General features: G+C 37.2%; 1 protein-coding gene and 1 non-coding gene across 4 annotated transcripts; one reads left to right on the top strand and one right to left on the bottom strand.

Moving 5' to 3' along the window:
- Positions 1–27,580: 27,580 nt before the first annotated feature.
- ARRDC3 (arrestin domain containing 3) lies at positions 27,581–41,446 on the top strand. 3 transcript variants are annotated; one of them, XR_005064484.1, is made up of 8 exons: positions 27,581–28,094; positions 31,888–31,969; positions 33,487–33,634; positions 34,600–34,702; positions 35,266–35,522; positions 35,855–36,017; positions 36,254–36,446; positions 38,923–41,446. XR_005064484.1 is itself a non-coding variant. In XM_037032061.1 (8 exons), the coding sequence occupies exons 1-8, from the start codon at positions 27,815–27,817 to the stop codon at positions 38,977–38,979; spliced, it is 1,245 nt and encodes a 414-aa protein (XP_036887956.1). In that variant the 5' UTR covers positions 27,582–27,814; the 3' UTR covers positions 38,980–41,446. The 3 variants fall into 3 exon arrangements, 2 of the variants coding, with proteins under 2 accessions (XP_036887956.1, XP_036887957.1); XM_037032061.1 differs by having other exon boundaries at positions 27,582–28,094; positions 36,292–36,446; XM_037032062.1 differs by lacking the exons at positions 27,581–28,094; positions 33,487–33,634 and having other exon boundaries at positions 31,886–31,969; positions 36,292–36,446.
- A 21,556-nt stretch (positions 41,447–63,002) lies between these two features.
- LOC118977548 (small nucleolar RNA SNORA66) lies at positions 63,003–63,133 on the bottom strand. The gene has a single exon (XR_005064554.1). It is a non-coding gene; the product is annotated as a small nucleolar RNA SNORA66 (small nucleolar RNA).
- Positions 63,134–72,089: the final 8,956 nt, after the last annotated feature.

Here is a 72,089-nt window from a genome sequence, read left to right as displayed (position 1 = left end):
GAGTCCCAGAACTAGTTTTTATTATAAAAGAAAGGGGGGATGGAAAATTCTACTTTGAACTATTTAGTTTTTTTAAGGAGTGGGTTGTGTTGTACTTCTCCCACATTTTGGCATTTACAGAACATACTGCCCACACCTGAATTTAGACCACTTCCTTTTGTTTGACTTTAGCACTTTGGGGTTAATATTTTGTGTAAGAATGACTGCTTTTGAGTCATTACCCCAACCACAGTAAGTAGAAGGATGTTCATGTATTAGAAGAACTAACTATCTTACCAAATGATGTTTTCCCCTATTGTTCTCTTGTTTTAATTGGAAGTGAGGAAAATAAGCACTTGCCTGGTGTACATATTTGGCTCAAATAATCACATTTAGATACAAATAAATAAATAAGCATTTTCAATCATCCTATTAAAATAAACTTGGCTTAAGATCTGGAAAAATCCCAAGTGCCTATCAGTAGATGAGTGGATAAAAAAGCTATGGTATATTTATACAATGAAATACTACACAGCAGTAAAAAAAAAAAAAGAAGGAAATCTTACCTTTTGTGAGCATGGATGGACCTGGAGATTACTATGCTAAGTGAAATAATCCAGTCAGAGAAAGAAAAATACCATATGATCTGACTTATATGTGAATTTAATGAACAAAATAGAAACAGAGGCATGGACACATAGAACAAACTGACAGCCGTCAGAATGGAGGGGGAGGATGAGACTGGATGAAAGAAGGTGAAGACATAACCGAATGGAACAGAGGTTCGGCTGTCTACTGTGACTAAAACCAAACTTGTGAGGCAAGTGCTGGTGCAAAATGAAACAGGTTTTATTCAGGTGCCAGGCAACCTGGGAGAATGGAGGACTCTCCTCTTAAAGACCATCTCCATCTTTCCACTCAAGCTCAAAGTTCTTAAAGGGATAGGGAGAGAAGCGCTCTTTTCCCTGCCCAATTATCTTCCTAGCTTTTGGTCCTCTCAGTGTAAGAACCTCCCTCTGCCACCACTTTGGCCAGTGGGGAAGACTCCCTGGCACGGGACTGAATGCAGTGACAAAGGAATTAGCCAAAGAACATATATGCATAATCCACAGACACAGACAACAGCATGCTGATGGCCAGAGGGAAGGGGTGGGAGCTGGATGAAGGTAGGCAAAGGTGGGGCGTGGGGAATGAGGACATCTGTAATAATGTTGACAATAAAAATTAAGTTAAAATAAATAAATAAAATAAACTTGGCTTTCTCCCAAAATATTAGTATTTATTTACTTAATCTTTTCAGTGTATTTCTAGAGCATTAACTGAGACAACATTTACTAATATGAAGGGTGGAGGTGGGTAATAAATAAGACTACTGAAACATACATCTAGCTTAATCTTCTAAAGAAATGTGAAAAAATAAATGTAATATTATTAAACATAGAAAAGTTCAACTTCTTTTTGGAAAAGTAATCTTCTTTTATATTAAGGAATAGGTAGAAGTTTTATTTGTGGAACGCTATCCACAATAAAACAAGTACAAACATTCACTCAAAATTGAAATTGTCATATAATTATAGGGAGCCTACTGTACAGAAATAAGTCTTTGATTTATGTGTATAAGTTCTTTACATTGGCATTTGAGATACTTTTACTTACTTACTTGGTGGTATTTATAAGAAAGTATAAAGTAATTCACAATATTTCTTGAAAAAAGTCTCGAGGGAATCTGAAAAGTTGGTATACATTTGACCAGCAGATGGTGCTAAGCTCCCAAAAATCTTTGTGCCAGGCAAAGAAAACAGCATTCAAAAGTTAATTAGCATATGATTTCACTCAAATGTGAATATAATGAACAAACTGAACTAACAAGAAAAATAGAGACAGACTCAGAGATTGAGAACAGCTGACAGCTCGGGATGGAAGGATCGAGCAAAAAAGAGAGAGAGAAAGAACTCATGGACGAGGACAACAGTGTGTTGATTACAAAATGATGGGGGGAGTAAAAAAAGCTCATGGAGTGATAAATGGTAGCAAAAAATACAATTAATAATAATTAATTAATGAATGATACATTAAAAAAGTTAACTTAAAGCCAAAGTTAGTCAATTGCTTACTGACTCTTGTGCTTATATGAACCCTCATCTTAAGGAATCACGGGAAATTATTTCCTACAGGTCAAGACTGCTTTATGTAATCCTTCCAGACTCTTGCTTTGCTGTTCATATTTCAATCTAGCCCATAGAAGGATATAAGCTCAGTGAAAAATTTGTCCATTAAATGTTAGGATATGAGTAAAGAAAAAACTAAATAAAATCACTCCCAGCTCTCAAATTTCAGTTATTTTAAATCTGAAGTAACATGGTAGGAACTGATTCAAACCAGCTTTTGCAGGATCATTAAGATTTGTAGTAGGAAGTGAAAATATTTTAGATGTATTCATGGAACATGGAAATTCCATTCCTGAGGACTGCATATCTGCTTCTTCTCAAAGGAGTTTAACTTTATATGTATTTTATGAAGGTATTTGCCACTTTTTCAGTGTTCCATGGTGTATTTTAAAATCTGTTCTACATGTAGCTGGATGATACTATGAAGTTTTGAGTCTTCATTGTTGATCTCATTGAAACGATTCAAGTTTCAACATTCTATTCTTTATTTTTAAAAATAAAAAACAGAATGCAGTGAAAATATAAATATTTGACCTTTTAAATGAATTAAATTAGAAATTATCAATGAAGAAAATTAAAGATTTTTTTATTTCAGTTTGTATCAGAGTCAGTAAATTAAGGTTTTGCTGGTACTACCGACAACCTCCAAAACCTCAGTAGTTTAGGAAACAGAGGTTTATTTGTTACTCACACTACAAGTCTATTGCAGGACACTGGGGACTCTCTTCACATCATACTCACTACAGGACCCAAGCAAGGCATTAATTACCAACTGAAACATTTGTCTCTGAGGCACAGGGAAAGAGAGGTAGTAAAAGTACACTTTCTCAAGAGCTTCCACCTGGAAGTAACACTGCACTTGCACAAACATCTCATTACCCAAACCCAGTCACATGGATACACCTAATACCAGAACACCTGAAATGCAGAGAGCTTTGGAAATACATGGTAAGGAGTCACTATAATTTATATATATTAAATTACTCTCCTCATATATAATGGAGATTCAGGACTATTTTGTATAAAACGTTTTATACAAATTTTTTATATATATTTTTTTATTTTTTAATATATTTTATTGATTATACCTTTACAGTTGTTCTATTCCCCCCCTTCTTTCCCCTCCACCCGCACACTCCCTCCCCCACCATTCTCCCCCCCCCTTAGTTTATAACCACGTGTCTCAAGTTCTTTAGATTCTATATTTCCCCCACTATTCTCGCCCTCCCCCCTATCTATTTTCTACCTACCATCTATGCTATTTTCTGTGCCTTCTCCCCCCTTCTCCCCCTCCCACCCCCTTTTCTAACCCTCCATGTGTTCTTCATTTCTATGGTTCCACTCCTGATCTAGCTGTCCTCTTGGTTTGCTTTTGTTTTAGGTGTGGTTGTTAAGAACTGTGTGTTTGCTGTCCTTTCACTGTTCATATTTTTCATCTTCTTTTTCTTATATAAGTCCCTTTAGCATTTCATATAATAAGGGATTGGTGATGATGAACTCCTTGAACTTGACCTTGTCTGAGAAGCACTTTATCTGTCCTTCCATTCTAAATGAAAGTTTTGCTGGATAAAGCAATCTTGGCTGTAGGTCTTTGGATTTCATGAATTGGAATACTTCTTTCCAGCCTCTTCTTGCCTGTAAGGTCTCTTTTGAGAAATCCACTGACAGTCTGATGGGTACTCCTTTGTAGGTGACTGTCCCCTTATCCCTTGATGCTTCTAGGATTCTCTCCTTCATTTTGGTCTTGGCTAATGTAATTATGATGTGCCTTGGTGTGTTCCTTCTTGGGTCCAACTTCTTTGGCACTCTCTGAGCTTCCTGGATTTCCTGGAAGTCTATTTCCTTTGCCAGACTGGGGAAGTTCTCCTTTATTATTTGTTCAAATATGTTTTCCACTCGTGGCTGTTTCTTTCCCCCTTCTGGTACCCCTATAATTCGGATGTTGGAACGTTTAAAGATGTCCTGGAGGTTCCTAAGCCTCTCCTCATTTTTTTGAATTCTCATTTCTTCATTCCTTTCTGGTGGGATGTTTTGTTCTTCCTTCTGGTCCATTCCATTGATTTGAGTCCCCGTTTCCTTTCCATCACTATTGGTTTCCTGTGCATCTCCCTTCATTTCAATTAGTTTAGCCTTCATATGTTCCTCTAATTTGTGACTATGTTCCTCTAATTTGTGACTATAATCTACCAGTTCTGTTAGCATCCTGATAAATAGTGTCTTGAATTGTGCTTCTGAGAGGCTGGCAATTTCTCGGTCACTTAGAGTTATTGGCTCTGGGACTTTGAGTTCTTTACACCATCTTTTGGGCTGTTCATGCCTGTTCCATAGCAGGATCAGAGCCCTAAAGTGTTCACTAGAACAGGGCAACTAAGTCGCTGGGTTGTGACGTTGTATTTGGGGGCGGGGTCAAAGAGGAGCAATGGCTTCCAGTCTGCCGCCTGCTGCCGCAGTCCGGGTGCCGCAGCCACCACTGTCACCAGGCCCACGCATTTTGTTCCACTGCACGCGAGTGTGCCAGCGCCATCAGCCCTCCACCACTGGGTTCGCCCGCTGGGGACTGCGAGGTCCATCTCACTGTGCGCGAATGTGCGACCGTGGTCAGTCTGCCCCAGACCCTGACTGGGTCCGGGCTGCCTGCGCATCTAGGTCAGGGGATCTTTCCTGCCCGACCCTGCTCCACTGCTGGCTCCACCCCTCCTATCCTCCCGGTTGAACGGTTCTGTTGTTGCCAGACTTCCGTATAATTCAATTTTCTGTTCTTTGACTGTGCCCTAGTTCTCCAAACCTTTGTTGTGTTCAAACTTGGTTGTGGGAAAAGGCACAGTGTTTCCACCTATGCCTCCATCTTGGTGGAAGTTTTTTTTATACAAATTTTTATGCCCTTAACCAAATCTTTAAGATCTTTAAGATTTGGTAAATGCAAAAATCTTGTATTAAAGAAAATGCAAAAGTTCTTTCTTTTATAGACATTAAAACTGGCTGGAGAGAAAAGACATATTTGAAAAATAAAATTCTTATAAAAACAGTATCAAAGATTTTGATAAATATCCTTAAAAATACAAAGGAGGATGAGTAAGGAGGCACAAAGTGGCAAATACAAAAGACTAACCGAAGGACTGGAGATCTGACCTGGACATTACAGGAGGTGTAGAATTGTACTGAAGTACAATTGTACTGAAGTGGTGGTGCATTCAAGACAATGGGAATGACTCTGACAAAAGATACAGAGGTGGGAATAAACAAAACTGCTGGTTATGAGTTATGTTAAAATGACTGAGATCACTAACTTTCTATGACCTGCAAAATTTTCAGAGAACATGTGTGTTTGTGTTTGTGCTTGTGTGTCTGTGTGTGTGAAGGAGGAGAGGCTAGGCTGGTGGGGAGAAGGCAACCATCAAAGTTGCCAACTTATACTTTTCCACCAAGGAAAAGCTTTCAACATTTCTGTCATCAAATATCACTGCCATTTTATGAAGAAAAAAAAACATTTTATCACAAAAGAAAGGGAAAAAATCTCAAATTTTTAAATTAGAAGATTGTTAGCTTTATACAACTCTTACCATGTTATCCTTATTTTCACCATTTTACTGCAGGCCAGTGAAAACTTGGTCATAAGCCAGCTTTTGTAAGTAACTGTCCTGGAAATGGAGAGTCCAGATTAAAATGAATGAGAAAGTCAGAAGATTCAAAACAAAGCTGAGAAATTTCAATTTGGTTAACAACCAATAATTACTGTATATCTTTAAGTAGAGGGCTAGTTGGAATTGGGGAGTGGAGGTGGAGGGAGGAGCCTGGAAGATAGAACTTCCAAAATGACCTGCCTTAATCCAGAAAGATATAAGGACCTAGATTAGGAAGCAGAAAAAGGAGAGGCACTGTATAGAAAACACTGAAAAGAGACCTTAAAAATAAGCGTATGCCCCCAACCCAAGAAGGTTTCTCTTTTTAAAAAATAATTTTTATAAGAAAGTTCCTAAATGTCTAACACATCAAAATGTTTCATAGATCTTGAAAAATGCTATATAGACAAAGGTACAACTCAGCAGTGAGAACAAAAAGTATTTCAACATTCTCCATGGTGGGAGGCTATCACTGAAGCCTTCATCGAGTAGACTTGGCCCCAGAGTATGCAGCAAACTAATTGTGTTTATGTAACACTAATTCAGTTATGTTTTTACATTCAAGTGACCCGTTCTCCATGTAGTCGCATAAAAACAACATGATTTAAGCATTAAATGACTAGTTACTTGAACCTGTGCAGGTTTGCAGAAAGAGCATTATAGTAGCTCCCCCCTACCATGGGAGATATGTTCCAAGACCGCCAGTGGATGCCTGAGAAACCTCAGAGAGCACAGAACCCTACTCAGCTTCACCTCTACTGGTAATGTGGCAGCAGCTTCTTCAATGGTCAACACAGCCTCTCCGATAATCTTTATATTGTTCAGTCTGAACCTACTCCTGAATCTGTGTAACCATCCCTTACATGCAGTGACTGTCTGGGTGTCACTTGTTTCAGCAGACCACTTGCTGAAGTCATTGTATAGACTCAGTGTTTTCTGGCACAACACACTACAGTCAATCAGAACATGTTTTCTGTTCATGTCTTCCACCGCAAAGGTAATGCCTTTCCCATCCTATCTACACACTTACCACACAGTGTGGCTGTCACTTCTGAAGTTCAAGGTGAGATAGCAAAACTAGCGCAAATTTATTTTTTCTTCTTTACAATATCATGGATAGAAGACTCATTCTTTCACAGATCTTAGCAACCTCACTTAGAGGACGTGCTTAATGACTTCTCTTTGGCATATGAGAATTGCCAGTTATAACGTTGGCATCATAACTCCTGTGCTTTTTGGCCATTAAGTAAAATAAGCGATACTTTTAACACAAGCGCTACAATATTGTGACAGTTTTTTTTTGATAGCCAAGACAGCTACTAAGTGACTAATAGCTATGGAGGTACAGGGCAAATGGATGATTCGTGTCCCAGGCAGGACAGTGAAGCAGCAACTATTGCCACTTACGGTATTTTTTAAATGCCTTAGAAATATTAATTATATTGATTCACTTATTCTTCACAACAACCATGTGAAGTAGTTATCATATCTATATCTACCTACATCATACCAGTGAGAAAACTGGGGCACAGAAAGGCTAAATCATATGCCCAAGGTCTCACAGCTAGAAAGTGAAAGAGGCAGGACTCGACAAAACGGATATGGCTCCAGAAGTACCACACCTTCTCATTCCACGGGGGGCATCTCAAACAGGGCATAACATCTGAGGAGGGTACAGGTGAGAAAGAGTCTCTGCAAACAACAGATGAACCAGAGGAGAGAAAAAATAAGGTAAGCAATGAATTGTGGTAGGTGTGAGTGTGGGTGCACTGGTACATGTGTATGAGCTTCTCTCTCTCCCTTTCTCTCTCTCTCCCCCTTCCTCTTTTCTAATTCTCTCTCCCCTTTTCACCTCTCTTCCTTTCTCCCTCTCTGTTGGGAGTATAAATGGGTACAACTCCTCAGATAGAAAATGTCTATCAGTCTTACAGCTGCATATATCATGCCCAACAATACCACTACTGAGAATTTATTCTATGAGTATGCATGCACTAAAGCAAAACAAGCTTTGTATAAGTTTACTCATTTTATTATTGTTGTAAATGCAAACAATTGAAAATAACCCAATGTCCACAACATGTTCCATTAATTAGGATACATCAATAAAATGGAACACAGTAGGACAATGAAAAAGAATTATTTGATAGAAAGCTCTCAACGTAGTGATAGAGAAGATGTTCAAAATACAATGAAAAACAAGGTACAGAACAATGTATGTAATATGTTCAATTTGGTTTGAACCAACACAGAGGAACAAAATAAAAAATCAATACTCACATTGCTTACATGAGCATGAAGAAATCTGAAAGGATACATAAGAAAACAATAACAGGATGTTAAGGCAACTTTACAGTCCATGTTTTTATGCTTCTGTTGAAATATTATCCCTATCATCTATTCAAAACCTTAATTTAAAAAATCCTTCATTTGATATTTTTATTTTATTTTTTTAATTTTAATTGTTGTTCAAGTATAGTTTTCTGCCTTTTACTCCTATCCCAGCTCACCCCCACCCTCAGTCCTCCCCACCTCCCTGATATTTTTATTTTTCAAAATCACTCCTTAACCAAGTGGATATTCCTTCTCCTCCCTCTCTAAAGGGTCTGCCAAACTGACTCCTCACCCTTCCTAGCACTCCCCAGGAACTCTTATTCCATTCTCCTCATAAATACCCCAGACCTTGGCCCTCTCCTAAATTCTACCTCCAGACCTACTTACCAGCTCCTTAGGGAAGCCACCAAAACAAGGGTCCCACATGGAGAGCAACTCTACCTAATGGAGGGGAGTTGAGGGGACATCTGACAACTTTGCTATAGCACTTTATTGAAGTACGTTTCTAAATACCTACATTCTTTGCCTAAGAGAAACTCTGATAAGTGGGATTTCCTCCACCTCCTAAAGTACTCATTTACTCCCTCACTAGTGGTGTCCCTCTTTCTACACAACACAGCATTACCCAGCCAGTGACAGTCTCCTTCCCACTCCTCATTTTGGTGGGTACTGATACTCGTGGGCCACCTCCCATCTCTCTTATCTAACACTGGACTAAGCTACATCTATCTCTAAATAGGACAAAGGCTCTGCCCAAATTTAGAGAATCACTGCAGAACTAATCAAAACTGAGGATTTTTGGCTCACACTCCAGAGGGTAAACAAACACCACCCAAATGGAATCTACTTATATATTTTCCTGCCTTTCTAATTAAAGCCAAATGTTTGAATCTTTCTCAAATTACCTCACAAAATTTGCCACAATATTTAGCCTTTCAAAAATAGATGAACTTATATTTACATTGTTAAAAGGTTTATTTCAATGCACAGCAGTTTTTCAGTTTGTTTTTCATGGGACATCATAAATCTCCACCGAGGCTGGCCTGATGAGCTCTATCCTTTGATAGACGGACGTATCTGCTCCCTGGGCCACACGGGCACAAAAACCATTACGGGAGCCTGCAACTGACCAGAATAATATCTCACACAACACTTTGCCATGATTTTTATCCCTGCTATAAAAATGGAATAAAGAAGCCAGGGGAAAGGAACCCATGATATTAGGGAATAGTTAACACCAACAGTGGGAAAAGTGGTCTCCCAACTTGATCATATTTCAAAATACTCACAATACTAAAAATCCAGAACATGTCAGCAGTGAAGTTCAGAATCCACTGTAGGCATTGTCCCATTTGATTTCCAGAATTTGAGATGCACATAGTTATTTCCATTCTATAATCAGGAAATGAAGACTCAGAGATGATAACTTAATTTCCCCAGATTACATGGCTAAGAAGAAACAATGCGCCTGTGAGGTGCCTGAATTAAGCTTATCTTCAGTGATCTCAGACTAAATTTCTGTGATTATTAAATTTAATAACTCTATCAGTAATTGCTATTTCCAAATTCAAATGAGTTTGAAATTTTACAAGACTATCTCATTCCTCAAGAACACAGTCTGCGAGATTGGAAATTCCAGAAAACAAGAGCTAAAAAGGTTAATTTATTCTGACAGAAGGATGATTAATACAAGGTAAGATTACCTGTCTCTAATTAACCTAGTCCATTATTGAATTCTTAACAAGAAGGATATGGATAGCACAAATGTCACTCACAAAAAATTCAGATTAGAAAGTTTAAAGACAGTATCACTCTGGGAATAATAATCATTATATTTTTTAGCCATTGGGAATGTTTAAAACCACTTTCATATTTAAACTGGAACCTAAAATAGCTCTTTATTCAATTCTCTGTTAAGAGGACTATGAGACATAAGATTAACAAGTACATTTTAGCATCTACTAATTTTTTAATGTTTTTCAAAGGTGTTAAAGGGAAGTCTGTTTATTTTTTTTAATCAGTGCCAATCCTGCTTAGTACATTCAAAGCCTTTCTAATAAAAAGTTGAACATTGTTACTGAGCTATATTTTTGACTGACCAGTGATTTAACAATAGACCTATCTCCTCTCCAACACTCCGATAGCCACTTACACTTGTCATACTGCAACAGGAAGTCAGACAGAACAACTACATTATTCATTAAAGGTACTTTTAATGACCTTGAAAAAATAATGATGCTTTAAACTTCCCTAACTTAAAATCTTAAACACTGAAAAGATCTGATTTGCCATATCCTGTGGGTAAGGTTATGGTTTTTTTTCTTTTCATTGTAGACTATAGTATCAAATTAGAATGAAGGATATTATTTAGTTTAGTTTTAAGCTGCAACAGTAGATGTTGAATGGGATTTCTCTGCTATTTTGGAATTGATTATTCTAACTAAAAAAAAAATGATGACAAAAAGGCATAAAAATTCCATGCATTTAAAGACCTCACCAACCATTTAGGCCAAAAGCCTTTTCTCAGGACATCTTTAAAGGTAGGGGAATCACTTCTGCTACTCCCACCTAACACCTCAGCCCTGCATGGGCAGGAAAATATTTCCTCTAAACCCACCAGATGCCAAGTGAAGGCAGAGTTTCAATGGAATACAAATGTGAGTGCTGGCAAGGAGAAAAGATTCACAGTCCACACTGAATGCCTGCACAGCCAGGGACCTAAAGACCAATCCAAAGCATGCCTTCCAAGGGCAGCAAGCCCCATGAGGGAGTCTGGGGGGAAACTTGACTTGGGTCCCTTGACATTTGGGAGGCTTTCTGAATGCCAAGAATTGTGCCTGTTTCTTTCCTGGAGATTTTGAAGGAGGAGCACTTGCTGGCTGAAACAAGGAAAGTGGGACAAAAAGAGACCATGCTCCAGGGAATTTAAGAAGGAGGTGAAGGAAAGCTTTAACCCATTCCAGGTTTCCTAATCTATCAGAGGGTGCAGAGGAGGACTTCCATTTGACTTAATGGGAAGGGATATAGAGAAGAGAGGAGAAAGCCTGAACCGTGGAGTACCTAACAGCTGCTTCTTAAGGAAGCTGAGATATGGACCAAAGGCAGACTAAAGAAAGACATGAGAGCCCCCTATGTGGGTGCTCACAGTTACGTGATGGACCAAGGTGAAGCTAAACAACCCTAAAAATGCAGAAAGTTATGAGGAAACCAACAAATCCTCAGTGATCCCAGAGCAGCAACAGAATCATGTATAGTCCTGTGGGGAGGAGTTCTTCCTCACCTCCAAAAAGCAAACCCTGCCATCTCTCATATTTCTCCTCTCCAACACAGGACTTAAATGCTAGCAGAAGGAATTGAGAGGCATATGTCTAAATCATATTTCAGATAGGATTTTTACAATGGAGTGAAATTAGTTTGATTTTGCATTTTTTTAAAATAACTGAAAAGTGGTGAGAAAGTTCTGGAATGTACCCAAGAAATTATCTTGGGATATTCTATAAAGCACTATTGGGAATTGTCATTGGAAAAAATAAAAACATAATATCTATCAAACTGAGTTTATGCCATAAAACTGTTTACACTAAAATGCCGGCTTCCTAAAGCTGGCTGGGGGAAGGATATTTTTTTCAGGAGGAAGGGGTTACACATTAACTCAAAAATAGTGGACAAAAAGGTAAAGAGAGTAAGCATTTAAAAAAACCTTCATATTGTAGATACAGACAACAGTATGGTGATTACCAGAGGAAAATGGGGTGGGGGAGGTAGAAAAGGATAAAGGAGGGTAGAAATGGTGACAGAAGGGTAGAGGAGGTGACTTGACTTTGGGTGATGAACACACAGTGCAATATACAGCTAATGTGTTATACAACTGTACACTTAGAACCTATATAATTTTATTAACCACAGTCACCCCAATAAATTCAATAATTTTTTTAGAAAATAGTGAGCAATGAAAAGAACAACAATAACAAAAATAAGTCATTTCTTAAATGTAGGATTCTGGAAAAAGATTTTAAAAGAATTTTTAAAAATTATACCAATTTGACTTAATTATATTAGTTGAAGACATATACTTACCTACATCTTTTCCAAAATAACACATTTTTAGTAATACCAACCTTGAATTTGTTTAAGACTTTAAAGTTTTCAATGTGCTATTTTATATGTCAACTTATGGTCAAGAGAACAAACTCTCATTATTCACTTTCATATCCACAGTTTAAATGACAGATCTGAACCACAAAGAATGTTCAACCATGATTTTCAAATCAGTCTATTACCTCGTAACCACTTTTCCCCTTTATTGCCACACTGGTAATTGCATCACATTCATAGAAGACTCCACACTGCCAACCTGTCTTTAAAAATGCAAGATAGAACAGGTAAATCAAAAGGATGAAGTAATTAAAAAGAAGGCCAAAATAACTTAAGATTAAAATTAATGTTGAAGAAAGAGGAGGAAGAGCCCTGGATGGGTGGCTCAGTTGGTTGGAGCATCGTCCCATACACCAAAAGGATGCAGATTTGATTTCCAGTCAAGACACATACCTAGGTTTCAGGTTTGATCCCTGGTCACAGCACATAGAGGCAACCAATTGTTGTTTCTCTCTCATCAATCTCTCTCTCCCTCTCTCTCTCTCTCTCAAATCAATAAAACATATTCTTGGGTAAGGATTTTCTAACAATTTTTAAAGGAGGACAAGTCTTTGTTATACAAGTATTTTCTTATATTTTTTTAAAAAAACTATTCACCTCAAACTTTCCCTATTCAACATTCATTCATTCCTTCATTTCAATCTCTAGCTAATACCCTCACCTTACTTTGCCATGCCTTTATATTTAACTGTTTTCCTGACGAAAACTCCCCTTTCCACTCCTAGCACTGGGGCTGCTGGAGGAAACACTATAATCATTTAAGTTAGTGTCTCAACTGATTTTCAGTTTCTATTCTCAGATCTTCCATATCTCTTAGAATTCTTTCTGGGTGCTTTGCTCATTTCACTTTCTCATTTTCTACAATGATTTCAGAACTCTCCACTTTCCTCAAATCTCTAACTAAATCACTCTTTCTCAGCAATATCTGCACAGAGAAAGTAAGATCCATAGGATGGAAATTTACTTTCCTGACAGGAAAGTTTCAAACCAACCTGTATTGAACCCATTCTTCCCTCCCTCTCTATTAACGTAGAATGTGGCCTTCCTCATGCTTAACCTAATCCTCAGGATTTCACTCTAGATCCAACCCCTTTCTATCTTCTGAGAGAAGTAGCTCTATCAATTACCTCTGTCTCTTTCATATCTTCAACCTCAACTTCTAGATTGGTACCTTACTGAAAACAATTCTTTCCTGAATGAGTCTCCTTTTAGCTTCTGGCTTTTCTTTTCTCATTCACAATTAAATTGAAATAGTTGTATACCTACTCTACTTGTGGAAAAAGGGGCAGGAGCAGGGGATGTAGAAGCAGCTTGAGAGTCAGAGCCAACATGATGCAGGTGCAGAAGGCATCTCACAAAAGTCAGGAGAGGCCAAGCCTGAGTAAGGTGAGAATACATCCATGTGGGACAGTTTGATGTGGGTAACAGAGCCCGCTTAGAGGAAAAGTGCATCTACATAAAAGAGAGGGCAGCAGTGGAGAGGAGAGATTGATTCCATACAGGGGGGTTGATCAAATAAGTACATATATTAAGGCCAATGGGAGCCAGGCTTCTCAGTGTCAAAAAAGAGGGCTGCATACACAAAAAGGAAGATAATCAGAACACTGAGGTGCTGAGATGCTGGACTAGAACTCATGGTATTAGTATACACTCATGACTAGATAGATGATAGACTGATAGGTAAATATACAAATGATAAAGAAAGAAAGAAAATACATGTATATATTATCCTAGCTCTCTCCCCTGAGAAATCCTCAAAGAACTATACTCCAAAAGCAAAGAGTACACCTAATGCCCAGATCTTCAATTCTAAAGGTTATTCTCCACTACAAAGATTCAGAAGTAAAATGGCTGATTCCAGGCCTCAGGCAGGGAAAATACAAGATGAATTTGTTGGTATCTTGTGCCAAAAAGACAAAAGTCAAAAAGTGATGGAGGACTTCCAGTTAAGATGAAGGCATAGGTAAACACCACTCGCCTCTTCAGACAATGACATCAAGAGTACAACTAACGTATAGACCTAGAACTGTCAGAAATAGAGTTGAATGGAAGTCAGACAACTATAGAATTAATTAAACCACAGCCATCCAGACTGGTAGGAGGGACAGAGACACAGAATAGGCTGGTCCCACATTTATGTGTGGTGCATAAAAATTCAGGAGGGATATTTCAGGAGTGAGGAGTACCAGCCCCAGACGAGGCCCCTGAGCCCAGGGTTGCAGTGCCAGGAAGATAAGTTCCCACAACCTCTGGCTACAAAAATCAATGGAATTTCAGTTGGTAGGAGAAACTTCTATAGTCCTAAGCAGTTCCTCTTAAACAACCCATGCACACACTTACTCAGACTCACCCCCCTGAGCTCCAGCACCTAGCTAGCAGCTTGAAAGGCACCAGTGGCATACAGGGGGCAACTGAATCATCTGGCATCAAGTTGAGAGCTGGGGGTCAGCTTTCACCCAGACAGAAAGGCAGGCAGAGGACACTGTCCCTTTTCTGAACCTTCCCACCACAGAGCCACAGCGCTGGTAGGCAGGTACCACATCTGAGATTCCATAGGTCTAGCTAACACTGTTTTTCCTGCCCTGGAGATCCCCTGAGACTCCACTCCACCCCACTTACAGGTCCACCCAAGCTGTTAAAAGCAGCTTACCATATGAATGGCTAGTCTTGACTCATGCTTCACAACTTCCTAAATCCTCTCAAACAAGCAACAGCCAACCAGTGACCACAGGCCCCCATACCACTTGCTAAGTGGTCCAAGGCACAGCACTTGAGGCAGCTGGCCTAGATTCATAGCTTGGCTTCACCTGGGAACCTCTAAGCTCAATACAAGTAGCACCCATCTCAGATTGCTTTATAGCTCATGCAAGGTAGCCCTGGGCAGAACATATGTGGGGGCTGACCTTGGCCTGCACCACCCAGGAAACCCTAGGGCTGTGCACCCAGTGGATTGCTATAGACCACATCAGGGCAGCACCACCCTGCCACTCCATAGCTGATCTTCCACGGAAGGCAGAACTTGGTGGTGAATGGTCACAGCCAGTCCTTGCAGCTGACTGGCCTGGGTAAATCCCTCCCAGGTCAATACCTGCCAACAGCAATCAAGCCTCAACTATAAGAGGAAGGTGTAGTCACTTCACAGGAAGGCTGCACCTCAAGTGCTCAGCTTGGATGACAGCGGAGGATGTACCACTGGACCCTCTAGGACACCTACTAAATTAGGTGACACTGCCAAAACAGGGAGTCATAGCAGCTCTACCTAATACATAGAAACAAACAGGGAGGCTTCAAAATGAAAAGACAAAGAAACATGGCTCAAGTGAAAGAACAAACTAAAACTCTAGAAAAAGATCTAAATGAAATGGAGATAAGCAATCTATCAGATACAGAGTTCAAAATATTGGTTATAAGGATGCTCAAGAAACTTAGCAAGGATCTCAACAGCATAAAAAATCAGTAGCAGATGAAGGACACACTAATTAAAGTAGAGAATAACTTATAAGAAAACAACAGTAGAGTGGATGAAGCTGGGAATCAAATCAATGATTTGGAACATAAGGAATAAAAAACAACCAATCAGAACAACAAGAAGAAAAAAGAATCCAAAAAATGAGGATAGTATATGTGGCCTCTGGGACAACTTCAAGCCATCCAACATTCACATCATAGGGATGGCAGAAGAAGAAAAGAGCAAGAAATTGGAAATCTCTTTGAAAAAATAATGAAAGAAAACTTCCCTAATTTGGTAAATGAAAGAGACATGCAAGTCCAGGAAACACAGAGAGCCCCCCAAAAGACAGATGCAAAGAGGCCCACTCTGATACGCATCATACTTAAAATGCAAAATGTTAAACATAAAGCGAGAATCTTAAAAGCAGCCTGGGAAAAGAAGATAGTTACCTACAGGAGAGTTCCCATAAGACTTTCAGCTGACTTCTCAAAAGAAACTTTGCAGACTGAAAAAATTGGCAAGACATCTTCAAATTCATGAGAAAGCAGGGACTTATAGCCAAGATTTCTCTACCCAGCAAAGCTATCGTTTAGAATCAAAGAGCAGATAGAGAGCTTCCCAGACAAGAAAAAAACTAAAGGAGTTCATCATCACTAAACCATTATTATATGATATGTTAAAGGGACTTATTTAAGAACAAGAAGCAGACTTGGCTGGTATGGCTCAGTGGATTGAGCACTGGCCTGCAAACTAAAGGGTTGCCGGTTCAATTCCCAGTTAGGGCACATGCCTGGGTTGCAAGCCAGGTGCCCAGTGAGGGGCATGCAAGACGCAACTGCACATTGATGTTTCTCTCCCTCTTTCTCCCTTCCTTCCCCTCTATCTAAATAAATAAATAAAATATTTTTAAAAACAAGAAGCCTAAGATCAAAACTATGAACAATAAAATGTCAATAAATACATATTAACAATTGAATCTGACAAAACAAACTAAGCAAAAACAACAGATCCAGAATCATGGATACAGAGGGCATTTTGATGGTTGCCAGATGGAAGGGGGTGTGGGGAAATGGGTGAAGAGGTGAGGGGATTAAAAAGTACAAATAGGTAGTCACAGAATAGCCATGGGGATGTAAAGTATAGTATAGGAAATGGAGTAGCCAGAGAACTTATACACATGACCAATGGACATGAACAATGGTGATGGGATTGCCTGAGGCAGTAGGGGGAGCCTGGTGGACGGAAGCAAAAGGGGGAACATTGGGACAACTGGAATAGCATAATCAATAAAATACAATTTTTAAAAAAGAGATGGAGACATATCAAGAAAACATATAAGCCACATAGAAGGGACTTCTAGTAGCTAAAATACAATTTGAACATCAACATAAATAATGATAGTAGTGAAGTAAGGCTTATAATAATCAATAATACAATTAATTAATTCAAAATAAAAACTTTAATGAGGAATTGCAAAGTCTCAAAGAACTTCCCTACAAAATATTTACTAATTACCAAGAGAGAAAAAACTAACTTAATATCTGAGAATCCTTATAGACACATCCTTAGTCAAGTGACCAACAATATAGAACAAATTAAAATTGTGTGTCACATGACATGATCCACTGAGAATAAAACAGGACTACTTTCAAGGTATTCCTCTCAAATTCTAATAATTGTCTTTTTTAATGGAAAAATAGGACACAGTGACTATTTTCTCAACTCTCTTAAGAATGTTACATAATTGATATCATTCTAGATATTGAAAGAAATTAATTTGTTCATTTAGTAAATGCCAAAGGATGTTAGGGCTTAATTCTTAACCAGAATCCTGGTTAGAAAACTCCCAGAGGTACATTCCATTAAATAACTGGTCTGTGATCTTCAAAATGTCAAAGTCATAAAAGATTATATTGTTGCTCCCAGTTGAAGGAAACTAACAGATGATCCAGAACTGTATTTATTTCCTTTAAGGACACAGTATTGAGACAACTGGTGAAACTTGATTGGAATTTAAGGACTAGATGGTAGCAACGTAACATTAATGACTTGATTTTCATGGTTGTTTTATGGTTATGTAGGCAACTGTCCTTATCTGTAGGTAATATGCAGCAAAGAAGTATTCAAAGTGGTAGAGCATCACACTGGCAAATTACTTTCAAACGGGTCAGGGAAAAAAGGGCTGCATGCTGTGCGTGTAGATTTTCTATAGATTTTTATTGTTTCAAATATATACAAATGAATAAATATAAAGCTGAACAAATATAAATGTATCATCATCCTCACTCCTTCCCCATGTTCCTCATCTCAATGAGTGACTCCAACACTTACACATCAGGTTGCGTAGGTCAGAAATCCAATATCCTTGACACCACTTCCCTCCACTGCAATATACATCCAATTAATGTCTCCCTCTATACTCATATCTAATTACACACCACATTCTATTGATTCTACATCCTCAGTGTCTCTTGAACTTACCCATTTCTTTCTAGCTTCTCTGATACAATACAATTCTGGCCACCATATCATTATCCTGTATGCCTGAAACAGCCTCCTACTTTAGTCTCCAGGTCTCCTCCAACCACCTTCCACACATCAGTGTGAGTTATTCTAAAGCACAGATCCGATCATGTTATTCCCCTTAAAATCCCTTCAGCATTCTCGATTGCTACTAGAATAAAGTCCAAACTTCTTACTTTGCCATACATCTTGGTTTTCCCAGGACAGTTTTTGTTTATGTCTATTGCACCAACATGGTTATTATTAGCATGTGTTTTACTCTCAAGTGTCCCAACTACAACAATCAATTGTATGTTCTAGCTAGCTATAAGGTTCCAGTAATCTGGCTTCTATTTACTGCTGTAGATTAATTATTTAGCACTTCCCCAATTTCCCTGTCCTCTCTAGTGAACTGTTCTGGAAAAACTCAGCCTGAGCACTATACCAGGATTTATTAGCTTTGCTAGATGATCCCTAACATTATACTAATACAATTGGCAACATTTATCTATTGCATACAAATCTCTATTGGGACTATTTGTTTATATTTCCTCTTAAACTATAAATTCTGAAAAGGTAACTGTCACTTAGTGTGTGACCTTGAGCAAATCACTCAACCCTTCTAGGCCTCAGTTTCCCTGTCTTAAAAGGGAGATAATCACATTATTGTTAAGATCAAATGATCTAAAGCATGTAAAGAGCTTAGCCCACCATCTTCACCATTTTATGTTTTAAAAATTATGTGAGTGGCCAAATGTACTTTTCTCTCTAGAGCTCCTTAAAATTGTCTTCTTCTCATATCTAATCTTTTTATTTTGTTTTATGTATTCTATTAATCAAATGGGGAGAGTAAAATTTTACTTCATCTTAACACAAATATAAAACAAGTCTCACGATAAGAGCTCTTTTTAATTTTATTTTTTTTAAAAAATGTTCTTACAGAAAGTTATCTTCTGGGAAATAAGGTAATACCAGGAAAAGGTAATACCAGGAATTATTAGCATTGCCCAGGCAAGGAATATTTCTTTACCCTGCCCTTGTGAGTAAATACATGACAGTCCCCACAGCAAATTGTACATATATACTGCATAGCAATGATAGTGTATTATAAAAAAATATATTTAAACATTCTAAAACAATGAGGACCAAGTATATAAATTTATGGAAAACAATGTTTTCTATCAATTAAATAGTTGTTTATTAATAACTAGTCATTGTTTAGTAGAAAATAGCCTTATTGTAAAAAAGAATAAGAATTCAACTAATTAATAATGGGCCTCACATTGACAGACTGAACATTGTGTACAGTACATTCAAAGTTCCTTTAACTCTCATAATTTTTAAGAAAACTATGTAGGTATTTTCTATCTCTCTATCTTATCCTGTGTGTCTTTTATAAAATTTAAGCTAAGAATTCCAGCTTCTCAAAATGAAAATTTTAAATTATATGATTGTGCATTTCTACTCACTGAACACACTCTTTCTCTAAATTTAACTATCATGTTTTACTTTTTTTACTTATATGATTTTATCATAGAGCTCCTTTGTTTAGTATAGCATGTAAGATAATATACTAAACACATGCCTAGAATTTTTCTTTTAATCATAAAGGTAAAATTAATTCATCTTTTCAGGAGTTAAATGTATAAAAACAAACAATCCACAATACTTATCATTGCTCATTTTCTTTATTTTCCATTTATTTTTCTTGTTTGTGTTTCTGATTTTATCCAGCAGAATTGTCTTTTTCTTAATTTTTTATAGTTTATTTTTATTGTATTTTTTATGACCATTTATCCCCTTATACCCTCTTCCATCTCTACCTAGCCCCTACAATCACGTTTTCTGATATCTTACAAGAATCCAAAATAGTACATCCCATTTCCACTCATAAATCCATGCAAATTCGCTTTTCTGCAGCAAATACTGAATTATTTTCCACCTAATTATTTCATTGTTTATAAAATAAAAATATTTTAAAACATATATAAAATATTTTAAAATAAAATATATTTTTAGTCACCAGAGTTTCACATACCTGATTGTTGACTTGCCAAACCTATGAGTGAATAAGCATTTGTCTTCAGAAATGTTTTTAGTGACTTTAATTTCTGAGAGACAATACCTTTACATAATCTCAATATACTAGCAAATAAAATATTACATAGTCAAGATTTTTGAAATAAACCTTTCTGTTTCCTGCTTGCAAAGCTGTTCAGAATACTTAATTAAATGTCAGCTATAAAACTATATTAAAAATACAGATAAAGAACATTTCAAGTTTCATTTAACTTTCCCAAATTCTTACAGTCAGTTATTTTGCTCTCTGCTATGGCACACTATTGCATTTTTCCTAAGCACTCAAAAGCAGGCTGGAAGACTTTTGTTCATCACTAATAAATAATATACTAAATTTAATAGAAGTAGAAAAAGGCTGAACAGGGATATATATGCATTTTTAATATGATTCTTATTTTCTAACAACAAAACTTTCTTTTTAGCACAGGCCTATAATTCTTATTTCCTTTGACTAGAATTGGACAAAAACACATCATCATGGTGACCTTTTGGGTACCAGCATACATTTATAAAATTATGGTCTAAACTTAAATTGTATGTTTAACTCATCAGTCCCATGTGGTTTAACATGGTTACCTGGAAAAACTTCCCATAAGATTATACAACCTTACAATAAAAAATGCTTAAAAATAACATTTTATTATCAATTTATCATACTTCAATAAACATTTATTGAGTGTGTCTTATGTGTCAAGCACTATGCTAAGTGCTGGAAATATAAAATTGATTAACAGTTGAGTGTTAGATAAGACATGAAGAGGGCTCTCAAAGAGCTTGGAATATTATGAAAGAGACAAATGTAAAAACTATATAAAAGATTGTTTAGAAATAGAATTTTTAAGACATTGTGTGAATACAAATGAGAAATACCTAATCCAAACATGGGGAGAGGGAGGATGGTTACAGAAACCTTCTCATAAGAGGTATTTGATGAATAAACCTACTGAGTTGCTATGGCCTAATGATTGAAAGCATAGGTTCAGCTAGCACCACCTGTTACTAGTTGCTTGAGATTGGCCAAGTTACTTTATCACTCTCAGTGTGTTTCCTTGTTTACGAAATGGATATACTGTAATCGCATTTACCTTGTAGGGCTGTTGGAGGGCCAAATAAGATAAGGAGCAAAGAAAATTGTGGTTATAAAGTTAACAATCATATTAAAATACGCTAGTATTCCGGGTGTTACAATGACCTCTTTCACACACACACACACACCCCCACACACACACACACACACCCCACTCAGTGTACAACCTGATGGTTTCCAGACTTCTTGGCTAATTTATACGTGTCCTACACACCTATAAGAAAAACACTGCTTCAGGCTACCAACACTCATCCCCTCCTTCAATCTTCTTATCAACCAGACTTCCCAGTCCCCCCTGACCACTTGACTTTGTCATTAGTAGACTTGCCTGTACCATGTCCACTTTTGAATGTGAACCTGACCACTGAGGAATCTCTGAACTATATCTTTCTACCATCACTCTCCTCTCCTCTTTCTGTGTCCCAACACAGTCCAGAGAGTACATCTCTTGCACTTCACCCTCACACTACTCTTTGAGGGTGTTTTTAACCTTTAATTTCGTGATTTTTAGGTAGTTTGCTTAACCAGCTTCATCCTCCAACTACAGGCCACCAGGAGTCAATCAATGGCCAACACTTCATTTCATTTGGAATGAACGTTGCTGCAGAAACAGATAGAAAAAAAATAATGTGATTGAAACACAAAAGCATCGAGGTTTGTGAAGATGAGAAAGACTAGTGCAAAAAATAAAAAATGGTATGGCCTTTTGTTCTTTCCCATATTATCCTCTTTAGGAACATGACTATTTTATAATCAGTCTTTCCCTGCAACATTCTCCTATTAGCCACTTGTCTATCAAGCAACTCTTTCTGAAAGGTTCTCTCCTTCTTCATTTGGAGAAAAACCTAAGCGCGAGGGCAAAGGCTCAGCTGTTTCTTCCTATACATTTACCTTTCTAAGGACTTTTACCAAAGTTCACAAGAATGAATCCAAATAATAGCAAAAATAAATGAGAAATTAAAGTTAAAAGACTTTTCTCTATTCAAGTGGCCCATGGGAAAAAATAAAGTATTCCTTATTTCTAAGAGTGTACACGATGATTTGGACAATAGAATTATTATGTAAAATGGTATCTACTCTAGCTTCCAAATTTTGTTTTGAAGTCACACCCTATAAAACTATTTTGGCTTTACTATAGCATTACTCTCACTTTCTAAAAATAAAGACATATTATATTAATTTAATTTGTAAATCTTCCATGATTTAATTCTGTTCCTTACTTTGGTTATTTTGTACTGGGCATATATACCACCATGCCCATAAAACCCTTCATATGTTTCAAAGCCCAAAATATTAAAGCACTGAATTTCTATCAGATTCTTTGCAGCAAAATAACTTGAAATTCATATGTAACTACAAAAATGTTGTATCAGTTTGAAGCAGATAATTTCCATTGCTTCGTGTTTTCACTAAAATATATTGAAGTAGTTTATACATGAACTAAAGAAATGTTTACACTAAACAACAAGTATAAAACCAACTGCTAATTATCCAAATGTGAATTTACTAGACCATGGATTAAATGTGTGACTTTAAGTTTTAGTCATCACCTAGCCTGAAATGAAAGTTCATTTAAAACACTTAAAATTCTGGAAGCAGTGAATCCTCAACAAACTTTTAAACTTGTCCTTCTTCCTCACAGCATTTCTTCATAACAACTTCTTCAATGTGGTAGCAAGTAAAATTCCCCAACAGAAAAGACAGTAATATGAAAACTGAGCTGATTACAGATGGGTGAGAAGTAATAATTCTCTCTTACATTTTTTAAGTTAGTATAACATAAGGGTAATAATTAACAACAGTAAATAAAACTAACAATCTTAGGGGAAGACCCTTGAAAAGTGCTTCCGTTAAACAGTATTGAGAAGATAGCAGTAAATAACAAGTTTGGGTTCTTTTTAATCATTTATAATAATTTTCTCTTCATCAACAGAGAAAATGTAGGTAAGTGGTAAGACAACATTCTCCAAGTAAGATACAGAATATAAAATTTTCCAGTTAACCAAATATGATTTTGATATAAAAAACTGATAACTGGTTCCTTCCAAGTATACTTTGCCACTGAAACTTAATGTCCATCAAAAAGATATTAGTTATTATAATTAGAATGTTCTTACCCTTATTACATAAAGCTGTGCTTGGTCAAAATTCATAAAATAGTTCCAAACAGAAATGTAGCATTTCTGATCCTTGCAGGTCCACTGTCACTTGAGCCAGAATGAATACACTTTACCAACGCATCTAAGGTAGCAGGCCCCAAGTATTACAAATCCATTCAAGAAACTATCCCTTAGAGGCTCTAATCAAATCTATAGTCAAAGAATTCTCATGATAAAAAGCATTGCCCTAGTTTAACTGGCAGTGCTCTTGTTTCTTGGTTATACATCTAGAGGGAAATACATCAAATATATTGACAGTGGTATAGCTCTGGATGGATAGTAGAATTTTAGATGACTTTATCTAAACCAATATAAGACTAAATAAAAGATTAAATGATGCTCAAATGACACATATCACACTATTTTTTAATGAGGAAGAACAGAACCAAATTTGGTACTGAAGTTTCTCATGAAATCCACAACACATTTCAATGTCTCTTAAGTATGAAGAATGCCACAAACATATATAATTAACTATCAAATATAAAAAACAAGTCTTACTCATTTTGCTAACAGTATAGCAAGTCTTACCTCCAGTCTCCACACCAAAGTCAAATTTGTTGCATTCTGATGATGTCAAAGAGTCAAGTCAGAGCCATAAAATCCTGAAATATAGAACAAAGACTTAAAAAAACAAAAAAAACTTCCTTTACTTCTATAGCACTCAAGCCAGTCTGGTGTTAGTTAAAATAAGAATTAGTCATGGGTTTCACATTTTTATTTAAGAAACAGGTTTTGGCTCTGACTAAGTAACTCAGTTGGTTGGAGCATCGTCCCATACAGCAAAAGGTTGAGGGTTCAATTCCCAGTCGGGACATATACCTAGATTGCTGGTTCCAGCCTCAGTAGGGCATGTATGGGAAGCAACCAAGAGAGATGTTTCTCTCTCACTTTGATGTTTCTCTGTCTCTCTCACCCTCTCTCTTATAATCAATAAAAATATATGCTCGAGGGAAGGTAAAAAAAACTACAAATAAAAAATAGAAGAGAAACAGGTGCTGAATGTTAGTATGATTTTTCTTACAACTATACACCAACACTTTGCCAAAGGAAGTGGAGATGACTTCCTTTTTAAAAAAAAAATAACAATTGAGTGAGTATTTTGATATAACTGGTCACAAACTTCAGATTTGGCAGTGGAACAATCACTGAATTAAAAATCCAGGTACCAAATATCATAAAAGGAGATTTATTTTTAAAGTCTGAAAATGCTATAGAAAGGGGAGGAAAACTTGTTATTCTATCCAGCTGGAATTATAAGTTGTGTCATCTGAATCTGAAGGAGGGGTTAGCAGAAGGGAAAGAAGATGACACAGCAGTAAGATGTTGTCCTGGGCACAGAAAGCAGCATGTAACTGCACATTAGCAACAGTAAGACAAGCTAACAAAGGAGACAGAAGATATATTCGACAATAGTATAAAGAGATAGCAGATGAGTAGGAGGAAGTGGCATATGAGATAGGCTGGGGTGCAGTAGGAAAGATCCTTGGTAGTAAAGATAAATAGCTTAAATTTAACGCAAACTATAGTAAGGGCCCAGTGAAGCTAGTCCAGAAGCCCAAGATAACAAACAGCTGCACTAGTGCGTTTCAAGCTGCCTAAATGATAGATATTTAGACAAAAAGTCTTTAAAGGGAAGATTATAAAAGTTGCAAAACATTCAAAATTTAATCATTTTATTTTCTTTCAGAAATAAAAATATAAACAAAGACTTTAGAAACACCAAAGTTGTTTGTTGTTTTGTTACTGGTGTTTTCATCATTTAAATAAATAGGAAGAAAACAAAATGAAATAAACTCAAGTTTATAAACTTAAGAAAGTCAAGTCGCATAACTGAATTCAAAGAGAAGAAAGGTAACAATTAGAGTGAGTAGGATTGTAAGGAAACACGATAGGGGATAAAAAAATCCTTGGCACCTTGTCAGTTACTAAAAGTGTTTGGAAAGACACAGTAAAAAGATAAGAAGGAAAAATAGCAAAATAAATAATAAAGATAATGATTTGTGATATCCTAAAAGCTTCAAACAGAAAGAATAATGTAAAATAGTGACAGGAATGAATGACCTAACGTGCTAAAACAATTTTCCAACCTACAAATAAATCCCTTAGGATTCTTTTTGGTTAAATGCTAGTTTATTTTAACAGCTGATCCTTATTTTTTCACAAACGCTGTATTTCAACTGAAGAAATTTTACCAAAAATTCTGAAGAACTTACCATAGTTCACTAACCTTTAATAATTTAAAACAAATTGAGCAACGAAAACCTCATTGTGTACTACACTGTTAAATCCGTTCCTTGTCTAGTGTCATTGGAATGCTTAATACCATTTGACTTTAATGCTGAGAAGCTGACATTTTAGCAAATTCACCACGTTTACCACTAGGTGGCGAAAAAACCCAAGTAGTATCTGTTAATCAAAACTAGTACAAGATCCTTAAGTATCTGAACCAGAATTTCCACCAGGTGTCAACCAAGAGAGAAAACAGACTATTTTCTCCACTCCCACACACAAATACATAGTTTTATGTATAGCCATCTAAACTATCAGGGATAAATGACCTGCCCATTAGTTGTCCAAATATTTTGCTTACTTATACCATCGTATAATACTGCTGAGTCCAAGATACTGCCTTGTCAACCAAAATCCAACTAAATAAAATCTCATTTCTTCCCCAAAAGAAAAACAGTAAGCCCAATAAGTTTATTGTGACTCATAAGTTCAACCTATCTAAATATATTGCACAAAAGAATCTAAAATGTTTTAGACATGGACAGTCAAAACCCTTCAAAGTATACTTTGATATATATATATATATATATATATCCTGATTCATATTTTTTCTATATCTCTTATAAACAGATCTGTTGATGGGAAAAAACCTAGATAAATTTATGCTGTTATGCTTTGAATCTCAGTGTGGTTTAATGAAAGTATTGCTGTTATCAAAACTTCCACAATAGACAAATGTACCTGCCTGCAAGATGTATTAGAATTATGTTGAACAGTCCAAGATTGAAAATTAAAATTATAGCTTTACAGAATTAAGCCCCATTTAATAATCAAATTATGTATTTTTTTAAAAAACCATGTTACACTCTTCACTAATTTCTTAAGATTTCCTGATCTTGTAAACATTATGTCAGCTGCCTTTTACACATTATGCCATAGTGTAAAGCACTATGTCATGCGGCCTTTTATAAGGTGGTACTTTTTATGGCTAAACTCTATTCTTAATCCTCTGGACATTATAATCACGTCATACCCTACAAATCTAGCTGTATAGGCGGTGTCCTAAAAAAGGCTTTTCTCTTCCTTCGAGGAAGTGGTCAAGCCTTTTGCCCCCTGGTGTCATCATGCAAACAACTTGGTTGTTTTCGTTGCTATCTAATTAAGGGCAATTTGTTGAAGAGAAAGCAAAACCTACTGATTAAAGTATGTTTGGTTCTCTTCGTTGCTCTTTATAGTATTAGCTCTTGAAGTTCCTTTGCCCTCAACTGAGGTCGTTCCTGCCAGAAAACATTTCTTGTCTAGTTTTATTACGTTTTCTTTTAAAATTCGTTAGTTTATGCTCAGCAACTAGTCTCTTGCCCAACCGGTTTTTCCCCTTCCCCCGTCTCTCTTCCATGTCTCTCTGCACATCACTTTTTCCATTTTCCAGCAAAGCCCTGGTCAAAATCTTGCAGGAACACTAAAGGACACTTAGGGCAGGTCACTCAGCAGTTTTTCCTTACTAGGCTTTACAAACAGCTCCCTACCCAACCCTTCTCCCCAAGACCCGCTGAGCCATTATCTTTAAATACAGCGTGTTGGTAAGGGGCTCCAGGCTGCTCGTCGAGGATTTACGGCACCCTGACTACCAATAGGAACCCACAATGAAGAGAAGTCGGGTCGAGGCTCCCAGCAGCCCCAGTGTCTTCCTCCCCAAGCTGTGCACCTACTGTACCCGAGAGCTAGGGAGCGAGCCCGGCGCCGGAGGGCGGGCAGCAGCCGCGGCGTGCGCATGCGCGGTGAGGTTGTTTTTCACAAAGCTGCCCTTAAAGTGAGCTGGCAAGATCCAGTCGCCGTCTTTGTAAGGAGACCACTGAGATTAGCAGGACTACAGAGCAGCAGCCTCTGCTGCCCTGACTTTTTAAGAAATTTCAATGAACTATTTGTAAAGAACCACTGATCTTGCCCGCAAGCTTTTTGCACGGCAAATTCATCGATCAGTGTTAAGATCACATTTTATATGTGATCTTGACTTGTCTTACATTTTATTTTTATAGATTTTTGTTATAAACATGGTGCTGGGAAAGGTGAAGAGTTTGACAATAAGCTTGGACTGTCTTAATGACAGCAACGTCCCTGTGTATTCTAGTGGGGATACAGTCTCAGGAAGGGTGAATTTAGAAGTTACTGGAGAAATCAGAGTAAAATCTCTTAAAATTCATGCAAGAGGACATGCAAAAGTACGCTGGACCGAATCTAGAAACGCCGGCTCCAATACTGCCTACACGCAGAATTATACTGAAGAAGTGGAGTATTTCAACCATAAAGACATCTTAATTGGACACGAAAGAGGTAAGTTTTTATATCATTCAAAAATAATAAAAACTATTTTCTTTGGAAATGTACCTTTTAATTTTCCTGAATTAATATAATTCTATTTCTAGCATACATATAGCAGTTTGATTAAAAATTAAGAAAGTTGGAAGATTTTGATTCTCCTTGACATTCATCGTGTGTTAAGTCGTAATTCATGCAGGCATCTGCAAAGTGACTGCAAACTGCACTTGAATTCAACTACCTCTATAGCCGGCTCGGTATGTGCCATACGCACTTGCCATCCATTTGCACCTTACTTGCAAATTGTGCTTAAACCTGTTTCAATAATTTTACTATTTTCAGCTGAATTGCTAAAAGCTGTAGTCCAATGTTAGATTTTTTTTTGCATGTACTCTACCACCCTAGATCTTAAAATCTAAGATTCAGTCAAGAAATGGAATAACATTTTTAAGTGTGTTAATAGGTATATTTCATTTTTAATATTGACACGCAAAAACTTTAAAGAATTGATCATTGTTCTTTGATAAAGGGTATCTGTGCCTTATTTTGACATATGGTATCAACACCCCACGTGTTTTTTCCCTATTCTTTTCAATTCTTTTAAGAAATTTATAAGGACATTATCTATCATTGTGGTAGGTTTCAAATCAGTTTTAGAAGCCATTCACGGTCAGTAATTCTCCTTTTCGAGCATCATGCCTAACTTTGAAACATGCATTCAATGAAACCCATGCCAGTCAAATGAAATTGAAAAGTATTTGGCACATTGGATTTGATTTTTGGTTTGAAAAGAGAGATAAGGGGTTGTCAGACGTTGAAGGGGTCCCGAGATTTCAAATCTATTGTTTAAATCGTTACATTGGGGAAATATAGACGACTCTAAGCTTGTTTTTCTAAGTTTCCACCCTTTGTTAGAAGCGGTTCAATCCTGTTTCGGACCAGTTCTGGGGGGTGGTGAGGAGGGGCGCTTGTTCAGCTCTCAGCAGATTGGTTGCACGCGTCAGGTGGTGACGATGACTTAATTCCTAGACCAAGAAGAATATAATGTTAAAACTGGTTATGTAATATTGTACTTCTCCTTTTTAATGCAATATTTAGTTCAAATGTGGACTATTTCTAAAAGAGTAGAGTAGATTTTTACCCTCGTTTTTAATATTAAAATATACACATGCCTGAGGAATTCGACTTGAGCCTTAGGCAAGTGTAGAAATGAAGGTTACTGACAGTTAATAGCATTAACGCACTTTCTAAAAATATTGAGTCAATTATTTTATTAAGTTTCAGTTACACATAAGTAACTTACATCCTGAAGTAATTCCTAGTTAATCTCAACGAAGCAGTAACCCTGATAAGTGCTAACGCCTAGTGGCAATCGTCATGTGTTGAAAAGCAGAAAAATTAGTTTGAACCTTTCTGGATATTGCAGCTTTTTATAAAATGGTGAGAGCAAATTGGTCTTAATAAAAGAGTTGAGATTCGAAATGGGGTATAAGTAGAATAACGACTTACGAGAACAAGCGCAATTTTATTAGCTGCTCCATGATTTCCGGAGCAGCATGTTTTCCATAAAAACAAGCTATGTGCTCTGTAAACCCACAAAATACCCCTTAAACCCCTGCAAAGCGTGGACGAGATCTTAACCTGGAACAGTTTCAATGACTTTAAACCCGGACCTCTCAAAGTAGCCTGGTGAGTGAGACCCCGCCCCGAGAGATCAGCGATAGGCGGAGCTCGGTTTGTTAGCCTGTTGCTAAGGCGATGCCAGGCTCTGATTGGATTGGGCGCGGGCGGGTGGGGAGAGTGGGTTGCGCCCCTGGGGGGCGAGGCTTGAAACCGGCGTGCGCCGGTAAAGGTCCCTCCAGAGTGGTCGCCCCCGCCCTAACTCGTGTTTCTCCCCCGGACTTCTGGAGCTGTTCCTAGCCTGGGTGATAGCGCGTTCTGTCGCCTCATCTCCTCGGCCTCTTTTGGACCATCAAGAGTAGATGAGAGAAGCTCCTGCTGGTCTTAAGGTGCCGGAGGGACCCCGGCGCAACTTTAGCTGACAATCCTATCCAGAGGGAACTTGCGTGGACAGGGTTCGCAGGACCCCATTTTCCTATTTTTCCAGTGTAAGATGTCAGGTAGCTTCTGTGACCAGTTTTTCCCTTACCTAAAACAATCCGTATTTCCCGAACTACCTAAGCAGGAGATCCGCTACCTTGATTTGACCTGAGAAAGCTCAGGAAGGGGAAGAAAAGTGGCTCGAACATCTAAAGCTGGGCGAAGGCCTCGACGAGTATTCCATCGCCCTGCTCTTTGTCTCCCTGGGCCTTTGCCCTTCCCCAACCCTTTACCGCCCCTGTCTCACCGCAACTGTGGAGGTGTTGGGGTGGCCCAAGCCAGATAGAACCGGTCACCGGCTGGGGCGTGTTCAGCGGAAGCGCCGCCGCACGGTCGCCCCGCCCCCGGGCCAGCAGGCTAGGCTGCGCGGGCGCGAGCGCTGGGGACGTATGCTGTATGTATAGCGGGGCGCGCGGGCGACGGCGGCGCGCGGGCGGGCCGGCTGGGATCTGCTGGCGCCGGTTTAGGCCGGTCCTCTCCTGCTCCGTTCTTGTTCTTGATTGACAGCCCGGCACTTGTTTACCACGGCGCGGCCGCGGTGGCTCGCCGCAATGAGACTGCTGAGCTGGCACATAAAGGGAGCGAGAAGGGAAAGGGAGGCAAACTTTGGGCGCCCTCGAAAGGAGCGGATTTAAGTGGCCCTCCGCTCCCCAGCCAGTTTTTGGTGCTGAAATCCTTTTAGAGAATTTTTCACTGGGGACGAGGAAGATTACTGAGGTGAAAGCGAATCATCGAGGTTTTGGGATAAAAGTATACGGAGGCGCTTTTTTCCCTTTTTTTATGAGGGGAGCGTCGTGGTTTTTGTGTATATTCCACTACTTTGGTGAGGGAAAGTTAAATGATAATTCCCAGTTTCATCAACTTCTGTGATAAAGGTTTTGTGATACCGAGAAAACTACATAAAAAAGACAATTACCTGGTTACAACCCTAAAAAAAAATCATGTTTTCAAATTCAGAACCCCCTCCCCGTTTCTTCTTAGTATACTTTGGGGACATTTTTAAAATCTGACCAAAACCAGTTGATTGTAAAATCAGCTTTTACAAGCAAGTGGAAACAACCTAGTTAGACTACATTTTTGAAGGGTGTAGAGTAGTGTCCAGTTAACAGGCACCTTTTAAATCTCATATATGTATATTTTATATATATGCACAGACTTTTGGATGTTGCTAGGACAGACTGTCGTCATTAACCATGAAACTGACATTAAAATCGCTGTTCCCTTTAATTCCAGTGTCTGTTTAAGGAAGTTTTCTAATTTTGTAATTGTAACTTTCTCATTTGTCTCATTGGCATTAACTGACATTTTTAAAGGTTTACATGAATAGTTTCTTCCTTCGTGTGTGTGTGTGTGTGTGTGTGTGTAGTCTTAATATGATAAATTTAAGGAAATAGTTGGAGACATAGATAACAATAACACGTTAGCCTGAGGTCTGAACCTTTAATTGAGCATATTTATTAGATACAGAGCTCAGGTCATTCTCCAAAAAGGACACTTAAAGGTTATAAATACTAATTATCCCCATGTCGTTGATAAGGCAACTGAAGACTTGGGATTATTGACGGAAGTTTGAGTTAGAACTTGTATCTCTCAGACTCTGAAACTTATGGCCTTAATTATTATATGAGCATCATATAAAGATATGCCACCATGAAGAGTGTGTAAAGGTTTGATAACAGGTTTTTTGTTTTCTTTTTCTGTGATTTAGATGATGATAATTCCGAAGAAGGCTTTAACACCATTCATTCAGGAAGGCATGAATATGCATTTAGCTTTGAGCTTCCACAGACGTGAGTATTAAAAGTAACTGGCACTTTTCATAGACATTCTTTTCAAATTAAAATTATAAGTTTAAATACCTTTACTTTAAAACCTTGTCATTACTGAATCTTGCTTAGAGGAAAACAGTGTATTAAAAATTATTTTTTAATGAAGTTTGGTGAAATTATAGAAGGCAAAGCTTAATTCTTAGTACTCTGTTTCAAGATTTATGTGGTTTTTAAAACTTGGGTATTTCACTTAACATGAGTGAATTGAAAGATGTTATTCAAATAGTTAAGCACTGTGTGCTTAGTTTACCATCAGTTAACATTAACCAAAAAGGTAAAACATTTACTAAATCTCTCTTCAGTAACTTATACAAATTCAGTATTCTAGCTTATCTTATATTGTTGTTAACCAACAGTAGCAGTAAGCTGAGAACATAAACGTAATTAGGAATACTCTATCTTTAGGAGTGATGTTCTTTTGATATGAATGCCATAACTTCTGTGCGAAGAGCTGTTGAGAAGGTCACGCAAGAGATGTTATCACCTAGACTTAAAAGGAAACATCCATCATAGATACCTTAGTGTAGTAAGGCTTGGGATCTAGTAGGAAAGAAAGAAGGAAAAATTATCTTTTTAATGTAATAAAAGATCGCTACAAAAAAAATCATAATTTCTTTTTAAAATGAATGGCTTTAACAGATAATGTAAGGTAGCACTTGTGCTCAATGTCCTCTTTTGTTACCTTACAAAAGAATTTATAAAGTGCAATATGTACATGATTTTATATTTGTTAATTTAATGCCAAGTTATTTTCTGTAAAGAAGAGACTAAAATAAAATCTTTCACAAGTAATAAAACCTAGCAAGGTTGAAAACAGTTCTGATTCCATTGATGTAGGTCAATAGAAATGATTCTTTTTCAGTTTTCAGCCTGTAAAGTTAGAAACATGGCCAAAAAAGAGAACATGGGTAAACCAGGAAATGTAAAAAGTTCCTTAGCATTTCAGGGGACTTCATTAAAATATGAAAATTTTGAAACTATAATAACTGTTGCAGCCTTTTCTAGACCTTCTTAAGTAGTTGCTGCAACTAGAGGTAATAATTCCTAGCAAGTAAATAGTGGAGCTCTGTAAGGAATTTGGTCTGAATGCTTATCCAGTGTCTGTAATTTCTCAGTTGAAATAGTTAATCCAGTCTCAGTTTTATTTTTAAATTAAATTCTTGGCCTTTTCAAGAATTACTCATTTCCAAATTTTCATAATTTTGCCACCAACTTTAAAAGTAGCTTCTTCTTTGTTTAAAGGGATTGTATTCTTCTGGCTTTTTTAAAACAAAATTTCTATATTTCCAAATATCTATTGTTATTTGGAAATAGTATTTTCCCCCAATGACTTACCCTTTGGAAATTTATAAAAATTATGTTTTTGCTACCTCACTGGTATATAAACAATACAATATATTAATACTTCTATGCTAATTACTGTATAATTATTAGAAAGAGGTATAAGGGTAATATACTGACCTTTATATTCTACACAGACCACTTGCTACCTCATTCGAAGGCCGACATGGCAGTGTGCGCTATTGGGTGAAAGCCGAATTGCACAGGCCTTGGCTTCTACCAGTAAAATTAAAGAAGGAATTTACAGTCTTTGAGCATATAGATATCAACACTCCTTCATTACTGGTAAGAATTGACTGAATTCTTCATTCTTTGTTTTTGGTGTATCAATACCAAAGAAGAATCACCTAAGCTATAATTTTACAATTTTAAAATAGTGTTTTGTGAATACTAATTCTAAAAAAATACAGATAAACAGGCATCCAGACTATGAAGAATATGGTCATATTTCCTGAAACTGTAATGACATTAAATAAATTTTAAAAGTAAGACCAATATATGATATGAAATTACTCTTACGCAGAAGGTAACACCAGTAACAAAAAATCTGTTTCCTGGATAATTTTAGTAGAAGAGTAATGGTAGTGTTCATATTATTATAAGACAATATCACTTAACTTGAAATTACAATGTAGAGTTTGTACTGCTTTACATTATTCCATTGCAGGGATGTCAGACAATGGGGAGATTATCACTTTTGTCAAAAAACTTAATTGCATTTGAAAATAAATTCTTGTCAGTTGTTTTTTTCCACAAAATTCAAATTTGACTTCAAAACATTAATTGGTTTAAACAAATAATATCTTTAAGCAAATAAGAAATAATTTTAAAAATCAGTTTTCCTTTTTTTACATACTAGTTTTTTATACTGTCAAAGAAGGATGTTAACATATGATTATAACCGAGTTGATTTTCAAGCTGTGTTTTTATTTAGGGCAGTTTAAATGGAATGTGGAAAGGGTTTTGGTTGGTTGGTTTTTGGTTTTTAATTATTATATGTAAATAGGGTGGGCTAAAACTATGTTTATGGAATATAGTGTTAAGCCCTGTACACTTTTTTCTTTAATTGAAGGAAAACTTGTATAAAAACAAAAATTATATAATGTAGTATAAAAAATATGACTTAACAATAAAAAAGTAGTTCTGCTTTTACTTTTAATAGTCCAAGAACTTAGAATTGTATTTTAAAACGTTTTATTACTGTCCTGACTCATAACATTGATCTTTTTCTCTAAATTTATTTCTTACAGTCACCCCAAGCAGGCACAAAAGAAAAGACTCTCTGTTGCTGGTTCTGTACCTCAGGCCCAATATCCTTAAGTGCCAAAATCGAAAGGAAGGGCTATACCCCAGGTATGTATGAGGTGAATTCCCATGGAAAACAATCTTTCTTCACTTAGTTTTTTGTGTGTTAATTCATAATATTTCTAGCAAATTCAAACGGGATACAGCATTCTTTGGTAAAATAACCCAAGTTGAGGTTATCTAATTTTCATTCATAAATTGGAATATAGTCTCCTTTTTCTAAAAAAAAGATTTTATTTATTTTAGAGAGAGGGAAAGGGGTAAAGAAAAAGAGAGAGAGAGAGAAACTTCGATTGGTTCTTCTTTTATGCATCCTGACTGGAGGCCAAACCTGCAGCCCAGGCATGTGCCCTGACCAGTAAATCCAATCAGTGACCCCTCACTTCGTGGATTGATTACCACTGAGCCACACTAGTCAGGGTTCTAGTTTACTTTTTTAAAGAGCTGCTGTAAATGTCTAGTTAATTTTTATTAACTCTTAAGTTACTTGCCACTCTTAGAACAGCTTTTCATCCATGTAATCTGCTCAACTTTTCAGTGTTAGGGTAAGAATCTGCCTTTGTTTTGGCAATTTTGTTTGTTTTCTTAACGAATTTTTTTCCCCTCTCTAGGTGAATCAATTCAGATATTTGCCGAGATTGAAAACTGCTCTTCCCGAATGGTGGTGCCAAAGGCAGCCATTTACCAAACACAGGCCTTCTATGCCAAAGGGAAAATGAAGGAAGTAAAACAGCTTGTGGCTAACTTGCGTGGGGAATCCTTATCATCTGGAAAGACAGAGACATGGAATGGCAAGTTGCTGAAAATTCCACCTGTTTCTCCGTCTATCCTCGACTGTAGTATAATCCGTGTGGAATATTCACTAATGGTATGCATAAATTTAAGGGTATTTTTCATTTTTAAAGTCATGGGGATATCATTTTGTCTTATATCTAGTATTTGATTTTTATATTCCGTATATGATGTACAAATAAATATAAATCTTTATATAGTCTGAATTATAATTACTAATTTTACCTTGTATGAGTATACATGTACTGTATATACAGTATTGCAATGAATAAACTTTTCTTGTATATCATACATTTATAAGTAAAAAACTAAGTAAATGAGGACCTCAGATAACATTGGGTTATTAGTTTTTAGAAAGGAAATAAATGTACTTCTATTCTAAACCTAGCATCTCCTTTTACTGTTTAGGTATATGTGGATATTCCTGGAGCTATGGATTTATTTCTTAATTTGCCTCTTGTCATCGGTACCATTCCTCTACATCCATTTGGTAGCAGAACCTCAAGTGTAAGCAGTCAGTGTAGCATGAATATGAACTGGCTTGGTTTATCCCTACCTGAAAGACCTGAAGGTAATTCGACATAATGTATATCTTAAGTTTAGTCTCTTGTTGTTTTAAGAACATAATTTTGGTCTTGCTATTTTATAAGTAGATAAGTATTTGTCTATACCTAAAGAGTAGATGTGCCCTGGTTTTATATATATAAAACATATATCCCCCTAGTTTTGAGCACAAAACAAAGTTATTACTTTACCTTGATACTTCTTTTTAATACCTACTATTCTGTGTATTTTGACATGCATAAGAACATGCTGTTCGAATTGCGTGTATCTTTTTCCTTCAGCACCACCCAGCTATGCAGAAGTGGTAACAGAGGAACAAAGGCGGAATAATCTTGCTCCAATGAATGCTTGTGATGACTTTGAGAGAGCACTTCAAGGACCACTGTTTGCATATATCCAAGAGTTTCGGTTCTTGCCTCCACCTCTTTATTCAGAGGTAAGCACCAATTCCTTTAAAGTATAAAATGGGCTGGCCGTCTTGGGAAACATCATTGCAGACTTTTTAAAAATAGTTTTTGATTATCATGTTAATTATAGGAAAATAATTAGAAGCACAGATTAATGGTCAGATTACTATGACCCAGAAGTATGACTGTTCAGTTCTATTACTGGGAAAAATTAAGATAATGATCTCATCTCATGCTTTCCAAAATTCCAAGTAAAAGAATAATTTATATTTTTTAAGCATCAGTAGAACAGGGATTTTTTACAAGCATTGACTAATAGAATTTATTTTACTCACCATCCTTTTCTAATTTAATTCTTGCATATTTTAGCATTCTCAGTCATGAGGGAAAATGACATTTGCAGTAACATCTTAAACAACATTCTTGCACTGCTAGATTATTTTTATTCATCTCATGTTAATGACAGTTAAGCCTTTATGTGAATAAAACACTCCTCCCTTGCTTGGGAGGAGTCCACAGTCTGGTAAGAAAAACAAACTTAGAAGCAAAATATTATGGAACAATGAGAAAAGAATGCACAGGCTTCCCTGAGAAAGGTGATAAGCTAAATCTTGAAAAATAGTACTTCTCAAAAGTTAGGGTAGTTCAGGCAAAAAGAACATGTGTAAAGGCAAGTAAGTGGTGGTGGAGGGCATGCAGCAATTTCAATTCAGAACACTTTAGAAAGCATCCATACGTAATACACATTTTGAGGAGCCTTTTTAAAAATTTATTTAGAGGGGAAGGGAAGGAGAGAAGGAACCCAGGCATGTGCCCTGACTGGGAATCAAACCGTGATCATGTGGTTCACAGGCACACAATCCACTGAGCTACACCAACCACGGCTGAGGGGCTTTAAACTTAGCCTTGATACCAGTATAATACCAAATCTTGTAAATCACTAAAATTGGCTTTTTTCTTTCAGTTATTACAGTTTATAGACAGATATTTCACAATGAAATATTACTTCCAAGTAAGACATAAAAGGATTATTTCAACAAATTTCTCTTATCCCTCTTCCCGCCATCACCATGCCATGACTGGAAGAGTTGGTTTTCCTTTGGATGTAGCTAATATGAGATATACTTTATTCATTGATTATAGGGTATTTGCAAAGTATTCTTGCAAATTCTTGATTAGACATAATTTTTTTATCCAACTATTTCTTATTCATAAAATTTTCCATTAGATGGCAAAAATACTCTCCCACTTGTTACAGACTTAGTTACCATAAATTTATTCAGACAGACATTTCTGTTACTCAGTCATTTCTCATTGGCTCTGAGGTTTCTCCACTGTCCAAGCATTTTAAAAGAATGGCAGTTTATCTACTTTTAAGTAATTTGTCATAAAATTTTACCTCCTTTCAAAAATGAGCTGAAGTATATTAAAAGAATTAAAAACTTTTAAAACCCTAAATTGGTTTAGGTTGTGATTTAATTAACATCTAACCATATAGAGGGGCAGTTAACAAGCTATATTAAATTTTTCTTTTTTTAAAAAAGATAGTTTTTAATAGAAAGAAAAGTAACGTAGCTTTTTTCCTTCAAAACTGTTTAGTGTCTGAGGCACTTTTGAGTTGTGCCACATGTAAGTGCAAATGCATATGGTAGGCTATCCAATAGATCTTTCAATTAAAGAAATGAATTAAAACCAAGAGTTTGCCTTCCTGTGCTTTTTCTTTTTGAACCTGAGATGCAACTAAAATCATGCACTTTGATAAACGTACGTGTGTGTGCAAGTCACTCCAGAGATAGAGAAAGTGGAAAGCTTTATCTCTGGTGGGTTCAGCATTGTTATTTCTTTTATTTTTAAAGATTTATTTACTTTCAAAGAGAGGGGAAGGGAGGGAAAAAGGAGGAGAGAAACATCAGTGTATGAGAGATACACTGATCTGTTGCCTCTCCCCTGCCCCAAACTGGGAACCTGTCCCTCAACCCATGTCCTGACTGGGAATCAAACCAGCAGCCTTTAGGTTGGCAGGCCAGCACTCAATCTACTGAACCACACCAGCCAGGGCAGCATTGCTATTTCTAAACGCTTGCTATTCCTGGTCTCTTCATGAGGTTTTATACCCGTGAGTTACTACCTCACATAGTACCAAGAACATTGTTTATACAACTGCATTCTTCCTAAAGCCTACTGATGAGGGATACTTCACAAAAATTACTATAAAGATTTTTTACATCATGTATTTGAATGTAATTACTACCAGATGCTGAGTAAAACTCCATTCACTGATAAAATTTAATAATTAGCTTTTCAGTCAGACCTGTATAAACTTTATTGTTAATTTAGTAATTGGATATCAGGCACTTTATAGATAATATTAATAATGTTTCCTCCCCATACAAGCTTCTGTATGTTCTTTCTAATTAGATTTCCCAACTAATACTCAAAACTTTAGTCATTTGCTGCATTTTCTCTGGACCTTATCAAATAACGTACTCGTTTTCCTCTTTCTAGATTGATCCAAATCCTGATCAGTCAGCAGAGGATGGACCATCCTGCCCCTCTCGTTGAAGGAACACTGCTATTAAATCAAGTTGATGTGGATTCTGAACTGTATCTCTTCCTGGCTGAGAACAGAGAAGTATCTTGGAGACACGTTTTCAGAGGAAGTGGAATTGCTTTTGCCCAGAAAGATGGCGAATACATGAAACAACCAGTGATCATGCTTTAGAAGCCTACAGCAACATTCTGGGACTGCTCCAACATGCTTGAAGATCTAAGCTTTTCTCCTTTAAAACTGGCACATACCAGGAGCAGTCTTCTTAGCCTATGGTCATATGTGTCAAGATACCACGTTATAAAGAGGGATGATTTCCTTCTTTTGATTTGAAAATTTGCACATGCTCAATGCTTACATTGTGCGGTTCAATGTCACTACAGCTTCTTTTTTTCCATTTATGCCAGACTCTTGATACTCTTTTTAAAACTTGTTTGTGGTCAGCACAACAAGGAACAAAAGAAAGCTTTGAAAGAAACTTTAACATGAAAAAAAAAACGCACTGACATTTTTTTTTAATTTAATATAGCCTGGACTTTACCTGCGTATGCACATGCTCAGAAATTGTCCTACTAGGCTGACCATGTATCACCTCTTCAGCTTGGATCCTATTGTGGATTTATTTACAAACATCAAATGCCTTCAAGCCAATCCTTCTTGCTGTATGTTTTGCAGCCTACTGTAGTAGATATGCAACAGATACGTGGGAAAAGAGATAAGAGGAGGAAGCTAATAAGAGACTTTGTCAAGATTGTATACCTTCTTGGTTTCTTTTAAGAATTTGTTGCCTTTCTACTATAACAGCAAAGCAGCATTTTGTTACTGACTGCCTAAAATCACTTAATCTCAGGTGAACGCATCACTTGCCAAACTGTTGGAATGCTATTTTGTGTTTTGTTGCACTGTTATTTTTTTGTTGTTGTTTGGTTGGTTGGCTTTTTGGAGAGGGAAATTTGGAAAAGGGACATACACAAAAGTGATAACCCACCCGCATTCCCTTTTTATCATGACATATAAGAAGAAACTAGAAGAGCTAAGAATGGAGTAAAGGAAGGCAGTATGGCAGGCACCAGCAAAGAGTTAAGGGCTGTTGCTCTTTAAAATTATTGTTATTTTTATTACTTTAAAAGTGTGGGAGTTTTCCAGGCTCTAGAGAGAAGGAGAAAGTGCATTTATTTTTATACAGAGTTACTTAATTACCTCCAAACACATATGTTGGAAATCATTTTTGCTGGTGCATGTTCCAGTTATGATTAGAGAGCTCAATGTATACATTTCCTATCCTGTTCAAGCTTGACAGAGCTTGAAAACCCGTCTATTCTAAAAGTACATAACTTCAAATTATGAATAGTGGAATGTGTGCTGGAGTAATGTTTTATATTTTTGTGTTTCTTTTTTTTAGTGAAAATGTTTTCTCCATTACCTAAAGAACATTTTGCTAAACATAAGAAATCACTGAGTTTTTAGTATATGTAGATAAGGTAGGAAAAATAACTTTATCAGTAAATTACAGTTCATATTAAAGATAATTTACAGTTGGCTTACAAAATACACCAGCATTCATGATGACACTTAGAATGGCGTTTTCCAAGGTACCAAGTGTACTGATTATCTTATTTTAGAAGGAATTCAGCTCTGATATTTCTAATGAAAACCAGCATCTCTGATGTTACAACATACGTGTGAAATGGGTGTTAACATCTGTCCTGCCATTTAACACCCCACATTTAATAAAAGTGACTGAAAATAATTGTAACTCTGGCTTGGTGCTTGACCTGGTTAAATACTGTCTTAAAACTTCATACAAAACAAATAGGCTTTTCCATAAGTGGCCTTTAAGAAAACATGGAAGATAATTCATGTTTGAAAAATGCTGACAGGGTGAAGAAAGCCCAGTGTAAAAATGAATCACGTTTTAAGTGATTCAGTTAAAGGGTTTGGGCTCCCGTAGCAAACTAATACTAGATAATAAGGAAATGGGGGTGAAATATTTTTGTATTGTTAAATCATTTTGTGAATGTCCCCCTCAAAAAAGCTAATGGACTATTTGGCATAAAGGGCATTTGGTGGTTTTATTTTTGTTTGGGGCTGGGGGGATTGTCAGAAAAATCCCTTTTCTTATGTCTAACTTCTAGGGAACAATTGTTGATATGCATAACATTGGAATATTTACCACCGTATATTCATGAATAACACAGGAAAGCAAGAATGACCAATAATCTGGTAATTGGCATTGGGTCACAAAATAAAACATAAAATTCAAAGTAAATAAAACTGTATGAAATAAAGTTTAGAACAGAGAAGTTCTTTTCTGTTCTAAAATGTACTTTATTTTATAAAGTTTTATTTTCCCCATTAAAGTATTTCTTTACTTTTATTTAGAGGCATTTAATCTTTCCTAAATATTGGTCACTTCCTGATATGAGATGTGAGGTTCACAGTTGTATTCCAGTATTCAAGATAGATTCCTGATTTTTCAATTAGGAAAAGTAAAATCCAAAATGTTAGTAAAACAAAGTGCAATATTAAATGTTTGCTTTATAGGTTATACTCTATGGCTGTTTGTAATTTCTCTTTTTTCCCTTTTTTATTTGGTGCTGAATATGTCCTTGTAGGCTCTGTTTTAAGAAAACAATATGTGGGAAATGATTTCATTTTTCCTATTGCTCTTCCTTGTGGAAAATAAAGTGTTTCATTTTTTTTCTTTTTTGTAAAATTGTTTGAAGATTTATTTGAATCTCAGATTATATTAAAACTCATCATGCATGCAAACACTTAAGATTACTATTAAACTTGTAAACCATCATGGGTAAGAATTATTTCTAGACTCTACCAAAGAAAATTACTGAAGGCTTAAAAGGAATTTTGAATACCAATTATTACTTTACTTAATAAATCATTAAGGGTACTTCCTTATAAAAAATTTGCCTTATATGAACCAAACTTAAGCAGGTAGTTCAACTTAAATACAAATGCCTCTCTCTGGGATATGTCCAAATTTCTAGTATTTCACGAGCACATAAATTTAAAAGCAACCATATTCTAATGTTAACAAAGACAATTTTTCTAACTTAAAAGTAAATTTTTGAGAATTTTTCTCAATGTATAACAGAATTTGTCTTTGTGTTCATACATACGTATATGTGGATGAGCCATCTAGTTGTATCTGTGCCTTACTAAAAGAGTCTCCCATATTCTCACATGTAATTGACAAAAAAAAATGTTAAAGACATTTAGACAGATGCTTATAATCCATAGAAGTATACTGTCATTCTTGTTTAAAAGCCAGCAATCTACAACATCCTAATACAATAAGGAGAGATGTAGGTCCTGTGTTCTATGGCTAGAAGATTCCTTGAACAAGATGTGTGCATTTTGATTTCTTCATCTACAAAGTGAAAAAGTAGCTGCCCAAAGTCCTTTTCATCTCTGGAGGTATGAGCTTATTATACATCTTAAATAATGTTTTAAGTCAATTGTAACATTGGAAATTAAGTACATTGCTTCTAAATTTGCATTAGAATACTTTCAGACTGATTTAAATATCTCTCAAGTTTGGCAGTAATCTGGCTAGGCTTTTGCATTAAATCATCTGTCATTACCCAACTCCCCTGGTCATTATGGCCAAGCTTGGTATATTAAGACTTTTGACTATAACAGGAGAAACTCCAACTAGCTTAAGTAAAATCTAGTGATTTCAGGGCTAAACTTAAGTAAGTAACATTTAGATCCAGAAATTCAAACAATGCCCTGGGGATACACTCTCATCTCTCATCTGTTTACTTACGCTTTTTCATATTAGCCTTATTCTTTCATGTTAGATGGGCCAGGAGAAGTAACCCCGGCTTTCATAGCTCATGGAAGAAATGACATGTGGAGTCCGCAAATCACTTGTTTGGGGACATTCTGATTGGCTACTGTGTCGAGTCATGCTTTAAAACACATAAGATGAATTTCCCAATAGAAAATGTTCTATTTCCAGAAGGAGAAAAGAAGTCACAACATTCTTGCTATTTCAAGTGTCCAAAACAATAGTAATGGCATGATCTGGGATCTCGTCAGAAAAGCAGAGTATCAGTATTAGTCCCACAATCATGACCTGGCCTACCTGTGTACGTGATTCCCAGGTGATTTGTTAACTACAGTAGAGTTTGAAAAGCTCTACAGAACACCAAAGAAAAGTAAGAAATAAAAACACTACAGAGTGGGCAACTATGTTTTCATGAATCCCAAGCTTTAACTAAGTTGAGGACTTGGGGTACTTAAGTGAAAAATATACCATTTTTAATCCCAAACCATATTTATGGCTTGATATTTGAGCAGATTGATCAGGAAAAGCCCAATAAATGCCCTCATTCCACTGTCTCCTGTATTAGTGTCTTATGGCTACCTTGACAAAGTTCCCCAAACAGAATACTTAACCAAAATCTATTCTCTAACAGTTCTGTGGGCTACAAGTTCAAAATCATGGCGGGGCCATATTTCTTGTGAAGACGAGAGGAAAATCTTTCCTTGCCTCATCTTGTTTTTGGTGGTGGCTGGCAATCTTTAGCTTTTCTTGACTTGCAGATGATCACTGGGATCTCTGCTTCTGTTATCTAATGGCCATCTTATCTCTGTCTCTACACAGAGCATTCTCTAGGAGTCTTTCCTTTTCTTATAAGGACACAGTTATATTGAATTAAAGGCCTACCCTACTCCAGTATGACCTTACATTAACTAACTACATCTGCAATGACCCTTGTCTAATACGGTCACATTCTAAGATATTGAAAATTAGAGCTTCGACATATCTTTTTTGAACCTAGAACATTCTCCTTCCCTCTAAAAAAGGAATAATTCAACAAACAGAAGCATACATACATAGAACAGACTGACAGCTGTCAGAGGAAAGGGAGATTGGAAGGGCTGAGTGAAAAAAAGGTGAAAGGACTAAGGAAAAAAAAGGAAACACACACACACACAGATACACACACGGGTGGGCAAAAGTAGGTTTACAGTTGTTTGTATGGGAAAAGACAGGCAGGTTGTGATGACTACAAAAGTTTTATTTACTGTGTTTCACATACTATAACTGTAAACGTCCTTTTGCTCACCCCTGTATATTGCTGAGTTCCTAGTAATGTCCTGAAGCATTTTAATTCTTTATCCTAACATTAGAATAGATATTAAAATTGTTCAATGCAGAGCACATTCTCCCTTCCCACAGAAGAATGAGGATTGCATCCCCCTAGCTGAGCTAAAACACCAGAGTCTCACCAGAGCAGAGGGCAGTAGACCTCAATAGAGTAGATCAAACGCCCTCTGTGCAAAGCAGAGCAGCACAGAGCAGAGCAGAGCAGACCATGGAGGAGCAGACCAGAGATGTTTCAAAAAGAGGCTTCTGGCCCCAGAGCTCCTCTACCACCAGGCTCTTTTTCAGCAAAGCTATAACACTATTGAGCTGTTTGCATTGAATGAAGTTCCCGCTTCACTGTAGCCCCCACCCCCAAAATTTGCTCGGTGGTAGGTAAAAATATATATCCCCAGGCTAGAATTGGGAAGAGCCTAGTACCTTAAGTATGAAATTTATCCCTAAATAACCAAACCAAATGCAAATTACATGGTTCAGTTATGTGGCATTCTGAACGTAGGGTCCCACCTTAATTTAATCCCCATTGAATAAAAGGTAAACTACTCAGCTACAAGAAATTGCAGAAATCATGGAAAAATATCAATTTTAATGATGAAGAAGGAACAAGGTCCATGGAGTTTACTAATATATGCATTATGATCAGCTTGCTAGAGAAAGATTGGAATCTAGGATTTCTTTTTCTAAAAATAGTTTTTTTATTTTTCAATTATAGTTGACATACAACATTATTATTAGTTACAGGTACACAACCCAATGATTAGACATCACGTAGTTAGTAAGTGATCATCACAATAAGTCCAGTACCCATCTGACACCACACCACATATAGTTATTAGAATAGTATTGATTATATTCCCTATGCTGTACTTTACATCCCCATGACTATTCTTTTTTAATATATTTTTTTGATTATGCTATTACAGTTGTCCCATTTTATTCTCCTCTGCCCTACCCACCTGCATTCCTCCCCCTTGGTCGTACATATAAGTTCCTTGGCTTCTCCTGGAACACCTTTGTAGGTAACTGTCTCCTTTTCTCTTGCTGCTTTTAGAATTCTCTTCTTATCTTTAATCTCATCTAATGTAATTATGATGTGCGTTGGTGAGTGCTTCCTTGGGTGCAACTGTCTGAGCTTCCTGGACTTTCTGATATCTATTCCCTTTGCCAGATTTGGGGAGTTCTCCTTCATTATGTTTTCAAATAATTTTTCCATGTCTTGCTTTTCCTCTTCTCCTTCTGGCACCCTTATGATTCAGATGTTGGAATGTTTAAAGTTGTCCCCAAGATTCTTAAGCCTCTCCTCGTTTTTTTTTGAATTCTTGTTTCTTCATTCTGTTCCAGTTGAATGTTTATTTCTCCCTTCTGTTCCAAATTGTTTATTTGAGTCCCGGTTTCCTTGCCTTCACTGTTGGTTCCCTTGCCTTCACTGTTGGTTCCCTGTACATTTTCCTTTATTTCACTTTTCATAGCCTTCACTTTTTCCTCTATTTTGTGACCATACTCAACCTTTTGTGAGCATCCTGATTACCAGTGTTTTGAACTCTGCATCTGATAGGTTGGCTATCTCTTCAACATTTAGTTCTATTTTTGGAGCTTTGATCTGTTCTTTCATTAGGGCCATATTTTTTTGTCTCAGCTTAGCTGTTATATTTTAAGGGGTGGAGCCTTAGGTATTTGCCAGAGCAGGGCAACCCACGTGGCTGCCTTGTGGAGCCGTATATGGGGTCTGAGAGAATAAATCCACTTGCTCTTGGCTCTCAACCAGCTTTCAGTCACTTCCCTAGCTACCCACAATCAAATTGGGCTCTTCTGCTGATGATTCCTGAGTGGGTGGATTTGTGTACATTCTATGACCTGTGGGTCTCTCCAAAAAACTCTCCTGTGAGGCTGGTTGTTGTTCCTGCTGCTGGAACCCCTACAGGTTTTTACTGCTAGAAGTTATGAGGCTTTATTTCCCCGCATTGGATCCCTGGTTGTGTGGTCTGTCTCATTCCCCAGTTGTTCCTCCCAGTTTATCTGCATGCAAATGTAGGACAGCCCAGCTTCCACCTTGACCATTCCAGTCCTCCAGGCACTGCCTTGTCACATGTTCTCTCCACCCCAGCTGCCTGTCTCTGCCCCATCTACCAGTCTGAATGAAAGTTTCCTCTTTAAGTCCTTCGTTGTCAGACTTTCACACAGTTCTATTTTCTGGCAGTTCTGGTTATTTTTTGTTTTTAAATTTGTTATTGTACTTCTTTTGGTGATGCGAGGAGGCAAAGTGTTTCTACCTATATCTCCATCTTGGCCAGAAATCCCCATGACTATTCTGTAACTATCAATTTGTACTTCTTAATCCCTTTGCATTTTCACCTATCCTGCGAAACATACCTCCCATCTGGTAACCATCAAAATGCTCTCTATATCTATGAGTCTCTTTCTATTCTGCTTATTTGTTTAATTTGCTGTTTAGATTTAGTTATTGATCTATATGTATTTATTGCCATTTTATTATTGGGAATTAGGATTCTGGATTCTTGATACAGTGTGTCTGCTAAATTACTGGGTTACTGGATGATAGTTTGGCTAGGTTTAAAGGACTTGGTGATCTTTTACTATATTTTTTGGTCCCTTTTATTCCCTTTTAAAATTTTTTTTCTTTTTCCTATTTTTTATTTTTTATTATCTTGATCTTATTCTGTTTTGAAATAGTGGCCTACATAGTACTACAAACTCTTTCCTAGAGTATAATTAAATTGTGTAAGTTTTAAGCTCCATTATAAGGACATTATCAATTTTACAATAATATAAAATCTTGCAGACCAGAGCCTGAACACAAAGCTATGGTATTGTTAATTCTATTACACATTTTGCTTTTACAAAACTTTCAATAAACATTAATTCACTGTTGGAGCAGTTGAGTCTTACTTAGTACAAGACCCAGAAGAGTAAAACTTCTGAAGATTTCAATAGTACTCAGGAGCGGTTGTAAAGTCACCTGCATGCTTATCTATGGTAAAGATATTGGTGATTCTGCTCACATAAATGGAGGGAGGAAGGTGAAAAGGCAAGTTGAAATGTCTTTTTGAGGGAAAGTTTAATATTTCCCTGTTCACCTTAATATTGTTCATTTCAAAAATAACCTCCAACTGAGTATTAGTTAAAACTAGATTTTTTCAAGAGGAAAAGTAAACAGTGGAATACCCATTTGGGACAATGCTACTATGATACAAAGTAGAAAAACAAGGAAAAAATAAAATAAAGTTTTGGGCATAATCCCCTCTTACTACATACTGAAATTTCCTTCCAAAATACCCTTGGCTCAACTCTAATGAAATACAATGTAATAGAGTCTTGTTATCTTAGGGTTTTATCTACACCACTCTATATGCCTTTTTGATGGTTAGCTTTCTTGATTCAATAGAGAAGAAAATTGCTCCAATTTAAGGAAAATCTGTTAACTCCTTTAGTTCTCTAAGGTACTATTCTTCAGTATGCTGAAGCACTAGCTTACAAATAATATCATAGAAATCAAAAAGATCTAACCAGGCAGAACTTGGAGAATATACATTTAAATTAGGGGAAAGATTGTATGTCTGTCTGCCTTAATCTTTTTTCTCCTAGGCCCATGCAGAGTGATGCAGAGTGGAGAAATGGCATGTGTGTATTTTTCTTTGGCCTATCATATAAATACCGTCCTATGAAGCTCCTACAACATGACAGGTTGTATGTAAGGCCTCTTATGTATATTGTCCTTACATCCGCTTTTAAAGATAGTTATTACATCTTTTTTTTTTTTTGGTTGGGGAAGCTGTTTCTAAGAAAGGTTGAGGAACTGTCTCAAATCACATACCAGTCAAATTAAAGACTAGTCATTCATATCCAGGATTTAAAGCCATGGCATTTTATTATAAAACTACATGTATTGTTAATTAACCCCTTGTCTGAACCAAGGCTTCATCTTCAGAAATCCCCCAGTTGGCACGAAATTCACTGGTACATGAACAGCCCCACAAGAACTAAACACTACAATGGTATGTATTGCTAGTAGGAGATGAGAAGAGGTTGGAGAATGTAAAATATGGGTTGTGATTGTGAGCTGTCCTAAGTTCCTAAAAGAGAAGCAAAAAATTTAAAGGCAGACCACTGCACATAGTCTTCAGAGGTAACTAAGGCCTGACTCTCAGCAGCAGTAGCCAGTACAGGGAAAGAAGACAGAACAGAATTACAAGGAAAGAGGACCTGATTCTGGGGAAAAAACTAGGTCACAAAGCAGCACCATGCTCTTCCAGGTTCCCTGCCCCCAGGGATGCCTCAGCAAATGCACCTGAACTAGCTGGATAGTCAGATGTTCCTCCGACACCTGAGCTAATTAACCCCTTCATGTGATAGGGGCACTATTTTAGCTAATTATTTCTTTAGTATATGAGTAATAAATAATGCTCAAAACACTTAATTAAATGGAAATGGGAAAGCCACTTGACTTCAAAACATTTCTGAGGCACACCAAGCATTGGGGTTTGAAACTTCTAATATTCATTCATTCAGCCATCGAGCAAACCAGCAAATGTTTATTTTCCATGGTACAAGTGCTGTGTATACCCTGAGAAAATTAGAACTAAATCCATTAAATGGTCAGTAGTCTTACACCATTATGCCATTTGCTATTGCTAGATCTTTCAGGATGATGATAATGGCTATTAGCTCTTTTTCTATACATCTGTCCACATATTTTCTCAAAGGGGCCTTTTATTTCCTTAGCTTCAATTATCAACCCAATGATAATAATTCAAATATCCATTCCCTCCAATCCTACTTTTTATCATCTCTTTGCCCTTATTCTCCATGACATTACTGATATTTTCTCAGTAAATTCACTCATTTCTAAAATAAACTCATTTTCCCCATGCATGTAAGCCCACCCTCATACCTTCCCTTCTTCTGAAAGTTCTTATTCCCATGAAAAGAACCACTCTTCTCACCTCTTCACTCTTTGCCTCAGTTACTAAGAACCCTCCATAACAATCAGTGTGGAGTTTTCTCAGTCTTCCCTATAAGAGCTCTATGTTTTCTGGCCCTTTTTCTCCATTCCCATTGCTAACCTCTTGATCTAGGTTTTTATCCTGTCATACACTTACTTTCCTCTACCTAAAATCCCAACTTAAGCCTCAACTCCTCCATAAAATTTTCTGGCCCACTCCAACCCTCACTGCTCCCTCCCACTTGGGAGTTTCCTCAGCATGGTTTTACTTCACAGCATTTGTCCTACATAGTTTATGATCTGCTGGTCTTGCCTCCCCAGTAGGAGAGGCAATCATCTCACTCCACTCCACTCCACTCCACTCCACTCCACTCCCAATTATCACAATGCCTGATCCAGCCTGAGTACAATTAAGATGCTCAAAAAATACTTAAGCAATGATTAACATTTGGGCACGGCTATATACTGAATGCACCCCTGCTCCAATTCATATATTGAAATCCTAATGCTCAAACAGAGATAGACTCATAGATGGAGAACAGATGACAGCTAGTGGGCAGTAGGGGAGGTTAGGGGGTGGAGAGATTGAGCAAAAAAGAAAAAGAACTCATGGACATGGACTACAGTATGGTATTGCTGGGGGGAGGGGGGCATAAGGGGACTAAATGGTAATGGGAAAAATATAATAAAAATTATCTTTCAAAAGTCCTAATGCTCAATGCAACTATCTGAAGATAGGGTCTTTAGAAGGGAATTAAGGGTAACTGAGATAAAAAATGTGGGACTCTAGTCTGATAGCACTATGGTCTTATAAGAAGAGGATGATCTCTCTCTCTCTCTCTGCCATGTGAGGAAACAACCAAAAAGTAGCTATGTACAAGCCAGGAAGAGAGCCCTCATCAGAACTCAGCAGTGCTGGCAACCTGATCTCGAACTTCCATCCTCCAGTCAGTGAGAAAACAACTTTCTGTTGTTTAAATCACCCAGTCAATCACATTTTTTAAATTATTTATTTATTTATTTTAGAGAAAAAGGAAAGGAGAAAGGGAAACATTGATTTATTGCTTCACTTACTATTTATGCATTCATTAGTTAATTCTTATATGTGCCCTGACCATGGATTGAACCCACAACCATGGCATATCTCAGGACAATGCTCTAATCCAGTGATCCCCAACCATTTTGGCACCAGGGACTGGTTTCATGGAAGACAATTTTTCCACAGACCCATGGCAGGGGCAGGGGTGGCTTTATAGCCTGCCACCAAGTGCAGCTTAATTGTCACTTGCCACTCAGTCACATCTCTCTGCTAATGATCATTTATATTTGCAGCCAGTCCCCAGCACTAGCATCACCACCTCAGCCCTACCTCAGATCATCAGGCATCAGGTTCTCATGAAGAGCGTGCAACCTAGATCCCCCACGTGCACAGCTCACTGTAGGGTTGGCGCTCCTATGCGTATCTATTGCCACTGTTGATCTGACAGGAGGTGGGGCTTGGGCAGTAATTCAAACAATGGGGAGTGGCTGTAAAGACAGGTGAAGCTTCGATTGCTCACCTGTCACTTACCTCCTGCTGTGAGGCCTGGTTCCTAATAGGCCACAGACCAATACTGGCCCATGGCCCCAGGGGTTGGGGATCCATGCTCTAACTAACTGAGCTACTTGACCAGAGCTTTGTTTAAATTTATAAATTACAGCTTACATTCAGCATTATTTTGTATTTGTTTCAGTTGTACAGCGTAGTGGTCAGCCAATCATATACTTTATGAAGTGTTCCCCCCAATACTTCCAGTACTCAGCAGGCACCATACAGAGTTATCACAGTATTATTGACTATATTTCCTACGCTGTGCTTTGTATCCTCAACACTATTTTGCAATTACCAATCTGTACTTCTCAATCCCTTCATCTTTTTCAACCAGTTTCCCAAGCTCCCTACCCTCTGGTAAGCATCAGTCTACTCTCTGCATCTATGTGTCTGTTTCCACTTTGTTTGTTTATACTCTTCTTTACATTCTACATATATGTAAAATCATGTGATATGGCAGCCTGAGCTGACAGGCACTGAAGAAACCAGTGTTTCTAGTGTTGCTCTCCTTCTCCTTTTATGATCAATGTTTTATTCTTGTGGAAAAAAAAAGAGGAAAAGGACTGCCATACAAAATATTTGTTCTATATATGAGGCAGCAACTGAAAGAATGATCATAATTTGTGAAGGTTCTTCTTGGCTCTATAACTAAAAAAGGTGTCTCAGTCCCAATTTCTACGCCTCCTATATGGTTATAGTTTTCCCTCCCCCATACCTTTAGCCATGAGGTATGGATGAGTTAGTAAAGAGGAAGACCTGCACAATGCACTTTCGATACCATGGCCATATGAAACATCCAAAGATGGGCACATAACCCAGTGCTAACCAGAGTAATATAAGAAGAATTTTGTGAGAAAAGTCAGGGAAACTCCCTTTCTCTCACTGAAGAGTTGTCAGGACGTGTATTTGTATGAGGAAGTTGTTGTATGTGGAACTACATCAGCTGTTAATTTACTGTGTAGGAAACCAGGCTAAAAAATAAAGCAGATGCAGAAAGGGTCAGCGCTGGAGCCTTGATCTGATTATACCTGAAGCCTGACCACCCCCTGCACTTTTTGGCTGTGTGAGCTAGTAAAGTTCCTTGGCTGCCAATTTGAGTCTGACTTCAACTACCTGCAACCAGAAACATCTTTCTCATAGACGAGAGAGCTAAGCGCATCACAGCAAGGAAATTATTATTCATGGGAGAAAATTCAAACCTCTCACTCTTTGTGTCTTAATCTGAACCCATATGCTTTGTAAGGACATTTGTCCCTTCTCTCCAGTACCGTACTTATGTGAGTGCTGGTCAATGCCACAGCCTGAGGCACTTGACTCTGAGCACACAAAACAACTTACATTAGTTTTTCCTCTCAGAATAACAAACTAAAGCCTCTGATCAAATAACTAGGACAATAGAATGAAGATCTGAAGAGGCAATGCAAGGGCATATATTTAGGTGGACCAAAATTCTACTAAGAAGAATTAAAGAATAATTGTAAGATCACTGAAAAAAGCCTAGGTTCTATTTTCTTAACAGCACAATGAGAGTTAGCAGTGTTAAAGCAAGATTTTCAAGTATGTTGTTCCATGTGAAATAGACATATATGAAATAGAGACTAGTTATTTTATTATATGGAGTGTAGCTTGATATTTTCTATCAGATTCCACTGTTTTATCCTATCCTATATATATTTCTTTAAACAATTTATTTCTTTTAAGTTATATTCTTTTGTAGACTTTATTCATTTATTTTTGAGAGAGAGAGGAAATCTATTTTTTAGACTTCTCTGTGCAAGACAAAGTTGCCTTTTGCACTCCCCCAATGGTGAACCCAGCCTGCAACCCAGGCATGTGCCCTGAAATGTATATATATTTTTAATTCTGGTCATGAGTCATTAAATAGATTTTATAACCTCCTAATCAGTTATGATATATTAGTTTGAAGAATTAAAATACTTCTTTTAAATTCTTGTTGAAACCTTTTCTATTATATAGGTATTTTAAAAGTATCTTCCCATCTTTTCAAGGAGCTGAACAAGAAGAAAAAAATCTGTAAATGTTGCTTGAAAAATATAGGTCAACAGAGATGATAGTTATAGTTAATAGAAGTTAAGCACTTCCAATTATCCAGGAATATGTTAAGCACATATCCTGTAGGACCAGACTGCAGGATTCTATTCCCAACACAGCCACCTACAAGCTATGAAACCTTGGGCAAGTTATTTAACCTCTCTGTGCCCAGTTTCTGTATCTGTAAAATAGAGGTAACAATAATACAAATGCCTCACGGGGCTTTTGTGAGGATTGCTTATATGCAAAGCTGTATATGTATAAGACAATGCACTGCACACAGTAAGTAGAAGTGTCATTGTTATGATAATTACTAAGAACTTCATAGGAGTTGTACCATTTAGCTTTCTAAAAATCCTGTGGGATAGTACAGCAGAACCGTTAGGTGGTCCAATTTATAGCCATTCCCACCTACTTCTTTGTTGACTAAATTTCTATTTATTCAGGACTTCCATTCCTCAAAAATGACTCTGGATTGAAACACTGTTGGTAAGGTGATCACACTAAACTGTCTCCCCTTACTAGTGATGGATTAAGGAAGAACATGTGAATCTATTCTGGCCAAAGAACCACAAGGCATCTCGGAAATGTTTCCTCTCCCTTAAAGTGAAACAGAAGGAAGAAACGGTCTGTCTTCTTGCACTGATGCTGTTTTGTCCAGAGGTGATGCCAGAAACTGCAGTGTGCATTCTGCCACCAAGAAATAAGCCAGTAGAGAATGAATGGAGGAATAAAATAGGCACAGGAAATTTCTAAGTCACACTCAGGACATTATCGATTCTTTATTCATTGTGCTGTTGGGGACCATTCTGTGTGGTTTCAGAGATTTGCAGGCCCATGACAGCAGGGTCTGAAAGGGGCTAGTAAGTCTCCCTGGAAAACCAGGTAATGCAGGTGGCAGACACGACCCGACTCTGACACCGAGGGTTCCTGAGGGAATCAGGCCTGGTAAATATACTGTATTCTTTGAAGCTTGCTCTGCTTTGCTTTGCATGGCTCCGTTGATATAAACCAGATGTTTAGATTTAAAGCATAAGGAATAAACTCCTTATCTCATGAAATTCATCTTAAAGACCCTCTATTAAGACCTTCTATTAAGACTACAATAGCCCCATTTTTAAAGAACACATAAATGTTTTTTATGCCCTAAAGATGTGACTTGATGGATATGGACACCACTTCCAGAATCAGTTGTCCATTTCAAGTCCTTCAATGTCAGTTAAGATGGTCATTTGTTGAAGATAGATATGTTGTATATTGTTACCATGTACAAAATTTACATGTTTACTTTGTGCTGTACTCTGCCACTTGTACATGCTTATTACTTTGCAATTATTTTCTTATTACCTGTCTATGGATTAGTTATATTCTAACTAAGCTGTCAATTCCATAATTAATCTGATAAATAAATTTAACCCATGGTGTTATTAACTAGTAATAGATTAATACATCCCTGTTTCCAGAAGGTCTGTATTTTTAACATGCATCTTCCATAAAAGTATTTAAATATTTTAGAATTTCAGAGAGCCTGGCAGGCATATAAGAGATATTTGAGGAGCAAGGTAATCATTTTGACCCCTAAAACTAATACTCTTTACAAAGCTGTCTCAGACTTTCCTCTAAAATCTAACAACAATAATATTCCCTATAGCAACCTCTCTTATTATTCCAGTGAACAGAATAACAACTAAATTTTAAAAGTATTACATAAGCATGATGTTTAAAATTACTAGGTCATTTTATAAATTCACATTAATAACATTAGGGATTTTTAAAAATGTTTTACAGTTATTCCAATTATTTCACCCTTTGCCCCTCTCTGCCCAGCCAGCCCCTCTGATTTTTTAAATTAATATTTTGATTCTATGAAATATACTTCTATTTCACATTTTCACATCTCTGAAGTCAGAAAGCATCTTGCAATATTTGTTGGCCAGGCAGGAATCATGATGCAGTCGCAACTGACTGTAAATACACAAACTTAGTTATTTCTGGGGGAAAGACTGGAAAACTCTAACCTTATGCCATTTTAGGACCTCCTGAGTTGCAGTTATCTAAAAACCTTCTGCTGATCTCTTTTGGTGAGATGAAGAAAGCCACAGCATCAAAACCTGTAAATAGGTGCAGAAGCATGGGAGAACTTGTATACTGACAACAGTAAAGCAGTCTTTTTGAAAATGCTTCATCAATATCCACAGGCATTGATAAACCTGATTCAAATGTAAATCTGAAAAGCTGGACTACAGAGAAATTTTAGGAATACCTCAATTAATTACGTGGTTTCTGTTTTCCTTCCTCTTTCATAAGCAAAAATAAATAATTCTAAGGGATAAAAAGAATTGTGTCATAGTTTGGCATCATTTTTCTTAGTAATAACTAAAATAATGATGCATCGTCAACTCAATGACATCTTGAAGTCTATGAATATATTATTAATAGAACACAAATAGAATCAGAGAGACTAAATAACTTAAACATACGGAGTTTCCACAGGTCTAGCAGACAGGTCTTTTCTATGTATCACGGTATTTTGCCTCCTCTGTGGTGAGCATCTGGGCATGCACCAGTTTCCTAAGGCTCCCTCTAGTCCAAGAACTCAATTTGGAGACAGTTTTGCCACTCATCAAAAGTTACATGTATATTGTCTCTAAGATGCAGTGCATACGAACTGTAAAATGGCATTGCAAAGATAGTGTCTGTTTTGTCACTGTAAGTCACTGTGAGGAAAGAAGTTGATTGTCCACATTGTAGGCAGGGACTGCAGTTGTGCGAGACACAGATTGTGTACGTCAGAGGGAAATCACATTGTGCATATGCACTCTGTCTGCTGTGACAAACTGTTCCATCAGAGCCTATCAGCCCCTAGAGGAAGTCGCATCCCTTTGCTAGGCTGACGTGCAAAATGTTCTGATGGTCTCCAGATTATATTTCAGTGTTTAGCTTCAGGGATCCATTGCATAAACGAGTGATTAAAATCTCCCTAGTTTTTAATTCTGAAAGTGCCTAAAGGAAAGCGTAGTTTGATCCCACAGTGTCTGTGAGCTCAGATTCTTACAAGCCTCTGTCGGAACACAAGAAAACATTTCTTTGAAAAAAGAAAAAAATGTCCTGGAAGAAAAGTTGGAAAGGACATAGGAGCTCTTGGACTGTGTGATGGTGCGGAAGTGCTCTGGGTTTAAGAACGAAGCCTAGCAAAGACTGCACTTCGTAGTCTACATTCAGACTGCAATGTTTTCTGAGAATTAAAAAAGTTAAAAACAATAAATCTTTCTAAACTCCAGTTATCTGCCAATGATGATTTGGAACCGAATCACAACCATTCAGTCAAACATATCTATGGAACAGAAAGGAAAAAATCCAAGAGCATCTTCCCTTCCCTGAGGCCTTTGGGAGCAGTCTGCCAAAAGGACAGTTCATGGCCACAGGAACTTCGGATTGGGCCAGGGACAAGAAGAAACCTCATGTACCATAAAAATACTAACAGATCCACTCTCGATCAGACCAGTGATATTGAAATGCTATAGTAATTTAATTTTACTTTCTTTAAAGCAAGTCATAAACTATTTAAAGAACTAATTTAGGTCTAGATTTTCTTCCCAATGTAATCTCAATAGCTAGTCAAATTTAGAAATTTTTAGATAGTAATTTATTCAACACAGTTTTTTGTTAGTCCTAAATTATAAAGTGTTAAGTGGAATCTCTACTGCCTTAAACATGAATTACTTTTCATGTGAATCCAAAATATCCAGGACCTATGTTTAAGAAGAGGAAAAAAAATCATCATCTGTCAAAATTCTGCTAAGTGACTGTCTGTATCTATGTTTGCAGTAAGCCTGCTTCCTCTGAAGGAAATGCTATGTAAATAATCAGGAGCATGTCCCAGTCATTCTGGAGATTATGTCAGAGTTAAAAGCAGGAAACCTGGAGAAATATCTTAAAAAGGTTAAGCAAAAAAGTTTTTTTTGGTGTTTTCTTCCTCCTGTAGTGATACAAGGGTTGTAGAAAACTTGGTTTGAAATAATGAAACAAAATTTGGTAATGGACAATTACATGTCACTATTTAGCTTCAGTGATCAACTTTTAAATTTCCAAATCAGCTTCCTTTTTTTACTAATTGAAATTTTATTGTCGAATGCCTCCAAAAACATTCCGACTTTTGTGTGTGTGATTTTCATCTTAATTATTTTCAGGAAAGCTATTCTGGAAATTCTCAATTTTTTTTCAAAGAATCTCAGAAAATACATATCTGTGTCCATATAGACCAATGGTTCTCATCAGGAGCAATTTATTGTCTTCTCTACTTTTGCCAAGCCCCGAGGGACATTTGTCACTATCTGGGTATGTTTCTGTTTGTCATAACTGAGGGACAGGAGGAGGTTCTACTGGTGGGGAGAAATCTGGGAAGCTGCTGAACATCCTACAGTATACATCACAACCCCCTGAAAAGAATTATCCCATCCAAAATGTCAATAGTGCTGAGTTTGAGAAACCTGATTTCTCTTTATTTGAAATACACAATGTGCCACAGGGCTCTTAGGACATAATTTAGTGCAGAGAGAAAATAATTAACCACAGACCATTTTTGTCATGTGAACTGTCAACACCCAGACCACCTACCACCAATTATTGCTTTGACTTCTCCGATAGCCTTCCTCTTTCTACTTTGGCTCTCTCCATTCCATTATCTCCCGGAGAGCCAGAATGGCTTAAATGATGGGTGGTTTCTCTTTCTGTAGACTATATTAAGGTCAATATCCTAAAATTCCCTGAAGGTTCTACTCCCTGTTCTCATCCTCCTTCCCTCTTTCTTATCTCAAAACAAAATAGCCTTTTAGTTGACTATTTGGCCATGACTTCTTGCACCTCAGGCCCTTCCAGTTTGCCCCACCCCTCTTTATCTTTCTTATCTTTTAGATATAATAATCTCAGTTTCAGAAAGCCTTCTTTAATCCATCTTCACTAGATGAGGTCAATCTGTTATAAACTCTCACAGCCTTCTGTACTTTTTTCTTGATACTATTCATAATTTGCATTATATATTTATGTAAATTTTTAAAAATAATATCTACCTATGAAGTTGACCATATGTGTGTGGGTTCAGAGTCACTAACCTAATTTTCTCATCATTCCCTCTCCAAGGCCCAGCAAAGTACCTGATATGATATAGTAGCTCAATTAATAAAGGAATGAATCCCAGCTTTTGCCTTCTAGGATAGTTAACATATACTGATGGAGTTGAAATAAAAGTCTCTTATGTTTATCATACCGTAATTCATCTACTTGATATGGAAGGAACATTTAAAGGCACAGTTTAGAGGAGAAGAGCTTAACTCAAGTATTAAACTGCTTTGCATAATAAAATAAAAATTAGAGATTTAAGATAAGAGGTGACTTGGGAGAGGAAAGACCTGGGGCCTTAAAAATACAACTGGGAGTGATGAATTCTGGGGTCAGAAACCCTATATGGCAGAGACTAACTGCTAGATTTTAGGGAGATGATGGTAATGATTTTGAGGATCTTTCCTGTAGTACTGACAAGTCTGTAAGTCTTTATTGTTAATACAAATTCCAGTATAACCTTTGCAAACTTGACCTTATATTAGTGATGTTTTGTGAAATGGGAGCAATGCAAGCTGTGTCCAATGTTAGGAATGGGATGGAAAAAAGATATCAGAGAAGGGTGGAGACTGAGATCTCAACAGAGAATAGCAAATTGGAGGAGGATGAAGAGAAATATAAGCCACTCAAGATTACTGAAGAAATTGAGATAGATGCTGAGTTCCCCCATGTTTATTAAAAGGGCTTGAGATCTTATGTCAGTATTAGAAGTCCAGCTGCTCCTGAGCAGGTGACACCTGGGCACTGGCATCTGGGTTACACAACAATGTAAAATCACTGCAGGAAGGGTTAAGCTAGATGCTATCTAGGGTCTCTTTTTCAAACATTTCCCCACTTTATTCTAGCATAATCAAAGGCTGAAGCATGAATCTGAGAATAACTGCTTTCAATTTTAATATTTGAATGTGTGGATATTTCCTCTGACTGAAATATTATTTTTTTCATTCCTTATTCATCTGACAAACTGGCAAATGGAAATCACACTTAGCCTTTATTCTGAAGTTCCCAGAAAGGTTTACGACTTCCTAACTAAAAGTCACTAAGTGACTCACTGTGGAAAGAAATGGGAAAAACCAACTCTTAGGGATATGGGGAAAAAAAAGAGTTGCAATTTTTTCACATTTAGTGTGTAATAGTACTGTTAGGTAACATCTATATGCTAGGTTCTGTTTTTAAGTGCTTTCATATATCAATGCACTGAGTGTTATCAACTCCAGGAAGTAGGTACTATCATTATGCCCATTTCCTATAAAAAGAATTTGAGGCACAGAGAGTTTAAGTACCTCGCTCAAGGTCATAGAGTTAGTATGTGGTGAGTCAAGATTAGAACCTAGGCAGCCAGCCTCCACAGGCTACGCACTTAACCAATGTGCATTCGTGCCTTAATCTAATTAAATTCATACTTATTAGTAGACTTGTAGACTTCTGAGTATGCTGCAGTGCTAGGTAAAACACAGATAACATCTCAGTTAATACCACCTCTGTCTTTTATTTATTCAATCCAGGGACACATCATGAATTCTGACTTCCCCTTACATCCCACATCAAAACTGTCAGGAAACTTCTATGGCTCTGTCTCCAAAATCTACCAAAATGTTAACCACTTCTCATCATCTTCATGATTACCATCATCTAAGTCACTGTCACCTTCCTAATGGCTCATGGCAATAATCTCCCATTTTCTCTGCTCCCACCCTTGCCCTCTAACAAGGTGTTCTCAACATGACAGTCAGAGTGATCCTTTAAAAACAAAAGTCAGATCAAGTAACATATCTGCTCACAACCATTCAGTGGTTCCCTATTTCACTCAAACTTAAAAGAAGCCAAATTTGCTACAATGGTCCAGGAGATTCTGTACTCTCACCTCATCTCCCCCCATTTTCCCATACACACAGAACCATCCAACCACACCTGACAACTTGCTCTTCCTCTCCTTCAATATTCCACACAGGTTTTCTTCAAAAAAAGAAAAATCCCTAACTGAGGATGTGTTTATTGATTTTAGAGCAAGAGAGAAAATGAGAGGGAGAGAGAGAATCATCAACCAGTTGCCTTCCACATATGCCCCAACTAGGAATCAAACCTGCAACCTAGGTATGTGTCCTGACCAGGAATGCCTCACTTGTTCTGCATATTAAGTAAATCTGCTATTTCTCCCATCTTGGTAACATAGTCTTATGCAGTAGATGTCCTATGGGTTTCAGTGGTGCATTCTCCCTGACCTGAACTAGGTGCTCCAGGAGTGTCACTTGTGCCATTATGTGAGCCCTGCTATCGTAGTTTAGTCTCGATTGTTTTGGACCTCTCCGTGGGTGAGGTTGTCCTTCAGGTTGGCTGACTGTGAGGATTGACCCCAACCACAATATATGCACTGCTGTGTATTGACTGACCCCACAAAGTGGAATTTGCTCCAGCAGGTCTGGTGCCTGCCAAAATATTCCTTTGAGTGTGCCACTTGTTGAGCTAATTGTGCTGTGCTCTGATGTAGTCTGAAGCTAATAACTTGGGCCTTTTGAGAGACACTGTAGTACAGGTCAATGTCAGACACTGTGACTGGCCCTAAGCTACCTGTTAGGAGCTACAAAACTATCCAAGGTAGTTAGTTTTCTCTGTGGGGCATGGGAGGGGCCCAGCTGTATACCAAGGTTAACTTCCACCACTACCCAGGCTGGCCAAGCCAGCAAAAGGCCCAAGGCACTCCAAAGTCCACCTTGACCTGCCAGCTGCCTATTAGTCTCAGCCACTGATGGAACCTCTTATGGTACTCAAATTCTGTGAGCTGAGTTCTAAGTCACCAGGTAGGGACAAGTGGTATTCACCAGACTGATACAGATTCAAGCTTGGCACCAGTGCTGGGTCTGAATTTTAAATTTAAATTTAGAAGCAATCAGTATAAATTTAGAAGCAATTGATATTATCACTATAATGGTGAAATGTCCCATTTCAGCATTATATTGACATACCCTCTTTCCATTCACCTTATACATCCCCAAAATAACAGAAAAAGTTATAGAAAATTATTCATGGACAAATTTTGTTTTCAAAATCCTACGTTCTTCCAGTCTAGTCAGTACACCCATGTAAGGTTTTGTTTTTCCCTCAGAGAATCACTTTATTTATTCATTATATCCTCAGAATAATGCATGAGAATGCATTTGGGTGACTGGTAAGGAAGGACTGTCTTAGCAGCTGTCATGGCTCCTCCAAGCTGGCTGGCTGTCCACCCATCAGCACCTAAACTGTGGTCCAGGACAACCTGCATCAGAATTCTTTATAAAACTGCCAATTCCTGGAACTCAGATAACTATTCCTACTGAGGGAGAATTCCACCCAGGAAGTCAGACTGGACATCTGGATTTTAGCTTGATTCTGGATTTTAGCGTAATTCTTAAATCCCTCCAATGTCTAAGAACCACTGTCTTAGTGTAGAATTTTCCTGAGCTTTGTCTCAGGTACAAATTTGCCTTTCCCTACTCTCCCTTCCTTGAGCCTAAGTCTCTGCCAAGGTTAAGGCTAATCTTCTGGGAAGCGTTTAAGCAATAATTATGGATAATGTTTTAATGCGCTCAGTCCTAAGATCTCCTTTCCATAATTGCTTTCAATACCTTTATACAAATCAGTAACCAATGCCAGAGAATAATTGCAGTTTCTGCATAACTGCAGTTTCATGGAAGAGAGAATTTGTGACAACACCCTCTCATTCAAGGTATTTCTTCTCTATAATGTCCTGGCTCTGTGTGTGAGTTTGATGAGAGGGAACATGCTTTGCTCTCTAAGGAATAAAATTTCTTCTTTCCAAAATGTCTTCTCATTCAAGTCATATACAGAGTAAGGAAAAAGTAGGTTTATAGTTGTGGGTATGTGAAACACAGTGTATTCTGTTATTATTATTAACTAATTATTATATATTTTTTTCATTCAAACAACTGTATACCTGCTTTTGGCACAGCTTGTATTCAGAGGTAAAACCTATGTTCCTATACATCATGTCTCTGTTGCATTTCACCACCTACCAGGCTGACCTAGACAAAACCAAGAGAACTCTAGTTAGAGTGGCATAAATTAGATTTGGCTTTGATTCTTAATATTGTCTAGGTTCTATCCAATATTGATATAACAAGGTACTTCTGGTATTTATAGAAATAAAGTTATTCTGAGAATTCCAATACTCTTCTTTGTGTAGAATTCCACTAAACATCCAGTGTTTAAAGCAAGCTCTGATACAAACACAGTTCATGCTCATGATCCATGGCACTTACATTCCATAAAATCGCCATGAACACAGAATTAGTAAACATTGAACCATCGCTCTCTGGGGTTAGGTTACTGCAAGCCTTTTTGTCAACTGATCAATGTATAACTTTGTTTATGTGCTTTTCTGTATAAAAACAACTTAATTGCCCTGACTGGTGTGGTTCATGGGGTCAGGAGTCATCCTGCAAACCAAAAGGTTTCTGGCTCAGTTCCTGGTCAGGACACATGCCCGGATTAAGGGGCCAGGTCCCCAGCTGGGGACATGGGAGAGGCAACCAATCAATGTTCCTTTTGTGCATCGATGTTTCTATCCTTCTCTTTCTCCCTCACTTCTCCTCTTTCTAAAAATAAATAAAATCTTTAAAAACATAAAAAATAAAAACTACTTATTTAATAATAATGTCATGGACATCAGTCCTAGGATTTCTGCTACACTGAAGCTAATCTAACACACATATTTTCTCTGTAGGACTCAACATAGCCTTCTTGTTCTTAGGAAACACTTCAGTACTATTTTTGAGTACCATTCTAAACAGTTAAATCTCCAACCAAAATCACAACAATGAGTAAAGTATGGCACTAAATAGACCATGAAAAGGACAGTTGTTTAAACCATGAGAGCTGAGACAAAAAGGCATAATGGCATCTTTTTTGACTTCAGTAGAAACAGTCACTTCAGATAACTCAGATTTTTCACTGCTCTGTGCAAGCACTTGTGTGTGAATGACTGTATAAGTGCCAAAGTATTGTTTTTAGGTTATAAATAAATTGTAGTCAGTACACAAATTCATAAAAATGGAATAAATAAATAATACAGATTAATTTTTAAAAAAATAAAACACTTATAATAAAAATACAGCTACCACTTATTGTGGGCTTCTTCTGGGTCAAGCTCATTTATTAACTGAATTCTTTTTTTTTTTTGGTTCACTGTACTGAGATAGAATAAATTACCTAGTAGCTTCTGAGGCTACTGCATTTCTATCACCACAATTATTTAGCAAACCTGGCTCCCTTCATCATTAACTTAGTTCTTAAAAGAGCAACCCAAATTTATAGCTAAAGAAATTGGGATTTATAGTGATTATTTTTCTCAAGATCATAGCATTCTAAATATTAAAGTAGGATTCAAAAATTCAAGATTTACTTGAACATAGCTTAAATATTTATCCAAGGTATGCAATGGGTTTATTTTTCTTTTTAAAAAAATAACTTAATTTAAACATTATTAGCTTGAAGATAATAGAAGACATTTTTCTGGCATTATGTCATATCAGTGGGAAAACCAAAGCACAAAGACATTAAATGACTAACCAGACTCACAAATTCTATTTGTAAAAACAGGAGCTTCTACATCCAGTGGCACAACCCAGGCATAATAACAATTTTACTCTATGGATAAAAACAGAATAGCACTTTTAGAAAAATTTGAATTTACCAAACTATCCTTAATATTTTATTAAATTAGACTGGTAATGCTCTACTGAGGACAAGGATCATTGCATTATAGCATAACATAAGCTTCACAATTTAGCACTTTTAAATTAAAATACTAGAAAACATAACATAGCATTTCTAGTGAAATGGTTCAGTAAATATTTAAGAACTCATTCTTCTCTCTACGTTCCTCCCATAGCACTTTGCACCAATCTTTATTTAACAAGGTACTCCATGGTATCATAATGATATGCTTATTTCTTACCATCCCATCACCTTATGAGTACTACAATGGCTAGGACCCTGTTTTACTCACTTTTGCATTGTCTAGTACAGTGTCTGACTCATAGTGGTCAGTGAAAGATACTGAATAAATTCATGAATGGATGGGTGGAAGAATGGATTAGTGATCAACTAAATGAGGTTTGTCATATTTGACATCTTGAAGAGTAAAACTTGGTTGAATGTTTCTTTTTTTTAAGATTTTATTTATTTATCTTTAGAGGGGAAGGGAAGGAGAGAGGGAGAGAAATATCAATGTATGGTTGCTTCTTGTGTGCCCCCTACTGGGACGTCCCTCCTGGGAACTGGCCTGCAACCCAGGCATGTGCCCCAACTGGGAATCAAACTGCAGTCGTTTGGTTCGCAGGCCCGCGCTCAACCCACTGAGCTACATCAGGCAGGGTTGGTTGCATGTTTCTGATTTCCAGTTTTTTCATATATTTAATATATATTCCTTGAGCACTGTTATGTGCCAGCCACTGCACTAGGCACAGGAGAAAATGCAGTACAAAAAGGAAAAGAGGCCACTGTCTTATGAAACAATATTTTAATATTTTTAGTGAAAGAGAATACATTAAATAAATACAAAAATGACTTTAAGTAGTAAATAGTGTAATGGAGTGAAAAAACAAAACAGAGTTTTGTGGGCAGAGTGACTGGACTGGAGGTGAGGGGGTTCCATTAGTTCAAGTTTGGACCAAAACCTAAATGATGATGGGGAACTGGTCATACAAAGATCAGAAGGCCCATTTTCTCAGCCCAGAAGTGACACATCTTCCTCATGCTCACATTTTATTGGCTAGCATGGGTCACATGGCTATAAGGGACTACAAGTGGGCTAACAAGTATCATCTCATTTATGTCTAAGAAGGAGAAGACAGATAATGGTAAACCAGTAATATCTACTCAGTGGCTCAAAGGAAAGAAAATGGCTAAACGGTAACTTTACTGTTTGAAAATACAATTAGTATTTAGTATCCGGTGTGATTTAAGAAATCAGAGGAACAATTGTTTCAGGCAAAGGGAGTGGCGAGTGGTTGGCAGATAAAAGGAATAGGAAAAAGGCCAGTGCATGGCTGGAACATGGTGAAATGAAAAGCAGCATGGTAGGGCGCAAGGAGCTGCAGGATCTAGCACAATGCGGGCCAAGCCAAGGGGTGTGGATTTTACTCTAAGCGCAGAGAGAGGCCTTAATGACCTTTTAAGAAGGGGAGTCAGGTAATCTGATTTAAAATTTTAACTATGTCCCTGCCAGTGTAGTTCAGTTGGTTAGGCATCAACCAAAAGGCATCACCAACCCATGAACCAAAAGGTTGCCAGGTCGATTCCCAGTCAAAGCACATGCCTAGATTTCGGGTGAGGACCCCTGGGCGCATGCGGAAGGCAACCAGTTAATGTGTCTCTCTCACATCGATGTTTCTTACCCTTTCTTTCTCCCTCCCTTCTCCTCTCTGTAAAATAAAAATTAAAATAAAATGTTAAAAAATATTAAAAAATTTGTCTTTGTCATGTGCAAAATCGATTATGGGGGAGGGGAGGCAAGAGTGAAAGTGGGAAGACAAGTCAAGGGGTTGCTGCACTACTGCAGCTGAGAGAGGATGGGAACCAGGCCTGGGAAGAGCAGCAAAAAGATAATAGATAGATCTTTAATGTAGAATAAATAGGACTTCATGGTGGATTGGATATGAGGCTATGGAAAACAGAGATATCCTTCCCTCATGAGTGAGCACTAGACACTTATTTTTCTCCCCAATAACACTGCCTGTAAGAGAAACTTTTCTTTTAAATTTAAGATGGTAATTTATTCAAGGTGATATACTAAGGAGATTTACCCAGATGAAAATAAGGATGCCAGAATATATACTGCACTGTGTTCTTAACTGTAGAAGTTTTATGAAGTCTATTAAATGAAGTTGGTTAGGCATAGTGAAGGTAGTAACAGACAATCTTAAACTTGAAAGTAAAGTAGATTTACTAGTGTTGGCCAAGCCGATTGTTTTGTTGTTTTTGTTTTTATAAATAGAGACTATTCTTGACTTTGTATTTTACAATATATCTTATGATTCAGGGTGTACAACTGCAGAATATGAATTTGCATTGAAATTTTTCTAGATCTTCTGATGTGGTCCCTGTATTAGAGTAGCAACTGAATTTTGTAAATCTCTGCATTTATTGTCAATGCCAATTACCTGCTACAATTGCAATTTCATAGCTCACTATAATCATTAGTGGCTTTGTAATTACATTGCAAGAGCAAAGCTCCTAGCTCTTTTATTTGGAAATGCTAATTGCTGTCGTGTGTCCTTTTTCATTCTGTATGGAAACATACATGTTATTTTTCTATAACATTTTTTAATGAATGGCGAGGTAGGCAAAAATGAAATTTAAGCATTGGCTTTTCTGATATATTGCAGTTTGCATTTCATTCTATACAACCACGAGTCGAAACAGATGGGCGATTTGGTGTTTGAACCATCAATATACAAGGCTAAACCGAAGGAGAGCTATGGAAATTTCTGTTTATTTTGTTGTGTAGTGTGACCAGACATGTTCAAAATGCAACAGAAGGTGAGTCACATCTTCCATGAGGCTGAGCACCAGTGGAAGCAGTTTGTGTGGTGTCCTCATAAGAAAAGGCTCACAGTGAGAGGTGGCCGGAGACATTTTATCTATTTTCCATATTTTAAGCAAGGATTGCAGATCTATCTGTAAATACTTTTGAAGCAAATTACATACAAATCTTCTATCAGATGTGTAAAGTGGCCCAGGAAGACAGAGAGGGTTCCAGACTGATGGAGAGACCTGCTAACCTGTCTTGCTGTTTGCTTGTGTGAGCTTGGCTGAGGTTTGGAGTGACTGGGAATCATTCTGGTAGCGGCACAAATTACTGGCCTGGTTGTCGAGTTTGTACTGGTAAGACTAGATTAATTTCAGTAATGCTGACTCTGGGAAAAACTTTTATTTTTAATTTAATATAGAGAAGATCTCAGGGGATTTACCAAAGTGAAATACACAGTGGAAAGAAAATTAGAATGTCAACACTGAAGAGGAAAGGAAAATTAGGGCGAGGGGACATTCCAAGTTTTGAGGGTTTTGTTTGGTTTGGTTTGGGTTCTTTTGAGAAATGACTTATTAACTTTTTGAGGGGAGGTTTTATATCTTCCTCTTTTTTAGATTTGGAATGTGTCTGTTTGGAAGGTAAGGAGTTACTGTAAACGCATACGTCGATTTCTCCTTTTTTTTTTTTTGCTGAGAAAAGTGCCATTAACCATGCCGCTGTTGCTCCCTTATTTTACACCGAGTAAATGTTTAAATATTTTAAGATAAACATGTTCAGCTGACTGCTGGGTGAGATTCATTACTGCCAAGAGGAACTCAGTGGGACTGTTCAAGGAGATCTGGTTAATATCCCCATGATTTATGCTTGTGGTAGAAATCACACTAATATTTACACAAACGGCATGGTTTGGGGGTGATGGCAAGGCCTGATTGAAGTGGGAATTCGCACAGTGAATGCCCACTAATGAAAATAGCTACAGTTCAGTGCCCTTTCCAAAAGCATAATTAGGCCCTTCGAATGACATGTTATTTTCACATTTTTACTCTTAAGCTGCAAACTTTTTCTTGCCATCCAGTGCCTGCTTTGAGACAGTTACTTTGCAAGGCTGCTGGATAACTTCTAAGAAATGCATTTTGGTTTTTCTTTGATAAACTTTATCAATTATGATTTTCTTGATGGTTTTATTTAAAAAATAAAAACAAAAACAATGTTGTGAGTTATCTTTATAGTGTCTGAGCAACATTGTAACACTGCATTTCTTGGCACTCTAAACACTAGAATAGTTCTACGTGGATGGAAAAGAAGCTTCAGACCAAAAGTTATACTGAAAACACAGTTCTGTTGAAGTCCTTGCTAGTTTCCTTGTTTAAGTGATGAGTGAGCCAGCGGGAAATCTCTGACACTAGGTTTGCCAGGTTCTTACTTTTTCTTTGTTCTTGTTTTCCAAGTTCGATGTCTCTCTAATTTGTTCAGGAAGCAGAACGTCCTGGAAGTCAAGAAACTCTGTATCACATGATATATTTATTTATTCCAATCTGAAAAACTCTGATTTAGTGTAAGAAGACTCAACTAGATACAGATATCTATATATAATTATATGAATATTTATGCATTTATTTTTCAACAATATTTAATGCTGGTGAGGAAATCACACTTCCTTGACCTTATATTTATAAACAAAGCAAGGCTGTTTCCTTGTTTTCAAGTAAGGTTATTTGTTGTATACTACTCTGCCTGGTTCTAGGAATTGTAACTCTCTACTCCTTGTGGCTAACAGCTAGTGACTAGCTCTGGAATGCAAGCCAGAGACAAAGCTTGTCTCAGTTTCTCAGTTTCCTGTTTCCTGAGTTTCTCTGCCTCAGTTTCCTCTCCCTGCCCCCAAAGCTTGGTCAGAAGTCAATGACAGGTAAGACCCCTCACAGCGGGGGGGTTGGGGGGGGGCGGCAACCTAAGCCAGACTTGATCACTTGGGAGGCCTTCATAGAAGGACTCAGAGAGGTGGGGGCTGCAACAAAGAGGGATCAATGGACTCTTGCCCCCCTGGCTTTGACATAGCCCGAGTCCCCATGTTCTCTGGGAGAAATGCTTCCTGGCTCTAATCCCCTTAAACCTGAATACCTGATGGGGAGAGGTGCAGCTCCTTGCCTTACTAGAGCGTGTCCTGGGGAAAAATCTGGCATCACAAAGACTTCCTGATAAACCTGTGACATCTGCTCTGCTAAGAGTGTTTTCATTCATATATTAAGGGTTTGAACAGGAAACCCTAAAACTCTGTTCCTGACAGACTCTGACTCATACTAAGCCCTCAGATATCTTTGAAATGTTACCTAGTGTTTGATCCTTGCTGACCTGTGTTTCTGTGTATTAGAACCCAATAAAAGTCCCTGGAGGAGGGAGCTCAAAGCCTTTTCCCCCTGAGAAACTGGCCACTGCTCACAGCCTTTTTCCTCTGGGAAATGGCCACTTCTCCCCAAGCAGATCACATCATGTCTCAGTCACGTTTACTTTCATCCGTAGCAACTGGGGGGACTTACAAGGAAAGTTGCCCCCACAGTTATTTCCATCTTTTCTGTTAGCATTTATTTGCTATTGTTCACTCATTTCCATACCTGGCAAATAAGCTGCAATCTGATGTCTTAAGAAAAATTCATGACAGGAAACCCTGAAGTTTTAAAGATTCTGCTCACTTATTTGAGATATCTCAGAGTTGAGAAAATTGCATTATTTAGTGTTAGCACTCAAGACCTTAGTCCAGCTTATATTTCAGCAACAATAGATTTGCACATAGCTTGAAAACTGTTCTAATTTGAAGTTGAGAACCCATTACATTATCTAATTGCTGCTCAGAAGAGAGAAAAAGGGTATTAATATTGGCCAAGGTCAACTGGAAGGCAGCTATAGATAGCTTCCTTTTTTTTTTTAATCTTCATTGAGCTCTAACTATTTGCCAGGCATTGATTTAAACCCTTTACATGTATCAATATTTTTAAGCTTCAAAACTCTAAGAAGCAGGTAATACCATTCACTCATTCATTAATGCATTTGTACTAAGTACCAGGACTTATTCTAAGCACTGGTGGTAGAATATCAACAAAACAAAGTCTCTGTTCGGCTACTCATCTATATAAATCTCATCAAGCTTTCAATTAAACCTCTCTTCTACCCCAACAAGCTCTGTGACCTTGGCCAGATTACATAATTTCTCTGTGCCTTAGCTCCTTTATCTGTAAGTAAAGATGATAACAGTGCCTACCTTAGATGGTTAATATGAAGTGATAGGATGATATTAATGAGTTAGTAGCTATAATGCTCTTAAAACAGGTACTCGGCAAACAGTAAGCGTTATGTCAGTCCATACTCATTGTCATGACCATTGTCAACATAAAGTGCTTCCTCTGTGTCAGTCACTCTTCTAAACAGGTGACACAGATGTGGTGGTAATACATGGCATAAAGACAAATAAAACTGGGTACAGAAGATAGAAAGACTAGAGCAGATATGGGGTGTTCATTGTGTTTGGTAGATAGGGAAAGCCTCACTGTGTTAACATTTGTGGATGAAAAGGGGATCCTGTAATAAATCACGAATTCCTAACTGGTAAATAGTCACACCCCAGGCATGTAACTTCTTTCCTAAAAGGCTTATCTTTGCCTTAACAAGCCTTGTACACTGTTTCTGTGTATTTAGATTAACACACCTTAGAAATGCCCCTTTTCAGACCCCTTCTTCTAAAATGTGAGAGCACATAATCCTAACTAGTTTGTAATCCAATCCTGGCCTTCCTTTCTCCCATGCTTACGGTCCCTCCTTAATTCCCCAGAGCATTTAAGTTCTTGTTCCCTGTCCATTGTAATTGGTTTGGCTCAAATAAACTCTTACCAAAATTCTCTGCAGGTTTGGACATTTCCTATGTAGACAAGCATAATTCCTTATGCATGGAAAAACTTTGGGAGCTCTAGAATATTAATTATGGTTATTTCTGGGTTGTGAAATCGGAGATGTTTTAGTTTCTTCTGTGTGTTTATTGACACATTAAGAAATGTCTGTAATAAACTCATGAAACAAGGTGATGTTTTATTCTATTTCATTTCTCAGCAGTGTTAAAATTATTATAAGCATCCAAAATGTATTTCCTAAGGATTCATAACTATGGCAAGTCTCAAAGCAGAAAATTGCAAGTAAATTAGAATCACAAAAAGATCTGAACATTTTTTCTGTTTAATTCTGTTACCCAACATTTATTCCAAGTGGAACATTTCTCTCTGGGCTCCAAAAGGGATTTGTAGAATTACCACCATCTGCCAGCAGAAATTATTATTGCAAATAATAATTATGTTGACAATGAAAACCTTGGGGGGTTAAACAAAAGCCATAGTTCACAATTATTCTTGAGTGGAATCTGCACATGTTGGAAGCACTTGGACAGGTCCTCTTTCAAATTCAAATCAAATAAACAGCAATAAGCACCAGTACATCTACAGGACCCACTGACCTAAACTCTAAGGAAACACAAAATGTGTGAACAACATCCTAGCTCACCAGTAACTATATAGTGGTCCCCGCTTATCTGAGGGGGGTACATCCCAAGACCCCCAGTGGATGCTGAACCACAATTAGTACTGAACCCTATAAATACTTGTTTTTTCCTACACATACAGGCCTATGATTAAGTTTAATTTATAAATTAGGCACAGTAAGAGGTTAACAACAATAACTGACAATAAAACAAAACAGTTATAATAATAAACTATACTAAAAGGTATATGAATGTGGTCTCTTCCTCTTTTTTCCATAAAATATCTAACGGTACTCTACTAACTATTCTTCTTGTGATGATGTAAGATGATATAGTATCCACATGAGCAAATAAAGTGAGGTGAGTAACTTAGGATTGTGACAGAGCCATAGGCTAGTACTAACCTTCTGATGATGAGGTTACTGGAACAAAAACACTGATGCATGATAAAGGCCTGATAACCTCAGTGACTAGCTGGTGGCTATTGTATACAGAGTGGAGACACTGGATAATTCCTGTCAGGGTGGACAGAGCTGGATGGTGCGAGATTTCATCAGGCAACTCAGATAATGTGAAATTTAAAAATTTTAAATTGTTTATTTCTGGGATTTTCCCTTTCACATTTTCAGACTGAGGTTGACTGCCAGTAACTAAAACCACAGAAACTACTGTACAGATGCAGCTGAGGAATTTTCATCAGGAAAGCTGTTCAGGGTGAATGGGAAGGATGGTATTAGAGATAAAGAGTGGCTCTGTGGCTGCTATGGGTTATCCCCTTCATCTGAGCCAAGGTTTGCAAAAATGTGATGTGAAAGCTGAATCAGACCTGGAAGCATTTACACACTTAGTTTAAAATTAAAAGGTTGAAAATTTTTTTAGTTATTTTCAGGCATAGCATTTTTCAGGTAATCCAACTCACAAATTTAATTTATGAGTTCTTGCAGGTATATATATATATATATATATATTAATTTTTATAAGTTTATTTTAGCTGAACTAACAACATATGCCAAGGAGCAAGATCTCCAACGCTGTCCTTGCTGGTATGCTTTTTGATCCTTGAATCTAAGTGATTCTTGGATCCCTACTGGAAAGTTGACCAGCATTTGTTAAACAAAAAACCCAGACAACGCTGACCTTTAATGAACAATATGAAAGCGCTGTGTTGCTAAATTTTAATAATAGTAACTTCTGCAGTTCTCAGGAAATAGCTACCAGAT

This window comes from Sturnira hondurensis, unplaced genomic scaffold (assembly GCF_014824575.4).
Source record: "Sturnira hondurensis isolate 20B ecotype Veracruz unplaced genomic scaffold, ASM1482457v3 Scaffold0021354, whole genome shotgun sequence".
In the NCBI taxonomy this organism is placed as follows: Eukaryota; Metazoa; Chordata; class Mammalia; order Chiroptera; family Phyllostomidae; genus Sturnira; species Sturnira hondurensis.
The sequence above is the reverse complement of the archived record's forward strand: the minus strand, read 5'-3'. Positions and strand labels throughout refer to the sequence as shown.

Excerpts from the sequence above, each read along its gene's own strand:
- ARRDC3 (XM_037032061.1), top strand. The coding sequence starts at position 27,815 with ATGGTGCTGGGAAAGGTGAAGAGTTTGACAATAAGCTTGGACTGTCTT. Across the intron at positions 33,635-34,599 it reads TCAACACTCCTTCATTACTG|TCACCCCAAGCAGGCACAAA; the intron begins GTAAGAATTGAC and ends TATTTCTTACAG. Across the intron at positions 36,018-36,291 it reads CCTACCTGAAAGACCTGAAG|CACCACCCAGCTATGCAGAA; the intron begins GTAATTCGACAT and ends TTTTTCCTTCAG.